This window comes from Panthera tigris, chromosome B3 (assembly GCF_018350195.1).
Source record: "Panthera tigris isolate Pti1 chromosome B3, P.tigris_Pti1_mat1.1, whole genome shotgun sequence".
NCBI lineage: Eukaryota > Metazoa > Chordata > Mammalia > Carnivora > Felidae > Panthera > Panthera tigris.
The window spans coordinates 138,605,160-138,676,502 of record NC_056665.1 but is presented as its reverse complement, the minus strand read 5'-3'; the positions used below and the strand labels follow the sequence as shown (position 1 = coordinate 138,676,502).

Here is a 71,343-nt window from a genome sequence, read left to right as displayed (position 1 = left end):
TTCGATATTAAAGGTTTTTGAGCAGAAGACTTGTATAATCTTAGCTGCACGTTAGAAGCCTGACTTAGCGTTATCTTCTATGGGCACAAATCCTCTCTTTGAATTCTTACACTGGTGCAAGTAAGAACACGTAGTTTTCTTCCTTCTAGTTGGAGAGATCTACCAGAAGCGATTTCAGAAAGAACCAACGGAACGCCTTTCTAGAGCCCACAGAAGAGCTGGTTTCACTACACGACAATGAAAAGCCACATCGCCCCGCGACTTCTGGGTGCAGAGCCACACCTGTGAGCACACGTGTGTGCACATATGTCTACGTGTGTAACACGTCTAGAAACACAGACACAGCCCTCACAGAGGATGCCTCGTCTTCAGCCAGCACGGCCACCAGCAAATGCGGGACGGGTGGGGACAGCAAAGCCCCCTGAGAAGCTGGTGTCTCTTTCCTTTCATCGGAGGAGACTTTCAAGTCCCTGACATCCCTTCAGGCACCTGGAAGATTCCCTTTTCATAAACAGAAGGCCTGTTAGCCCAGCAAGTCCCACAACGGCCCATCCATGACCACATCTGTCCCACAGTTTCAAGGCCTGGGAAGCAATGAGGCCAGAACTGAGAAAAGCTGTGAGGGGAATGTCACAGGGGCAGCTGGCCGAGTTCTGTGCCGTCCACAGACACACACGGGCCCTGAAGTGCCTCCTCGGGCATGGGGACTTGACCTCCGGACTGTCCCCCACCTAAGGGAGGCAGGAAGAGCTGGGCAGATGTGCAGACAGTCACAAGAGCGAGCGAGAGTCATGGACGCAGCAGATCTTGTTGTGGGGTCCTGCAGAGGCAATAGCGGAGGTCTCCCAGCCAGCCCCGGGGTGGGCACCTTCAAAACGGCTACAGACGTCTGTGACCCAGCCTGTCAGCCCCCTCCCAGCTCCGCCCAAACCCAGCCCCGAGCCTGGAGAAAGCATCGCTGCTGGGCTCATGAAGGCTCACGTCTGGGCTCAAATCCTGGTCTGGCTGTTCCAGAGCAACCTCGACTTTGAGTTAGTAGGTGATTTGCTCCCTTTAAGCAGAATAGCAGGAGAATTAAAGGTGGCTGCTCGTGTATAAAATGCCTGGCCCACAAAAGACACTCAGAAGTGATAGCTGTTATTAGCCGTAGCTCCTCTTCTGGGCGAAAATCGTGTGCTTAAAATGGTACTGCTGTGATATTTGGGATTGGGGGTGGGTGTCTCCGGGAACCAGGCACTTTGGGTTAGTGTATGATCTGTCCTGATGAATGTGGACCCACGACGAGGCATCAGGATCATCTCCAGAATGGGCAGCCGAGGCAGGAACATTTCTTTCCCACTTTGTAGCAGCTGCAGATGTCATAAGAAACCATCTAGGCCCTTCATCTGAGTTGCCAAGGAGTACGATCAGCAAGACAGAGACTGAGACGGAGCCTTGGGTATAACCCAGAAAACCTCCCTGCGTGGTGACATCAGTCTGATCGTTGATTCCTTTCAATCGTTGAGTTCACAACAATCCTAACGCCCGCTGGAACTTTGCCCCCGTAGGCTACATCTTGTCAGGGGTCTCCTGAGAGAAACTGGTTACGCCCCTTGCGGGCCCCCACATTGAACTTGCCTCTGACATCCCCCATTGAACCAGGTGGTATGATCTTGGGGATCTTACTGAAGCTTTCTGAGCCCCCCTATTTCCTCTTTGGAAAAAAGGGGAGCAAGCCCAATACTTAATGAGATACGGCATGACCCCCACGTAGCCCTGGGTCCAGCCCTTGTCAGACAGGGACCCCTTTGTGCCATACGCGAGAGTCCCTGGCCAAGAACTTGGCAGGGGACGGTGGGGGTGGTGGGGGTGGTGGGGGTGGATAATGCCTTTGCCCTTCAAAGCCAGGTGCATGGGCTTGTCTCCTCCGGCACACCTAGGCAGGTGGGTAAAAAGGCACCAGTCCTAGAATCTTCTCAACAAACCACTCACCAAATCACCTATACGTTTTGGCTAAAACATTCCGGCTTCTTCCCTATTCCCTTTAGGATGACGTTTACAAAAGGACATCAGGGTATTACATATTAGTGTATCCAAGGCTTGGGAGGATTGTGGCCAGAGTCCCGCCTTCTCCCTAGGGGTTCCTTTCTGAATTAACAAAGGGGTGTCGGGGCTTCATTTGAATATTCTAGGCATTAATCCTGGGCACTCACTGCAGGGCTGTTCCAGCCCTTTGGGTGTTTTGAATACATTTTAAGGATCATTGCAAATTTGATTGCCATCAATAAAATTGCAAACAATATAATTATATCTGTTTGCTTATGTCTAAATAGGTGCACACATGTGACATGTGAGTATGGTAATATAGGGAAACATGCACGCATATACATATTTGTGCTTTGGGGATGCATAGAGATTCACACCTACACAGCACCCAGACGCACTTATATAACTTGCAAAAATAATCTACTTCTTCTTTCTTCTATGCTATGCCGGAAAAAAAAAAAATCAAATCTAAGCACGGAGGAACTGAAAAAACTACATGTATCATTCACCTGATTTCAATTGTGCCTCCCTTTGAACCTCAGCCAAATCATTTTGTACATTAAAAATTGGTCAGGGATGATAAGATTCCATTTTCATGGTTGGTAATGCAGAACCAGGGAAAGAATACAATTACAGACCCCTGAGTAAACTCTGCGAATGTCAACTTGATGTAAATGATCAAGTGTCGACAAAGGGGCCGGGGAGGGAGGGCTCGGAGAGGGAAAGAGAGCTGAACTCCAACGGAGAGCTGGAGACAGACAGACGGAAGGAGAGAGAGATAAGCGATCGTCGTCATCAGACCTTGGTAGAGCAGAAACACGGAGCTGCCGGGGCCGGGGGATTTTTTCAAGCACTCGCTCTTGGGCCAGTCTTGAGTGTGCCGAGGTGTGGCAGCTAAATGCATTTATTCGCTCCCCGAACATTTCCTAAGCACCCACTTGGGCCAGGAAATGCCAAACAGAAGTAAAATAGGATTGACTTCAGGTGGCTCAGATCCGCCCTGGTGGATGGGAAGAGAAGTTCAGGCAGACCCTCCAGGGGAACCCGACGGACACACAGACAAAGGTCCTTCCCAAGAGAGGAAACACATTCGGCTCAGCGGATCCCTCCTACCACCACCTGGGGCGTGAGAATGCCGTGCAAAGTGCCAGAGAAAGGCGAGACAACCCCGCCCTGCTTTGAGGCTGCCCTTGGTGGGATATCGTGCTTCGGGGCAAACCGGAAAGAGCCAGGAGATGAAGAGTCCCACGATCATGTCGCCCAGGAACCTATGGAAAGAGCCGAGACCATTTCTTGAGAGAAGCAAAGTCTCAGGGGCAGGACACTATTACCAAAGAGCAACTGAGAATTGGGTGGAGGCGGGGGGTATGCACATGAAGCCCCTGGAGGGTTTTGGACCTCAGACTCCTGTCCAACAAATAGAAATGGCCAGAACAGATTTCTGTGCGTTGTAACAGAGGGGTATCCAGTGTTAAAGCTTCTCTGTATGGTAATGAGCTCCCCGTCGTTGTAGGTACGACAGAAGGCTGATGAACCACTTGTTTAGAACATCGTAGGGAGCATTTCTGCACTGGAATGGGAGAGGTATGGACTGGCGGGTTATGGAGAGGTGCTTAAAAGGAGAGCTCGTTAATTAGAATCTGAGTGAGCATCAGCTTCAAAGGAGGAGAGAGAGACTAAAGTCGGAACGTGCCCTCCATGTCTCTTACATTTATTCTCCAGTCACGGTCGCTCACATCCTGTTAACCATGGCCCCACAGTGAAACCTGTGTGGCCTCTTGTCTTAGACTGTTCCCCCCATACTTTTCCCGAGTTGGCGTGTGCTTTCTTTCTCCCATTCAACAGTGCTAGGTACCCCCACGGCAGGTGCTCATCCAGGCTCTGAAGATACGACGGGGCACAAGACCCTGGACATCTCTGGTATTTGTCTGATCTACTGATGCCGGACTTGGGGTGGTCACGCGGGAACCCAGGTGTCAGCCACGAGGCCAAGATGGCAGGTGTACTTTCATCCGCCTGGAGACTCATCCGTGCTCATGAGGGATATCATATGGCCAGCACAGCCAAAGACGAGCTTCACTAAAGGCAAACGTCCTGCCTTCGGGCCTTCCTTCCGCCTCTGCTGTCATGGGATGCAGGCTGTTACGGTGATGGCAAGGAGAAGTGGCAGAATGAAGGCACTAGGAACCGACAAGGCAATCGACCGATGAGGTCCAACCTACGAAGGGTAGGGTCCGCACGTACTCCGAGCTTCTGGACGCCATATTGGTTTCTGCCTTCTCCACGGCCATGGCAACTCAGGGAGCTGGAGGTGGCTATCCACTTTAGATTCTATGACTCTGGCCGCACCTTGGATTTCCCTTTGCCCATTTCTGGCAGCCTCACGAGAGCGTCAACCGTCTCTCTTTCGATCCCAGAAATCCAGAGAGTTCCACGCAAGCTACGTCTCCACTGCACCTCTGAGGTCGGCCCATCAGGTCAAATGGAAGTAGCTTGCAGTTTTACGGATGGACGCCCAGGCTGTCTCTTACCAACGGGAGCTCAGCAGAGCGCCCCCCGTGCTACCTTTCCGTGGACTCTCCAGCCCGAGTGGAAGGCGTCCTTGCACAGCCAGTACCCCTAGATGTGAAGAGCTGGGGGCTGAGCAGAAAGCCAGAAGGGGAGGGCTCTGGATTAAGACATCAGGGGACCTTCAGAGTCTGGTTTGGGGAAACAGGTCCCTTGTGAGGTCCTGTCTTCTTGAGGGGACCCCCATCCACAACCACCACCTCCGTTATCTTCCTGTTTCCCTAAAGTCAGCACCCGGGGAGCTGACTTGCTGCATTCCCGTGTTTGCTCAACAGAACTGAAATATGGTTCTACGTCTTTCCCACTGTTGCCTCGAGGACCGTGTGAGCAGCAGCTTGAGAGGTGGGGGCCATCTGAAAAATAGAGACTTACAAATCTGCTCTCCCAAGAGCCGGTCCACCTCATCCACAGAGGAATCCCTGAGTTGTTCTAGAAGAGACCAGGGCGCCGAGGCCGGTCTGGGAGGTGAACATGCCGGGGGTGCGTGGAGGGGTCAAGACAGAATGACGGACAGCTGGCGGCGGGGGGAGGGGGAGACCCCCCTCCGGGGGGGGGGGGCTGAGGGCCACGTCCTTGGGGGACCCAAAAAGAGCATGCGTTTTCCAGAAGAAAGAACCATCCCATCTCCCATCATCATTCAAAAGCTGAGAGCAAGACTGATTTTTCCAATTTATTTTAGAATTATCAACCGAACTGATTAAAGCAGCTATCAACTTCGGTTGTTCTTTATGTGTTGCCCTCATTTTACATTTGCCATGTTTTTTCGCGCGCAGGCTGCATAAATTATTGAAACATTATTTTATTTATCCATCCCTCTGTGACAGAAATAGGTTTTTCTGAAAGCAGATCTTTCCCTAATCAGTTTTGTTTTTCTTGGTTTTGCTTCCAAATAGCTCCATGAATTTTAGGCTGACAGATGTGTGGCACAGGCTTATTCCTTGCGTGTGAACCAAGCCACGGCGGGAAGAGAGAGAGGAGGCCCCCGGACATAGACGACGGGTGCCTGGGAAACAAGAGACTTGCACGGTCAGTGCATACAGCGTGCAAGAGGGAGAAAGCACCATGAAGGGCCGGGCTGGGCATGGGGGCCTTGACTTCCGCAGGGTCGGGGGCACGTGGGCCTAACTTCACTCATCCACCCCCTAAGTTACACACCTCCCCCTCCCGATGGTGGGCCACGCCCAGTGGGAGGCAGGGAAGGAATCGGGTCCCACGGTGACCACGCAGCAAAAGAGGCCCAACGTTCACCTCCGCCACAGTCCAGCTGGCCGTTGCTGGAAGCCGTCCGAGAAGGGCCACTCTGACGGTGAGGTGTGTTCAAAGCGTGGGTCTGTTGGGGCGCCTGGGTGGCTCGGTCGGTTAAGCATCCGACTCTTGGTGTCGGCTCAGGTCACGATCTCACGGTTCATGAGTTCAAGCCCCGTGTTGGGCTCTGTGCTGACAGCACGGATCCTGCTGGGGATTCTCTCTTCCTCTCTCTCTCTGTCCCTTCCCCGCTCTCTCTCCCTCTCTCTCTCTCGCTCTCTCAAAATAAATAAATAAACTTAAAAAAAAATTTAAAGTGCGTGTCTGTTGTATCTTTGCAGGAACATGCCTCCTGTTTAATCTTTTTTGGTTTATTTATTTATTTATTTTTAATTTTTTTTTTAACGTTTATTTATTTTTGAGACAGAGAGAGACAGAGCATGAACGGGGGAGGGGCAGAGAGAGAGGGAGACACAGAATCCGAAGCAGGCTCCAGGCTCTGAGCCATCAGCACAGAGCCCGACGCGGGGCTCGAACCCACGGACCGCGAGATCATGACCTGAGCTGAAGTCAGACGCTTAACCGACTGAGCCACCCAGGCGCCCCTATTTATTTATTTTTGAGAGAGACAGAGACAGCGTGAGAGGGGAGGGGCAGAGAGAGAAGGAGGGAAAGAGAATTCCAAGCAGGCTCTACACTATCAGCACAGAGCCTAACGTGGGACTCGAACCCACAAAACCGTGAGATCTCGACCTGAGCCAACACCAAACGGCGGACGCTTAACCGACTGAGCCACCCAGGCACCCCCAATGCCTTCTGTTTAAAGCATTTGGGGGATAAGGAGCGACAGGTTTTGTCAAAAGAGGAGATGTGCCGAGGGAAAGCCCCGATGTGCCAGAGAGCATCTGGGAAGGCCCCCCAGGCCTTGCAAGACATCAGCTCTGTTCACAGGGCTTCGTCCACATGGCCCTTGAGAGGCGGGGGCCATGGGCTCAGCTCCCCGAAGGTGTCCCAGAGAATCATGCAGGACTGCTTCTGGGGTCCCGTGCAGCTCCCCCCGTGCACGGCCAGGGGAGTCTTTCCTGGAGCCACGTCGCTCCCAACAGAGCCCCTCGCCTACGATTACCGCCAACGCTCAACCACGTCTGCGCTGACAGGTTTTCACCCTAAGACACGCGCCTGTTCCAGAAGCCATAAAGATGGGGGGAAATGTTCATTTTACAATCTAGGGGGTGTGGTATCTGTGCACATGCTCTTTCCTCTTCTCGGAATGCCTGTCCTGGGCTGCACCTCCCCCCAGCCGCCATCATCACGAAAGTCATCACAAAAGGGCCCCACGCTGGCAGCCTAAGACAGTCTCTCTTACCGCCCCAGGTCACACGCTTCAGAGGGACAGAGAGCTCTTCAGGAAAGATCGCCAGTGGAGGGAGGGTGGGTGGGGCAGGGAAGGGAAGGAAACAACAAGGATTCAGCCTCAGGTCAAGGCTGGCCCTGACCTGCCCCACAGATGGGGTGGGGTTTCTGGAACATAAATACGCTCAAGAGTTGTCTGCACCTTGTAGCAAAGGACGTGCCTTTGTTACCCCTGAATCGGCCATTCGTCGGCTCTCTGCTGCCCCCAGGTCAAGTGGGCGTCTGTAGGCCAAGGGCAGTTCTCCAGATGAGGGGGGCGGCTGAGAGCTGTTGGTAGCTGGGGGACGGGGGTAAAGGCCATCTGGGCAACACCCACAAAGACCCCCCCCACCCCAAGACATTTTATCCCTGGCACCCTCGTGATGGTGGAAGCCATTTAGCGCGCTCCTACTGAAGTCACATTCTATACTGTTGGCCGTGTTCACTATCCCACTTAACCCTCTTGTGCCCTTAAACAGAAAGCAAAGCCCCCACCGAACAGGAACATCACTGAGGCTCAGGGAAATCACGGCACCTGCTCACGGGTGCACAGCCGATCAGCAAACGTTCATGGTAACACTGGCTTCTCAGACACCAGAGTCTGTATTCTAACTGTGCTCCTGGCCTCATTCCATCAGGGCAATGGCCACATCACATCACGTTTATTTGCACATTCCTCTCCACACGGGACAGTGGCCCCATTATGAATAAAGATGGCCTTGCCCCCTTTCTTCCCCCATCCTCTTTTTTTTTTTTTTTTTTTTTTTTACTCTCCTTTACGTGTGTTTTTGCACTGACACCATTTACTGACTGCACCCTGAGCCAGGCCCTGTGGAAAATTGTGTTATTTGTCCCATTTACCCTTAAGAACATGACTTAGAGCCACTCAACTGCCTTCAGACTTCCCACCCTCCTTGGGACCAGGCTTGGCAATATGACTTGCTTTGGCCCATGCAAGTGAGTGAAGCGATAAGCCTTTGGGAGAAAAGATGCGAAATACCAGTAAGGAGAAAGATAGGAGGGTCTGACCTCGTCCCAAGGCTGGGGAAGGCACCAGTGAAGCCAAGATCTGAATGCCTCAGATGGAGCTAAGTGGAAAAATAAGGGATGCCATCGTTTGTGCAAAGGCCCTGTGGTAGAAGGGGGGCATGATATCATCAAAGATTTAAAACAGGGTCAATGGCTGGAGTACAAGATCAGGGGAAGCAGTATGAATGGAGGCTGGAAGTCTGACGGGGGCCTTACAGCCATCTTAAGAATGTAGGTCTTGCCTTCAACGTAATAAGGACACATGGAAGGAAGGGTTTGCTTCTAGTCTTTTCCATTAACATTTGGGTGGCTTGGGCAGATCGTATGATTTCTCCAAGCTTCCTTCTTGGTTTACAAAATAATAGTGCAAGACAAAAGGGACTTCTGTTTTCAAGGCTCCCTTTCCTGGCTCTGACTGATGATTCTAGATCTGGGCAGAGAACACTCCCATAGCGCGAAATGAGGGTCTCAGCCCACAGAATCTCATCTTGGACAGGGCTCACCTAAAACGTGGGTGCTGACCTCATGCCCCCCAGCTCCCACATCACACCCGATTGCCAACCTCAGTCAAGAACAAAACAAAAAATCAATCTGGTTAATCTCCTTCAAACAAAAGAAGAACACAGAAATCTCTTAATAAGAAGAAAATAGACCTATTTATAATCAGACCAAGAAAACCATGCACGTAATGTGCTCTGCGTCTCAAAACTAATTTCTTTAAAATTTTTAATTTGGAGGACACAAAATAACGATTTTTAAAAATATGCAATTGCATGACTAATTCCATATTAATGAAACTCAACATCTGTGGCTTTTCACATCTGATAGTTAAAATATTACCGAATTAAAGCAAGGGATTAATTTGTTTTGATTTATTAGTATTGGTTAGCCATTCAAGTTTATTTTTCCCCATTTTCTGATTTTTTTTTTTTTTTTTTGGTCATTAAATAGCTCTGTACTGTCCTTCGATGACTTTAGAATTCGCGTAATCACTTTAAGCATCTTGCCGTCCACGGAAGGTATTATGATTTGTAAGTACACACTCTGCTTTTTTAGCTGAACAAAGTCAACGGTCATAAAACATCATCACGATTTTTTCACTCTACCCAATTCCCGGCAACTTCATCCCTAACTTTCCCGTTACTTAGAGTATCTGAGGTCAAAACGAAATTGGAGCCAGCCGCCCGCATAAACATGACCCTCTCCGTTACACACACGTGGCTTTTCTCCTTTGTGTTCACCATACAACACTCGAGACCTTTTCCGGATCTTCGTCCCCAACCGTCCGTGCTTCCGGATATCGTCACCGGCACGTCAACTGCCTGACGCGTGGGACACGTCACTTAGTTTTACCGTCAACAAAAGCAGAGTACTTTTGGTGTCTCTTTAGGGTGAAGCTCGGTGCTCAGTCCCGGGTGAAGGGGGCTGGGGCACAGGGAGGAGCTCGCCTCATTCTGTCCCCGTGGACTCCGGGCCCAGGCAGGACATGTGACTCTCAACTGAAGCAGAAGGAGGTATGTGACGCACCCCCCCCCAAGCTTGGCTTTCACTGACACATCACTCCTCACGATTTAGGGGGGCAGCAGAGAGTAGCGGTGAGCCCCTGTCACCCGCCACCTTTTGTCTCTCTGGCCCTCAGTCTCCCCAACTGGAGAACTTAGATAATGGTGGTCCCTTCCTCATAGGGCTGACCAGTTGAATGAACCAAACAAGCATGGGTTGTTGAGTGGCCAGATGAAGGGACACATGTAAGGTACTAAGCAGTGAGTTTAAGCACCTAGGGAGTGTGCTGTAAATATTTCCTAAATGGAGAGGGAGGGGCGCCTGGGTGGCTCAGTCCGTTGAGCGTCCAACTTTGGCCCAGGTCAAGATCTCCCCAGTCTGTGAGTTCAAGCCCTGCCTCGGGCTCTGTGCTGACAGTGCGGAGCCTGCTTGGGATTCTCTCCCTCCCTCTCTCTCTGCCCCTGTCCCACTCTCTCTTTCCCTCCAAATAAATAAACTTAAAAAAAAATATATTTCCTGAATGGAGAAATAAATGGTTTCCAATAATTCCTTGCTGGGAACATCCTGTAAAGAAAACGTCAGCCTCCCGTATCAAGGGACCTCCCACTCTCTGCATGACCGGTCATTTCATCCAATTATTAGGCCTCGGGTGGGGGCAGGGGAGCCATCGGGAAAGGCACAAAATACATTTCAGGACTTGTCGCCATGTGGCTGCCACATCAGTAGCCTCCATGGAAACCCTCCCTCTAATGACTTCTGAATGACATCCGGGCGTGACGGGACGCATACGAATGTCCTTTGTAAACTGTAAAGTGCTTTCCAAGGCTTAGCAGAAAGTGGTTCTATCACCAAAGCAAACGGACAAACGATTACTCCTTACAACTGTTCATTCAAAACTGTGATTTCTTACGGGCACAAAAATTCCCTCCTGATTTCCATAACCACCTCACGGCAAAAATAATATTATTGAGTTCTTTGTCTAAAGTTGGCTTAAAATTTAGTTAGCCTGCCTTGATTTCAAAAAAAAAAAAAAAAATCAAACCAGTTTTGTGGAAAATTCAGTGCTCAGATCTGCGGGGAATTCATAATTGGCATTTCCATAACCCAGCTGTCTGGCTGTTGAATGGAACCCTAGAATAAATAAACAAACTAACAAACGAAAGAGCAAACACTCAAGTTCTGTGGTATTTACAAAAAGAAAAGACAATACAGAATAGAAATAAACTCTCTCATGAATGAGTTTACTTAAAATGGCTTGATAGAAAGCCTTCTAGTATTTTAAGGGTGAAAAGTGACTTTTACCAACTCAAAGCTATAGCAGATCGGGAAAGACACAAGATCTTCCCAGTTCCGTTATTTTCTTCTGCTGTGATTTAGGGAATAGTCTGTCATTAAGAATTTTCTAGGTTTCCTTTCTTTCTTTCTTTCCTTCTTTCTTTTCTTTCTTTCTTTCTTTCTTTCTTTCTTTCTTTCTTTCTTTCTTTCTTTCTTCTTCCTTCCTTCTTTCTTTCTTTCTTTCTTTCTTTCTTTCTTTCTTTCTTTCTTCTTTTCCTGGACCTTCTAAGATGGGCAGCCTTGGACTTGGGAGTGAAAAGGGCATTTTATAAGAACAGTTAGCAAAAAACAAAAGTGGGGTTCAATTTGCCATTCTACTCTGTGTCCCCGAAAAAAAAAAGAGAAAAAAGGGTCATAAAGGTTTGTGGCAGAGACTGCTAATAAATATTCACAATCTATTTTTTCTTTCCTTCTCACTAACAAAACCCCCATGCTTTGGCAGGTGGCAATTTGCCAACTTATTAAAAAAAAAAAAAAAAGCACATTTCCTATTTTCCCTTGCAATGATATGGCCCATGACACGTAGCTGGAAAGTCTTGAGTGATGTTTCTGGAAAAAATTTTAAAGAGCACTGACTAAGCTGGGAGGTATGTCCTTTAAACCTGGTCCTGGTGACATAAACCTAATAGCTGGAGATTCATCAGCCACTTTGGCACCATGAGGAAAAGCCAAAAAAAAAAAAAAAGACATTGTAAACATCTTGATTCTGACATCTTTAAAATGCTAAACCCATGCTAACCATGCCTCCTTCTAAAAGTTTTAATCAAATGAGGGCACATTGGTGGCTGAGTTGGTTAAGCATCCAACTCTTGATTTTGGCTCAGGTCATGATCTCACGGTTCATGAGACTGAGCCCTGCGTTGGGCTCTGTGCTGACAGGGCGGAACCTGCTTGGGATTCTGTCTCCCTCTCTCTTCCCCTCCCTTCCTTGGTCTCTCCCTCTCCCTCTCAAAAATAAACAAATATTTTTAAAATAAATTTTTACTTAAATGAGGGGGAAAAAATCTTATTCGTCCAAACCACCATTACCTAGTTTCTATTCTTTGCAATTTCTATTTGACACAAGGTCCTTTGTTTCCAGTTTGCCTCTTCAGTGAGAGACTGTAGATTTCCAACTAAGATTAATCCAGAAAATCACAAAGCCAACATCAAGATGTATTTAACTTTGGATTTTTAATAAATGTGCTTCTTCTGAGTCTCAGATTTACTTAATTTTAGCCAAACACTTTGAAAGGGGTTCCAAGTGTAGAAAGATTTCATGTGGGACATGAGCATTTGCTCTGAAATATTTAACATGCGCACAGAGACAGGTAGTCAAAAGATCATCACCTATGTGCCAACCTTATAGTTTAAGACACAGAACACCAATACAGCCTGAGCCCCTGTGTAGACGCTTCCCATCAAATCCTCTTTCCCCCCAAACCAAAGCACTTACTTTGCTAACCTGAATGTTCATTATTTCTTTATACTCTCGAAGCAACAAGTAATAAGTCAGGTAGATTTTTTTTTTTTAAAGAAAAAAAAAAAAAGCTCAGATCCAGCTTCCTACATTCAAATTCCAGATCTGATATTTACAATCTGGGTGACCTTGAGCAAGTTATGGAACCTCTGTGCCTCAGTTTCCTCATCAGAAAGTGGGAACAAAAATACTCGCCTCACGGATTTACAATGAGGATAAATGGCCTAATAAATGTAAAATCTGCCATTAGGTCTATAGAGGTATTTATTATTATTTTCAGGAGAATGCATACAGTTTTTCTGTGGGTTTTTACACCTCGTTTATGTAGTTTCCCCACAAGATTTTTAATTATAAGCCATAATGTAATACAAAGATTATTGCACATGTAATAAACTATACGCAGTCTATAATTCTAATATTTGATATTACATATGATAAAACATAAAATGTTTATCACAAAGGGAATGCCGCCCACCTGCTCCTATCCCAGTGCTCCCTCACTGTAGTACCAACGTCCACTCGGGGACCCGACCAGAAAGCCAGGTGCCATCAGGGCCATCTGACTCTCCCTGGGACACCTCTCTCCCCTGCATCCCTGCTCTGTGTCCCGCTGACGGCCCCTGTCCTCGGCCTCCGGTCATCTCCTGCCTAGGCCACCTGCCGCCTCGTTTCCAGATCACCTCCCTTACCGGTTCCTAATTCACCCTCCACGGAGCAGCCAGACATGCTCCTCCAGTGGGGCCAGTGGGGAGAAGACAAACCACTCAGCTCCCAGGCACAGACCTCTGGCGGGTCCCTGGTGGCCAGCGGGACTTGCCAGACTCCAACATCCGTTTCGCTGCAGCCATAGTCAACCTGTGGTGTTCTCTCCTCCAGCCCTGTGCACTGAATCCACTCTCCGGGGTCACTCCCCTTCCCCGCCGCCCAGCATGCCACCCTGCACACCCTTCTTGACTAACCCTCCCCCCACCTCTGCCCCGGCATCTGGGAGGCGGGGCCTCCGCTTGCTTGGTACTCCTTCCCTCCTGGAAGATAGCACTCGTCTATAGCACTCGTCAAGCCCAGGCGGGTGTCATGCCTTGAGCACCCACAGCACCCGGGACCTCCCCATTCAAGCCACACAGCCCTCTGGGGTCGCCTCCCGATTACCTGACTCCCCTTCTAGAGCTCCTGAAGGCAGGAGGCAGTGTGGGCTATGCTATGCAAGTCCCACAGCAGGAGTCGAGGAACGAGTGAATGTTTGTGTCCCTTCCTTGTCTCCTCTGCTTCATGCGGGTTTTCATTTGTTTCATTGCCTGTTAGAGTCCGCCTTTCTCCTGATCCCGTAACCTAATACATTTGCTGTCCCAGAGAGTGGTAAGGATGAACGCTGCAAAGGTAAATGAACTCCATCGTTGACGAGGGAAGGATGCTGAGCACGCTGAGAAGGGGTCAGTGAATATCCCAAGTGCAGCTTTTGGGGGGGAAGAAAATTGAGTCGTATCCAACTGAATTGTAAACTTAAAAATATTTTGGGGCGCCTTTTTAAATATTTAAAAATATTTGGCTCAGTCAGTTGAGCATCTGACTTCAACTCAGGTCACGATCTCATGGTCGGTGGGTTCAAGCCCCACGTCGGGCTCTGTGCTGACAGCTCAGAGCCTGGAGCCTGCTTCCGATTCTGTGTCTCCCTCTCTCTGCTCCTCCCCTGCTCACACTCTGTCTGTCTGTCTCTCTCAAAAATAAATAAACATTAAAAAATTTAGTAACGTAAAAAATATTTTGATCCCAAAGTGTTCTTTCTTGACCAATATCCTGCAGAAATATTAGAATGTGTCCCTAGGAGCATTGATAAGGATGTGCATATTAGTATTACCCATAATAGGAAATCTAGGGCCCACCTAAATACTCCTTAATATAGAAATAATGAAAGTAACAGAGTGAGATTTATGCTATGAAATATTATGTGGTCGTTGTAAAGAATGAAACAGACATATATGTCTTGTTATAGGAAGACTCTTCAAACATACTATTAGTTGTGAGCATTGGGAATGTATCGTGTATAATGGGTTACAATTCATGTAAAGAACAATGTAGATGCAGGTGTGTAAATGAATACAGACAGGTATAAAGGGGACATTATTGGCAGGGGTTGTCTCTCAGCTCGTATGAGCTGACGGGGGGGGGGGGAACAAGAGAAACTAAACAGGAATTTTCATGTTTTTTAATATATTTCCTGTACCGTTTAATCCTACATTGGCATAGACTTGGATATTACCTGCTATGTTACCCCAAAATAATAAATTTTAATTTAAAATGATAATCTCTCAGCACAGCACTGGTACATAAAACACATGTAACTGTCCCAACTGACGGAACCAGTTTTTTTCTCTTTGCTTCTTTCCCTTTTCCTTTCCCATTCTGCAATTCCACTATGCCATGTCTACATGGGTGTGTTTATTTGTCTGTTTGTTTTTGTACGCTGCCTCCAACCTTCCAGTCTACTCTCTCCACGGCTCCACACTTCCTTCATGTTGTCTGTTTGTATCTCTCTATGCCACATTCAAGGGGCTGGGGAGGGGCTTGCGGTTGACTTGTGGCTTCCAATTTGCTAATTCTCTCTCCAGCTATCTCTAATCTCTTATTTTCTCCATTCAACTTTTTAAAAATATAACTCTTTTATTTCCAATATTTCCTAGAGATTATGTCTTGCCTCTGACAAGCTGTTCTGTACCTTAAGGATGATATTCTTGCCTTAATTTAGTTGAGATCCAGAAACATACTTATTTTTTTAATGTTTATTTATTTTTTAGAGACAGAGAGAGACAGAGCATGAGCAGGGGAGGGACACAGAGAGAGAGGGAGACACAGAATCCGAAGCAGGCTCCAGGCTCCGAGCTGTCAGTGCAGAGCCCGACACAGGGCTCAAACTCACAAACTGCGAGATCATGATCTGAGCTGAAGTCAGACGCTTAACCAACTGAGCCACCCAGGAGCCCCAGAAACATACTTATTTTTAATTCTTGCAGATTTATCACCAGAAGCTTAGGTAACATAGCAGTTAAGCATGATGGATTCAGAGCCAGACCATGTGGGTTAATTCCAGCTCTGTCATATACTAGTTACATAATTTCAGGTTAACCTGACTATACTTCTATTTCCCTCTGCTTAAAAATTATGATAATTCTAATAGATACTTACTAGAGTTTTTATGTAGCCTAAACGAGTTGATACATGCAAATCATCTGGAACAGAGCCTAGCATATACTCAGCTTTCAATACATGTTAGCTATCGTCATGATTTCTATTTCCTTGGGTTTGAGTTCTTCCATGTGACAGATATACTGACTGTCTCTTTGTTGCATTGAATTTCTTCATGTGCTTTTTAATTTTTGTTTCAGAGCTTAAATGCATGGAAGTTTTTCCACGATGCCCTCTGTGTCGATTAGTTTCATGAATGTTTCAGCCCAGACCTCCAGTGTCCAAATCTAAAGCAGGTCTTACATTAGGAGGCTGGGTCCTTCAAATTCTAGAAGCTGTTGCTGTAACTCCACAATATGCAGGCCCATAGAAATGACTGTGAGGCTCAGTTCCAAGGACTAAGCTCCTGTCACTCCTCCACAGCTGTCTCCTTCATAAACATCTCAACGATGCAAACAGCACCAGCTTGCGGGGGACTGAGGAAGGTAACAAGTGGGAAGTAACCAGTAAAATGGTCACCTGTAGTCTTCCAAGGCATGATTCTTGTCTTAATCATCTCTAGATTTCTAGCATCCAACAAAATGTACACAATAAGTCATCGTTGTATACTCACTGAATGAATAAATACATAAATGCAAGAAAATACACCAGATGAGGCTTGAGGGCCACTGACAAAATACTGTCTATCATTGGAGAGCTAGGGTAGAGGGGCCAAGGGATGAAATTTATGTGAAATTGCCATTCTCAGCCCAAATTGCCATTCTTCCTCTTAAGTACTAAAATTGGCAGTTGAGGACAGCTGTAGGTCCCCCAACCAAGCTAGGGGTATGGGTGGGAACACCACACCACCGGTCATAGAATCTCAGAGTTGGAAGCCACCATAGCTGCCAAAAAGTGAAATAGTCATTCATTCGATGTTATCATCTCACCCACGTCCTGGCAGAGTTTGCCACTCTGTTGGGTCAGATCTGGAAGGTGATGGCCACCCTCTAGGTGCCATTACCCCAGCCTCCTTGCGTCACTGGCATTCTGCACAAGAAAGTGGCCCAAACACACTTTTCCTGTAGTCACAGTCGTTCATTGAATATTTCACCCAAAGTGGGGGACAGATCTTTCCGGGGTAGTGAGAGATGACTTTAGGTGGTTTACAGACACAGCATAACAACATTAACTCATGCTGATTATCTTTTATCCTTTTTAACTACATCCAGCAGAAAGTCTCTATTAAGTGCTGGCATGACTTTCACACCTTTCTGACATTCACAAATCTCCCAATTTAACAAAGAGCAGACTCGGGGCTTAACCCCTATGGCGGAGAAAAGTATGTGACGTTGTGTTTTCATTGTACGTGTTACAATTAACTTCAGCTTATGGTACGAGGTCCTGATTTTTCACCTACAATCGTGATGTCAAAGTTCCTTTTTAAGCCAACATGGTCACGTGTAAAATTAAAGAATAACAGCAAATAAATAAAAGTGCGGGTGGCACTTGACTATGGCAAAACATGGTGACGTTAGTACAGGGGTGAAAGACGGAAGCTGGAGAAACAAGTCATGTTAACAGCACATGCTAGGGTAAAGCAGGTGGGAAAGAAGGAGGGAGACTGGCATTTACGGAGCCCACTGTGCGCTTAGGCATTGGGTTACATTCTTTTATACCCTGTTCATAGTGGATTTAGAGACACAACACAGCAGAGTGGATTAAAAGTGCAGACTCGTGGCGCCTGGGGGGCTCAGGCATTTGAGCGTCCAACTCTATTTTTTTTTTTGTAATCTTTCTTAAGCGCATTTTTTTGTTTTGAGAGAGAGCGCACATGAGCACGCAAGTGGGAGAGGGGCAGAGGGAAGGAGAGACAGGATCCCAAGCAGGCTCTGTGCCATCAGTGCAGAGCCTGATGCGGGGCTCCAACTCACGAACTCGGATGCTCAATTGACTGTGCCTCCCAGGCACCCTCCCGCCACCCCCCCCCCCACCACCGACTCTTGATTTTGGCTCAGGTCATGATCCCAAGGTCGTGGGATCTATCCCCGGGTGGGGGACTGCTCTGAGCATGGAGCCTGCTTAAGAGTCTCTCTCCCTCTGTGTCCCATTCCCCTGCTCACACTCTCTTTCTCTAAAATAAAATATATACAATTTTGAAGTGCAGACTCAAAACCACTTACTAGCTGTGGAATTTGGAATAAGTGACCAAACCTCTCTGGGCCTCACTGTACCGTGACCATAGTTAGCAAATAAATATACAGGAGGTCAAGTTGTACTTCAACTTCAGATAAACAATTTAAAAAAGAGTATAAGTAGGGACTCCCGGGTGGCTCAGCCGGTTGAGCGTCCGACTTTGGCTCAGGTCATGATCTCACAGCTCGTGAGTTCGAGCCCCACGTCAGGCTCTGTGCTGACAGCTCGGAGCCTGGAGCCTGCTTCGGATTCGGTGCCTCCCTCTCTCTCTGCCCCTAACCCACTCGCATTCTGTCTCTGTCTCTCTCAAAAATAAATAAACATTAAAAAAAATTTTTTTTAAGAGTTTAAGTATACCCCATGCGATATCTGGGACATACTAATACTAAAAACGGTGTTATTTATCTGAGATTCAGATTCACCCGGACGTCCTGTATTTAACTTGGAAGCCCTTCCTCCACTTCCTCCTCCACAACGTGGGCTAGAAATAGTCTCTGCCTTGTCAGTAACTTAATATATGTAAAGTGTTTATAGCGGTCCCTGAAATATGGTGAAGGCTTAGAAACCGTGTTCTTGTCTGTGTAATCCTTTCATGATGTGGCCATCGAAATTCTGTCCCTGAGACCCTTCCACGGAACCCCAGGGCTCCAGGGCACTCAGGATGGAAAATGACTCATCTCAACCTAGCCTCTATTTTGAGCAAAACCTGAGGTCAGAGACCAGGCCTGTTCCCACCCACAAAGGCCAGGAGCCTGCATACGGTTAAAACTCCGTTAATACTGACTGAGTAAGCATTACAAGATCACCTCACAGATTAAAAAAAATAGATGAGGATTGTGTACCTAGTGGCCTTCTGGACACGTGAATTTGCCAATAAATATGTGCTGAGGACAGTGTTTAGGTCTTAAGGAGCTCATAGGTTGGCTAAAAAGGTAAGTACTGGAACCCTCCAGAAAGCAAGAAAGGACAGCATAAAAGAGGTACCTGGGGTGCCTGCATGGCTCAATCGGTTAAGTGCCCAACTTCAGCTCAGGTCATAATCTCACGGTTTGTGGGTTTGAGCCCGCTGTCAGAGCAGAGCCCTTTGGACCCTCTGTCCCCCTCTCTCTATGCCTTTTCCCCACTCGTTCCCTCTCTCTCTCTCTCTCAAAATAAATAAACACTAAAAAAAAAAAAAAAAAAGAGGTACCTGATTCATGTTCCCTTTCTGGAGACTTTAAGAATGGGGCTTAGGGGCACCCGGGTGGCTCAGTTGGTTAAGCGGCCGACTTCAGCTCAGGTCATGATTTCGCAGTCCGTGAGTTCGAGCCCCGTGTCGGGCTCTGTGCTGACAGCTCGGAGCCTGGAGCCTGTTTTGGATTCTGTGTCTCCCTCTCTCTGACCCTCCCGCATTCATGCTCTGTCTCTCTCTGTCTGAAAAATAAATAAATGTTCCAAAAAAAAAAAAAAAAAAAAAACAATGGGGCTGTTTGGGGCACCCGGGTGGCTCAGTCGGTTAAGCGTCCAACTCTTGATTTTGACTCAGGTCGTGATCTCACAGTTTGGGAGTTCGAGCCCCACATCAGGCTCTGCACTGACAGCACGGAGCCTGCTTGGGATTCTCTCTCTCTCTCTCTCTCTCTCTCTCTTCCTCTCTCTCTGTCCCTCCACCGCTTGAGCTTTCCTTCCCTCTCTCCAAATAAATAAATAAACGTTAACAAAAAGAAAAAAGAGGAATGAGGCTGTTCGATTCGGGGCTAACCCGTTTTCTGCGAGGTGTATCCTAACTCTGCCTGTTCTCACTGTCCTCTTGAACTCTCTGGATTGACTTTTGCACAACGAATTTGTGTCCGTGCTTAAGTAACAGCCAGCAACGGTTGTTTTAGCACCGACTGCGTAGACAGCCCTGCATCAGGCACGTGATTCGGAAAAGCGTAAGCCAGTGTGTGAACCCTACGGCCACATGGGTCTGGCTAAGAAGATAAATTCTATAAAGCTCGCAGAAAACAAGAAACAAGCGTAACGTTGAATGAGGAAAGTCGGGGGGAAGGCAGGGCCCAGTGGGAAGAAATGACAAGAAGGCGTGTTTAAAAGTGACTTCCAACAAACAGAACTATCTCTGGACAGAGTAGGTTGTACCGGGGAGCAATGAGTCCCCCGTCACTGGAGGTATGCAAGAGAAGTCTGACATCGCTTCCCGGGCACACCCTACAAAGAAACCCAACAGAAGCCGGACGAGCTGCCCTTTGTGGTTCCTGCAAATCCAGAGGCGCCGTGGGTCTACACCTGGTCTAAGACACAAGTGGAACGGGAGACGATGGAACAGAGCTGCATCCTCCAATGTGGGGTCATCCCCGTTGCGCCAGGATCGGGCCTGCATCTGAGGTGCGATACTATGCTTGGCGGGGGGCAGAGGGCTCCCCATCACGAGCGGTGCCTGAGCTCCTGTGAGCCGCGCTCCCCGGACCTGCTGTGGGAGGAGGGGTGGGAGGAGGGGAGCCGAGGAGATACTCCTGCCGGGCAGAAGGTCAAGGATGTCCCCTCCCCACGCTCCAGCCCCACGGGCCCCCTGCTAAGGGGCCGCCAGCAAAGCCACACTGTGCGCAAACCCTCCCACTCGCGGGGGTTGTTTTACATTGGAGTCACAAGATCGTACAGAGCTTTTCATTTTTTTTTTTTTTTTTTTTTTTTTGCACGGCTAGAAGATACTCTCTGCGTTAACGCCAGAACCATCTGGAAAGGCAAGAAGGCACACGGCCTGCCGCCCGGATGCTCTGCCCGGCTCGGCAGTCCTGGCGCGGAAAGCAAAACGCCGTGGCCCTGACCGCCGCGAATGTCCGATCCCCGGCGTCGGGCCCTCCTGAGACCTTGCCTGGGGGAGAGGCACCGCCTGGACAGGCTTCGTTAGTGTCGTGATTTGGGTTTGGTTGATTTTTAAAGGAGGAGGCTTTTTGAGTTCTGGCCCGTGGCCCGTGGGTAGGAGCAACCCCAGCAGCTAGGACACATGTCAGTCGTCTCTCCCTGTGGACACGTGCTGTGTGCCAGCCCTCGGGTCCCCAGCCACCTCCAGCCGCCACGCACATCGCGGCCACCCGAGCAGGCCAGAGACCCGTCCGGCAGACCGGTGCCCCCGACGGCCGCGCACACCGAGGACTCGCCCACCAAAGTCCTGAGCGCCATTCTGAGAAGCCCGCGTCCTGCGTCCCCTTGGACGCACACAAAGTCCCCATCACCCGGAGAGGCTGCAAATGCCAGCACTGGAGGGCTTTTCCTTTCAAGAGCAGAAATACCTATTCCTCGTTTGTGAACCGCTAGGAAAATGAGACCCAAATACCTGGAAAATATATATTTACCAAACAAACAAACAAACGAAAAAAACCACAACCACCAGATCCTGGTGATTCTTCTTAATTGGGTTGGAAGGGGTTACTTCATTATGCAGCAAATTAGAAAATTCATAATTTATCATTGCACCCAGTCGAAATGCCACCCAACTGAGTCGCACCCCTGTGAAAACCATCACATAGTAGAAAACTGTCAAGCCTGCTGCAGCCGACGGGCAAAATTAATATGCAAATGTATGCAAGAAATTAAAAAGCAGAATTACCCAGGCAAATGAGGTAGCTATACTTGAATTGTTAGAATTATGAATAATTACTGCGAATTTTCTGCTCCTAATATAACTTGTTTTTTGATAAACAAAGACTTAATTATCGAGATGCGCTGGAGAATTTCCGTGGCGCTCATTAATCTTGCAAAAAAAACAAGTCCCTGGTGCCCAAGCCGTAATGAAGGGAGCACGTGCCCTGAATCTTCAGAAAGATCACAGGCACCAGGGTGCCAGGGCTGGAGAAAAAAAATGATAGTGCCAATGTCCCCTCCTGTACCCTGGAGTGTCATAACGTCTTCCACTAACTATCAAAGGGACTTATTTATGCCAGCAGCTGAACTATAAGTCCAATTTACGATGCCTTGAGCAGTGGCAAAATGATCCGTTGATGTGCGGTGAAAATGCCATCTTGCGCTGGTCCCGATGATGCTAACATGACGAGGACCCAGCGCTCGGCGCTAATGGATGCCGCGTGACAGACCGTAATCCACAAGAGGGACCATCTTTTAGGACCAGTCTCGATGGTTCGCCATCAATCTTGGTGGCGCGGTTCTCTGGTGTCCATGGGAACAAGGGCATTATCGTCAACACGGGGTTTTAAATTTTCGCGTTGAGAGCGGCTACTCGGAGAAACCACACCGGCCGCCCGGCGACCCGGGACCGCCATCGCCTCCGCGGATGACCAGGGCCCGCGCCCGGCGAGAGGGCACGGAAGCGGTCCTTTCTGCGGGTTTGGGACCAGGGGGCAGAGGGAGGATCCCGGGGAGACCGGGGGGGGGGAGCTGTTTCCCCAGCCCGGTGGGAGCCGAGCTCATTTACCAGAAGCAGGCAGAGGGGCGATCACCCCGGGCCCTCCCAGCGCACAGCCGAGGGGCCTGCTGAGCGCCTATGATTACTTAAAACCTGGCATCTAAGTGGGAATGACTGAGTTCCCGTCATCATTAGGCCGATTAGCGCCATGATAAACCCTCACAGATCATAAGGCAAAATTACAAAACATCACTTCTGGAGCTCCGAGGCGGCCAGAGGAGCTCCCGGCTGCCTGCGTTTTCCAACACCTCCTTTCCGATTTCAGGTCCCCAAATACCCTGATGTGTTCGCACCGCCACCCCACTGTGTAGGCAAATTGTCACCTTTTACACCAGGGCATCCGGCACGCTTGTACTCAAGGCCGTCTTCTCCTCCCTGGCGCACCCCCCCCCCCCAGTGTCGTGCGCTCCCCCACCCCCGGGGAGCCCAGCACCCTGCCCGGGATCAGGCTCGTAGATCTCCCGCGCGTTGCTCGCACGGAGAGAAAAAAAAAACCTTCTGCGCGTCAGATACAAATGATGTATCTCCAGCATCATTCAATCCCACATTTTATTTTTCCGCAGAACTCCGAGCAGCTTGTCTTGCGCCGTCTCACCTTCCCTGAGATTAATCCTCACCGCGGGCCTGCCACAGGACGGGGAGGTGAGAACGCATCCGAGCTCAACGAGACAGAAAAAGCACCTAGTCGCTCGGGCCGACTCCGGAGGGGAAGGCTCCCCCAGAAAGACGGGCCGGAGGCCTGCACCCCCTGCCCCGCACCCCCCTTTCCCGCTGGGCGCGTAACTCACAAGTGGAACTGAGCCGCTCGCCGGGTAGAAGCGGCCAGAGAGGGACCCCAGCTTCCTTAAAACCCTGCCTCGTCCAGAGCTGTGTGGCCTTGAGCGAAGCACCTCCAGTCTCTGAGCTCAATACCCTCAACCACAAAACGGGGGCAGGAGTTGCAGCGACAATTAAACGCCACGCTTAGCAAAGCCTCACCGCCGTGCCCGGCGTGTGGCGGGGAATTGATAAAACTCTGCCCATCGGGCCACCGAAATGAATCAGGCAGCGTCCCAGCCCGCCCTCGGGAAGGGCAGAGTCCAAGGGGGGTGTGACGGGGTCAGTGCCCAAAAATGCGACGAGAGAAACGGTCAGCAAGCGGTTTGGGGACCAGGATGGGGAGCCCCGGAGCTTGGCGGGGGTGGGGGTGGGGGGGTCAGTGGGGATGGGGCAGCAGGGAGGCTTATGTCACTGCTCCAACACACCTTCTCTCCCTGCACAAGGCAGGTCTGGCCTGCCTGCTGCTCCCTGCGGGTCTCGTGGGGGCGGAGGGGGGAGGACCCGAGCCTCCTCTCTGCTTCCTGGCTTCCCGGTCCTCTGCGGGTCCTCCCGGACTTGGCCGAACCGGCTTCCCTACGCCCTGGGCTAGGAGCCCCAGTGTCAGCGCTGAAATCCTAGGTGCCGGGACCTGCCCCCAGCTCTGTGCAAACCGGGACGGCCGCGGCCTCCCCCATGCAGAGACCCCAGCACCGCCATGTAGCGCCCACCCCTCGGCCACAGAAGTGCTGGGACTCCCGCCGTCTTCCTTGTCGGCCCAGGGACGGCTTCCTGATCCCAGGACACCTTCGTGTGCTCTCTGCAGCGGTCCAGGAACGATTCAGCCAGTGAGCACCTCGGTATCTTTAACTGTGCTAAAATACATACAAAATTTACCTTCTTAACCATTTCCAAGTGCACAGTTCGGGGGGGCCCCAAGCCCATTCACACTGTCGTGCAGCCGTCAAAAGGGAAACTCGCTCTCCCTCGAACGCTGACTCCCCCCACCCCAGCCCTTCCCCCCGGCTTCTGGCGGCCACCAGTCACTTTCAGTCTCTATGATTCGGACTCCTCTCCCAGCCTCGGGCAAGTGGGATCACGTAGCTTTCGTCCTTCTGTGACAGGGCTTATTTCTCTGAGCAAGTGCCCTCCAGCCTCATCCGGGCCGGAGCAGGTGTCAGAACATCCTTCTGCGGGAAGCCTGAACAACACTCCGGTGTCTGGACGGACCTGGCTCAGTTTACCTACTCACCTGTCGATGGAGCCTTGGTCTGCCTCCACTTGGATTCTTTTTTTTTTTAATTTTTTTTAACATTTATTTATTTTTGAGACAGAGAGAGACAGAGCATGAATGGGGGAGGGGCAGAGAGAGAGGGAGACACAGAATCCGAAACAGGCTCCAGGCTCCGAGCTGTCGGCACAGAGCCCGACGCGGGGCTCGAACTCACAGACCGCGAGATCGTGACCTGAGCCGAAGTCAGCCGCTTAACCGACTGAGCCACCCAGGTGCCCCTCCACTTGGATTCTTTGTGAACGGTGCTGCTATAAACGTGGGGGGACGAATACAGGTTCGAGCCCCTGCTGTCACTTCTCTTGTGCACATACCCAGAAGCAGAACCGCGGGGGCGTATGATGATCCTGTGTTTAGTTTCTGGAGGAACCGCCAAAACATTTCCTCCCCAGCGGCCGCACCCTTTTACATCCCTCCCCCCCACCCCCCTGCCCCGGCAAGGCAGGGGGGTTCCCATTTCTCCACGTCCTCGCCGACACCTGTTTTCCGTCTTGCTGATAATAGGCGTGCTAATGGGTGTGAAGCCGAACACTTGTTTCTGCCGAGGCTGCTCCCCTGGAGTGACTGCTGTGGCTCCCTTTCCCGGCTGACACAGGCCCCCTGGGGGAGGTGGAGCCCGACGGGGGCCTTGGGGGCTGAGGCCTGGTGAGAGGTGCCGGGACGGAGGGCAGCCGGGCAGGGGGCACAGGGCAGGACAGAGGATACAGCCGGGAAGGGGCAGGGAGCCGTGTGCCCGGGGCCTTGCAGGAGCCGGGACGAGGGCGGACGTGGCTGGACCCTCTTTTCCCAGCGACCTGTCCCTGCGGCTCGAGCACCCTCCCCCTGCGAACCCCCGGTGTGCTCCCAGACCGGTGCCTCCCTAGGGGCCCAAGGAAATAGGCCTAGGAGACCCTCGAATGAAGCCAGCCGCCCACTGCACGGAGGAGCAAACTGAGGCTGGCGGGGGTCGGGCCAGCGGCTCGGCCCTCCTGGTTCTCCTCCCACCCCCCGTCTCACGGCACTGGGCTCAGAGCCTCTCCTACACAGTACCCTTGGGACAGAGAGACCACCCTCCCTCCGTCTCCTCCCCCAGGCCCAAGCGCAGCGGCAACGACAGTAACGGTCACCCCGGACCGAGCCCGGTGTGTGCATCACGCCTCCAAGCTTCCGCAGCACGGCCTCCGTCCCTGCTCCCACTCTCCAGACGGGGAAACCGAGGCTCAGCAGGCCTAAATGCCCCGCCCGGGCCGGCAGGGGAAGCGGGGCGGGAGTCTAACCCGGGCGGCTGATACCAAAGCCCACACGCTCTGGCCGTTTTAGGACACCCCCCACCCGCTTCCCCAAAATGGGGGCCTCCCCTAAGTAGGACCTGGCTCCCAGAAGTCCAAGGAGAGCCAGGGGGAGCTGCGAGGGGGCGCCGAGAACTTTCCGGCAACGGTTGGTGGCGGTGAGTTGACTTAGCGCTTCTATGGCAACACGCGGAAGGCACAGGCCGTGACTGGGGGAGACAGAGGGCGCCCAGAGGCGGCAGAGCGGGCCTGTCAAAGTCCCGAACAAGGCAGGTGCTTTCTGTGTGATTTCTTCCGCCTGGATTTATTATTTAGTTAGGAATGTGTTCCCCCCCCCCACACACACCCCACCAAGCTCTTTCTGTGGCTGTGGCGAGGCGGGCAGGCAGCGTGGGGTCCATCGGCCTCACCCCGTGCTCATTCTGCACGGAGCCCCACCCCTGCCTTCTCTGTGGTCATACCTGGGACCCAAGGGTCCCCGACAAGGACCACGGTGCCGGTCACGACGACTCAGCCAGCATGACGCCAGCCCTGGGTTCCAGCCGGCGACCAGGAGAGGCCCGGGCCCTCGAGGCCGGGGTGCCCCCGTCACTCGGCACAGCTACCCTCTCTGCCGCCGGGGCCTTTCCGGCTCTTTAGATGAGGGTCTGCCTGAGCCTCCAGTGAAAACCTCTCTGCCCGGAAGAACACACGTACTCACCGTGAGGTTTGTTGGCCCCTAAAGCCCATCGTGGACGAGCGGTTCTGGGCTCCACTCCCAGCGAATCCTTAGGGACAGGGGCAGGCCCTCGTTCAGGGCTGAATGACTAACACCCAGCGATGGGCCGTCGCAGCCCAGATGCTTCCACTGGTTTGCGGCGTGAACGAAGCGAATTCCACGTACGGTCTCCCGCTCGTGTGACAGGTGAGGAAACGGAGGCTCAGAGAGGGTGAGCCATCCGTGCAGTGCCCGGGCTCCCAAAGTCCCATCCTCGGCCTGAAAGGTTAATGACGACGCTTGAGCACGGAGGGGCCGGGTGCATGGACTTATTCAGACCCTGTCTCAGCTGTAGCAACAGAGGCCACTGGCACCGTACCCATTTGAGAGCCAAGAAACGGAGACAGAGTTCAGGCAACTCACCCAAGGCCCTCAGCGGGTAAGTGGAGGAGAGCTGGAACTTGCACCAGGCTGGCCACCTTCAGGGCCCGCAGGCCAAGCCAATGGGCACCGCTCTGCCTTCCCCAGGGCTTGGCTTACGTCCTGGGAGGTAGGAACGTCCCAGACTCCCTCCGAGAGGCCATGGGGGGGGGGGGGTGGGCAGAGTCAGATGCCACGCTCTGAGCCAGCTTCCCGAGGGGAGTCTGGACTCTAGCACTTGCTACAGCTGGGACAACCTTGAGCCTCAACTTACCGCTCAGGCGGGGGCGGGAGAAAAAAAAAAGGCGGGGGGGAGAGAGAGAGATGAACACTTACTTAGAGACCCGTGTCCCGCGCTTGGCACAGAGCTGCAGGCACAGGTGGGGTGATCTGCAGAAAGTGCTTAGAACAGCGTGTGGCAGGGAGAGAGTGGCCCTCGGTCCCGGATCCTGCTGTCGCGACTGTCGCTACCGTTGACCACGGCCTACCGCCTCTCTCCACGGCGACCGTGGAAACCCCGACCCATCAGGAGGTGAGCACGCCTTGGCAGAAAGTGGTGAGCGGGGGCCGGGGGCAGGGTCTCAGGCTCCTGGGGACTCAGCCCCTCGCCCCCTCCCCCTCCCCATCCCCCATCCGTGGACCAAGGTGGCAATAAGAGCCCCGAGCTCAGAGCATCGTTACAAGCATTAAATGAGATAGCACGTGGTGCTATAGCCCCGTGCCTGGCAACAGACAGGCGTCCACAGAGCTCCAGCTGGTACTATCAGCCGTTGGGGCCTCATTGGTTTTACCACCTTATCAGAAATGCCGTGTTCAGCCACGCCAGCGCACCTTGACCGGGTCCCAGGCTGGCACCGGGGATACGGAGAAAACTCAGACACAGATTCCAGGCTCCAGTTCACTGCCCCCCATGGACAAGAAGTGACCCACAAAGTTCTTACAAAAGAATGACTGAGCTGACAGTCGGTTGAGCGTCCGACTACGGCTCAGGTCACGATCTCGTGGTTCTTGAGTTCGAGCCCCGCATCGGGCTCTGGGCTGACAGCTTGGAGCCTGGGGGCTGCTTCGGATTCTGTGTCGCCCTCTCTCTGCCCCTTCCCCGCTCATGCTCTGTCTCTCTCTGTCTCTCAAAAATAAATAAACGTTAAAAAAAAAAAATTTAAGAATGACTGAGCTGAGCCCAGTGACCGACTCAAGGAGGCTCCAAGTGCTTACCACTAGCCCTGGAAGGTTCGGAGACATTGGAACAAGACGTCAAGAATGGGGACAAAGTGGTAAGGAAAGGGCAACCCGGGTAAAAGATGCCACACAGGCAGAGGCCTAGAGACGGGATATTCCCAGGCCACTCAGTATCAGCACGCATGTGCCTTTGTGCAAACTAGACGAAAGGTGCCCTTGACCCAGGCGCATGTGTCCTCAGCCTCAGGTGCGTGGCTTGGTGAGCGGACATTGGGCTGGGTGTCCTGCTCTACTTACCCCTCAACTGGGCGCCCTTGCACAGTGAACGACCTGCCCAACCGCATGTAGCACCCCTGGGGACTAGAGAAAATGAAGAATCCTTTGATGCTGCTGGAATATGAAGTCCACAGGAGAAGGAAACAATGAGAAGTGAAGTCAGAAAGATCAGATGGGGCCATGTCCTAGAGCAGGGATAGCATACTGGGGTTAGCTGGGGGCTGTCTCTGGTCCACCAGGATTGTTGGCCCAGAGCAGCAGAGAAGGGCTCGCAGGGAAGCTGCATCGGAGAGAGAGCTGAGATAGACTATTTATGTCTTCCTTGGGAAGCTGCATCGGAGAGAGCTGAGATCGGCTATTGATGCCTGCCCTGAGCAGGCGAGGGGAGGGCAGTGCTGAGGCATCAGGTAACAGGGGTCCTCCTGGTCTCAGAAGGGGCAAACAATGAGTCCCATTTTTTCTGGTGGCGTGGCGGGGGGGGGGGGGGGTAGATCTCCTAACCGGGGGTTTGGAGGTTCGTGTGGGGCAGAGATAGGCAATTGTCCCTTACATTTAACTCCCTCTCAAACAAACAAAGCAAAATGAAGGTGGGGAAAGGAGAGCAAAACTTTGGTGGGGTGAGGTTGCAGGGGCTCCATCAGCCGGGCCTACCTGGGCCTCCTGCAGACAGAGCCTTGGACACAGACACTTGCCCCCGAGGAGTTTGCCAGACGGGAGCAGCTCTCAAAAATCGATTTTTAATTGGCACACCCTCACCACAGAAAGGAACAGAGAAGGGCAGGATCAGCGGGTGGGGAGAAGCCTCCCTTTCCTCCCAGAACTCCACACGCTGCCCCCCCACCAAGATTGTCCTATGGCCATCAGTGATGTGCCGTCCGCCGCGGTAGCCCCGGGCCACAGGACGCTGCTGAGCACTTGAAATCTGGCCGTCTTGGTCCACACGTTGAGTGTGAAATACTCACCAGATCTCGAAGCCTTAGTACCCCCCAAAAGAATGCAAAATATCTCTTTGATACTTTTATATTGATTACATGCTGAAATGATAATAATGTTTTGGACAACTGGGTTACGTAAAATGTACAACTAAAGATTATTTCTCTTTACTTGATGTGGCTACTAAACGATTCGCAGTCATGTTGCTGGCTCACTGTTGTTTCTGCTGGACAAGCCAGCTCTACACTCTTCTTCAGGTGACTGGCCGGGGGTTAAAACCAGTCCCAAACTTGTTGAGAAGGCCATGTACGGCCCCACGTCTCGGCTGGAGCCCTTCCATTACAGCTTAAGAATTCCAACCTGAAATCCCACTGGAGGGTCCTCAGTGCCTCGTTACATGAGATCTATATTCTTCCGAGGGAATCTCTTTTTCTTGCTCTCTTTTTTTTATAACGTTTACTTTTAATTTTGAGAGAGAGAGAGTGTGTGAGCCGGGAAGGGGCAGAGAGAGAGAGAGAGATAGGGGATCCTAAGCGAGTTCTGCACTGACAGCAGAGAGCCCGATGCGGGACTCGAGCTCGCGAACCGTGAGATCACGACCTGAGTCAAAGTCGGACGCTTAACCGACTGAGCCACCCAGGCGCCCCTCTTTTTTCTCTTTTAAATGTTATTAATAGACTCTATTTTCTAGAGCATTTTTAGGTTTGCAGAAAAATTGAGTGCAAAGTACAGAGGGCTCCCATATATCTCCTTGCCCCTTCCATTCAACGTTTCTCCTATTGTTAACATTTTGCATCAACCACAGGTGATTGATGAACAAATCGTGATCCATTATTATTAACCGGAGTCCATAGTTTACCTCAGGGCCCACAGTTAGTGCTGCACAGCCTATGGGTTTGGACAAATGTACGTGTACCCACCGTTACAGCATCCCATGGCGAAGTTTCACTGCCCTAAAAATCTGCTGTGGTCCACCAACTCATCCCTCCCTCCCCCGGCCCCTGGCCACCACTGATCTTTTTACTGTCTCCAGAAATTGCCTTTTCCAGAACGTCCTCTGGTTGGAATCCTCCAATATATAGCCTTTTCGGACTGGTCCCTTTCACTCAGCAATATGCCCTCAAAGCCTCTCCGTGTCGCTGTGGCTCGATGGCTTGTTTCTTTTTTTTATCGCCGAATGGCCTTCTACTGCCGAGATGAGACACAGTTCGTTTATCCGCTCGCCTAGTAAAGGACACCTTGGTGGCTTCCAGTTGTCGGACATTTGTTTTCGATGGATTCTTTAAAACCCGAGCCTTCCGTTCTCACCTTACTAGCAATTCAGCGGAATAATAAAGCGCGGTTTGGGAAATGGAGGAAAGACCTTGACCATCTCATGCGTCACTGGCACGTGTGCAAATTGTAGTTGTGTCCTCAGCCAAGTGCCAGGCGGCCACTCACATTTCACTCCCCCCCCCCCCCCCGCAACCCTACGGAGTCTGACTCTTTAGCCGTGTCGTGCAGCTCAGAGAAGCCATGTTCCCTGCCCAAGGGCACACAGCAGGCCAGGGGCCAGAGAGGACTTGGAGGCCAGGCCACCAGATCCCAAGCCCGCGCAGGTACGCGCCCAAGTCACACGTGCTCTCGCCCCGCAGACGAGGCCCTCGTGCCCGGCCTCTTTGGGATGCATCGTCTGTTCCATCTCGGGCATCTTGCCCTAAGTTCCCATTTCAACCTCTTTCTACAGAGGGAATTTCCATAAGCGCGTGGTCTTGTCTGTTCTCGCCTCTGCTGTGTCTGCAGTGCCTAGGGCAGTGCCTGTCACACAGTAGGGGCTCAACAGCTACCTGCCGAGTGAGTAAATGGGACACTCCCAGCGTGGTGGAGGGCGGGGGAGAGAAAGCCGGGGAGCACCCTGGCTGGAGAGAGCGGCGACAGAGGGCGGAAGCGCTTGATGCATTCAGGTGGGGCCCCTCATCCAACCCGGGGTGTGAAGGAGGGCTTCCCGGAAGAGGTGGTGCTTATGCTGAGTGTCCAGGCAGAGGCGGGGGAAGGAACCCCACAGCAGAAAGGCCGGGAACGGGACAAGTAGAAGAAAAGGCTAGAAGAGCCAGACGTGGAAACCTGAGCTGGCCACGCAGGACCTCAGAAGCCACGGGAGGAGCACGGGACTTTGCCCTGCACGTGCGGGGCAGTGACTCCCCCAAAGCGGTGCGGTGTTGTGTACACGTGCGCCAGAGGGGGGCGCCCCACCCCAGCTGGAGGGAGACGCGGTCCCCTGGGGAGGGGCCGGAACAGGAGGGGCGGGTAACCCTCGCGATTAATAAATAGTAGCAATTGTCATTATTTATCAAAGCTGTACATGGGCTTTTCCTTCCAAGGTTGAAACACACGGCCCTAGGCAGCCGCTAAAATGGTTTTAAGGAAGACGCTGATGGGGCCTTATTTGCAACTTGGAAAGATCGCCCAGGCCGCCTCTTGGAAGACGGAGGTGGGGGAGGGAGACAGATCAGCCAGGGGACCGTGTCAGGGGTCGGCAGCTGCGGGCCAGGCGCCCACACGGAGGCAGAGGCCGAGGTGACTGAAGGGTCTCCGGTGTGGGACGGCGGAGAGGACCAGTGGGCTCGTTGGGGCTGTTGGCCAAGAAAGCCAGGCCAGCACCCATTTTCAAGGGAAAAGCGAAGCAAGGGGGAGGGACGTGGCTGCCGGGAGCTGGCCCTCGCCTGCAGAGTCTGGTGGGAACCCCTGGCCCCTGCAGGCCGGGCGACCCGGGGGGCATATTTCCTAAGGCGCTCACTTTGGAGACAAAGTGGATGCCCCTCATCACTGGTGTGTTTTTTTTAATGCTTATTTCTTTTTGAAAGAGAGAGACAGACACAGAGTGCAAGTGGGGGACGAGCAGAGAGAGAGGGAGACCCAGAATCCGAAGCAGGTCTAGGCTCCGAGCTGTCAGCGCAGAGCCCCACGCGGGGCCCGAACCCACAAACCGCCGAGATCACGACCTGAGCCAAAGTCAGACGCTTCACCAACTGAGCCCCCCCGGGGCGCCCCTCATCACTGGGTTTTAATTCCTGACCCCTGCAGACTCAGTCACAACACCTCCCAGGGTTGGCAAAGCCCAGGCGGATCTGCATTTTCCCCCAAAGCATCTGGGGTCCTTGGATCTGGGGCTGGGGAAGTCTCCTCCCAGGACACCCCCATGGAGTGACGTCAGTCCCAGCGCGATTCACGGAAGGCCACCGCGCATTCGTGGAGACAGAGCACGCGGCACGTTTCATTTCTGGGTGTCTTTCATAAAAGTCACCGTCAGGTGGCCGCGCCCAGCCAGCTTGTCACCCCTTCCCCGGGCACTGACCCTTTTAGTTTGTGGGTTTCTGTTCGTTTTGCATTCAGGGCGGTAATCACTCCCCCCGCTTCGAATTCCTCGTTCTCTGTGCGTTTTGCCAACGCGAGGCCGCCTTCACGTTCCCCATAATCATACTTCATATTCGGCAAATTCGTAGCCGTTCTCGCACCATCAGTGTCTTGTTTGCCGCCCCCCCCCCCGCCCGGCCCCTCTCAGGTCTGTGCCTCCAGCGTCCGAGGTGCGCTCCCTGGATGTGAGATCCGAGTGCACAGGAGTAAGGTGCCCACCAGAAACCGGTGGTGAGAGCAGAGCACAAAGTCCCTCAAGCCCCGGGGCTCGGGGCTCAGTAACTGATGAGAGCGTGAAACATCTCCGGGCTGCGGTGTTTACAAAATTACTTGCAAGGAACCGCGTGTCATTAGTCACAAGTTCGTAAAGATCAGTCTTCCCTTCTTTGTTCCCATCCAGCTAAACGGACCTGGAAACACAGCCCGGGGTTTGCTCGATAAACACAAGTTGAAAGTCATAAATGCTTCCAGCCAGTTACCAACTCAGACATCGTGTTATCGTGTTAGGGCTTTTTTTTTGTTTGTTTTCTTCCGCTAGCGTTTCTCCGGTCCACTAAATATTCCGGACGTACGAGAGTGTTCACTTGATTCCTCTAATAACTTTTTCATCAATACGACTTTTGTGAGTGCATTGGTATCGCAAATTAAATATTATTTATGACTTTAATTTGTGTCCTATTTGGATTTCGCGTTCACGGGGCCAACTTGGCTATCATCATTATCGTATTGTTTTCGACGACTCCTAAAATTAAAATCCGCTCTCGTCTTTAAATGTTTCATTGTGCTGTGTCGTTCTTGTCCCGTGCCACACCGAACATGATTAATTCTGTTAGCCAAGTGCATATGGTCCGCCTGGCCGCCATCCATTATCTTCCTCGCGACTGCCTGCGAATGAACACTTTATTACTACGTTTTCATCTTTTCAATTACCAGATGTGCATCCCCATTCTTGGGGTTTCCGCACTGTCCAAACCCAAACCCTCACAGCCACGGTGGATCTGTGCGATCTGGCCTTCTGCAGTGCCTCTCTCTCTCTCCTCCCCCACCGTGCCGGCCTCCCTGGGTTCCAGTCACTTGCTGCGACCCAAGGGGGGCTCTCCCCTGCCGCTGGGCATCCCCACATGCCCTTCCCTCTGCCTGCGATGTTCTTCCCTCACTTTCGCCGAAGCTCCTTCTCCTCTTCCAGGTCTCCTCCTCAGAGACGTCTCCTCGGACGCTTCTCTAAATTAAGCTGCTGGGGCGCCTGGGTGGCTCGGTCGGTTGAGCGATTTCCGCTCAGGTCACGATCGCAGGGTCGTGGGATCGAGCCCCACGTCGGGCTCTGCGCTGAGCGTGAAGCCTGCTTGGGATTCTCTTTCTCTCTCTCCTTCCGTCCCTCCCCCCCCCTCTCTCTCTCTCTCTCAAATAAAAATATAATGAAAATAAAAATAAATTAAGCTGCATCGTCAGCACCACTGTGTCCCCTGATTTTTCTGCATCACGGCTCACACTCTCTCCCCCCTCCTAGTAGACATCTCTACTCATATTTGTGTACTAATTATTTGGGGATTGTCTGTGTCCCCAGTTGGAATGCTAGCTGCCCCAGGGCAAGGGTTTTGTCTGCACTGTTCGTTGCTGTGTCTCAGGGACCAGTACAGTCCAGAATCCCCAGGGCCTGAGACAGAGAGAGAGAGAGAGAGAGAACGCGCGCACTAGAAGCAAAATATTCAAGACCAGTGGATGCTACGGGCTCACAACGGGCCCAGACGTCCTTTAGGAAAGTCTGTCCCTTCCCACGCCCTTCCAGAATGGCTAGGGTATCACGGGGCAGCTCGGAGCAGAGAAGGACAGGCATTTGCTCCCGCTCCCTGGCGAGTCTTGAACACAAAGAAATATGTCAAGGGGATTCAGAGGGTCTTGGGGTTCCATGGCCCCTTCATGAGATTTTGTTATGAATGAAGAATTAAAATTATACAATATCAAGGACCGTCAACACCAGAAAGGATTGCGGTCTGCCCTCTTCATGGAGTATTCGGAAGTGGGTTGGGAAGGCACACACATCCTCAGCTCTTGGCCCCCAGACTCCTGCTCCACTGAAAGGAGCCAAGGTTCCTTGGAAAACCGTCTGCTCCCGGGGCTTGGGCAGGAAAACAGAAGATGAACGTGGCATATCTCATTGGGCCGAAAAGGACAAAAGCACTCGGAGAAAGACAGATGACATCAAAAGGAAGCAGGAGGCAGTCAGAAGGGGCTCCCTCTGGCCAAATCTGGGACGGCTGAGCCATGACACAAATCCTGATAGTAATGGGCTACAAACGATTGAAAGAGATAATTCAAATCCATGGTCCATTCTGACATAAGAAATGAATGAAGGGGTGCCCGGGCGGCTCAGGTCATGATCTCCCGGTCCGTGAGTTCGAGCCCCACGTCAGGCTCCGTGCAGACAGCTCGGAGCCTGGAGCCTGCTTCGGATTCTGGGTCTCCCTCTCTCTCTGCCCCGCCTTCCACTGGGTCTTCCGCTTGCCCACGGTCTTGGGGAAGAGCCAGAACAAGTTCGGGGTTATCAAATCCTCACGGTAACCTCAAATGCCAAGGACGCTGGTTGGGTCCATCGGACGAAGGACCCCACCCATGAAGGATGAAGGGTTTGCCCAGGATTCTGCAGAAGGTAAGTGGCAGAACTAGCTGGGCTGAGCCGGGGGCCCTCCTAACACGGGGACAAGCCCAGGGGAGACTTGACAGGGAAGGAGGTCCGGGCGGAGGAAGACTCGGGGTACCACCTTGCAGAGTCAGGTCACAGGTAGGTGACCAGCCAGCTGCCTGAGGAATGATCTGAACTCTGACGGGCCTGGGTGCAAACGGTTGCTCCCATACTTAGGGTTATGTGGTCTTGGGCGATCTCCGTGACTTGCTTAAGCTCTGTGAGCCTCTGTATCCCCATCTATCAAATGGGCCTTAGTCCCACCATGAAGGACCTGGTGAAGGGCCTTAGTCCCACCAAGAAGGACCTGGTGAAGGACCTTAGTCCCACCAAGAAGGCCAAGTGCTGGCCCTGGCCCTTCTCACTCTTCATATGAAGGTTCATCTATGTATCCGCCACGGAGAGGGGACTAAGGACTGACATCTACAAACCCCCTGCAAGAATCATCTCCCTTCAGTCCACAGACGTGCATCGACGAGAGAAGCCGCGCAGAGCAGCCGGTAAGAATAAGGAGGCACACCGCTTTCTAATGGCTTCTTCGTTTTAGCTTCTTTGGGAATCAGAACGTTTCTCCCAGTTGAAACTTCAGAAACCAGAAGTTTCTCCCACTTACAATTAAGTGGCCGCGTTTTTTTCTTTCTTAGCAGAGCACATAAACAGTGCCTCGAACGAATGAGGGATGCCTTACATGTGACGCAACACGGCCACAACTATTACAACGTTTTTATTTAGTACTTTTTTTTTACGTTCCAGGCCCTGCGCTAAGTGTTTAATGGGCATGATCTCATTTAATTCTTAAATCAACGCCACGAGATAAATCTACTTACAGCCATTCCACCAAGGAAGGAATTAAAGCTTGAAATGATCAAATAGCTTGACAGAGTTACGTGCCTCGTGTATCAGTCAGGGTTCCGCAGAGAAAGATAATGGAGAGAGAGACAGATGATAGATAATAGACATATAGATGATAGGTAGATGGATGGATACCTAGATAGATGATAGATAGATAGATAGATAGATGATAGATAGATGATAGATAGATAGATAGATAGATAGATGATAGTTAGGAACTATCATCCCAGTTATGGACTTGGAATATGCTCTTCCCCAATTCACATGTTGACATCTAATCCCCGGGTGATGGTGTTAGGAGGTGGGGCGTCTGGGGTGATTAGGTCATGAGGGTGGAACCTTGTGACGGATTAGTGCCCTTCCAGGAAGAGCCCAAGGGGCTAGCCGCTCGCTCTCTCTGCCATGGAGAGGACAGGTCGCGGTCTGCACCCAGAAGTGTGTCCCCACCGGGACCCGACCACGCTGGCACCTTGATCTTGGTCTCCCAGCCTTCAGAACTGTGAGAAATACATTTCTGTTTATACACCACCCCGTCTATGGGATTCTATTACAGCAGCCCAAACTGACTGGTGCTTTCCACTCTGAGCCGGAGAGAATGATTTGATTTTTAAATGCATACACGTATCACAAAAGTCAAAATTAGAAGGAGAAACAGAATGAAATGCTCCGGCAAGATGACAGTCTGGGGGGCTAACGCCAGTTTCTTTTCTGTTAACTCACTTCCAATTCTTTCTGCTCCATTTAACCCAGTTTCTTCAAGCCGGGAGTCTCTGTTTTCTCATCGGAAAAACGGGACAGCAAAGCCACCCAGAATGCCAGAAAACGGACCCCTGGGATAAAGACTTACGCTCTTTCTCCATCCTTAAAAATCCTCCGGGAATAAGCCTCATGATGCCCTCCCCAGAGACACAGGACACATCAGACCAGACAGGACACGGCCCTTGCCCACCTCTCCCGGTGCACCTCATGCCATGTGTCCCCCACAGACACCCTCCCACCGCACCTCTTCCCAGGGCTCTGGCCACCCTCCCCAACCTCCCGCTCCCAGGGCTGGCCCCACCCTCCCCTACAGGTTTGGCCTTCCCCATCACCCTATTTATTACGACTTCCATCCCGTTTTCTTCTATCATTTATCAGTACATAATGCTTATCAACACTTTTTTTTAAATTTTTTAATGTTTATTTATTTTTGAGAGAGAGAGAGAGACAGAGCTCGAGCAGGGGAGGGGCAGAAAGAGAGGGAGACAGAGAATCCGAAGCAGGTTCCAGGCTCCGAGCCGTCAGCACAGAGCCCGACGCGGAGCTCGAACCCACGGACCACGAGATCATGACTTGAGCCGAAGTCGGACGCTTAACCCACTGAGCCACCCGGGCGCCCCTCATCAACACTTTTTAATTGTCCATATTTGTTGGTTTGCTTGTTTCTTGCCTGTCATTACTCAACAGACTGTAAGCTCCGTGGGGGAAAGGAACACGACTATTTGATTCTCTAGTTTCATCCCAGAGACCTTGCACAGTGCTTGGCAAGCAGTGGACCCTCAACTGGCTGAATAAAGAGAGTTTTTGTCACATGAATGTCCCAGGAGGCCACTGTCTCCACACCAAGCCCCTGTATTCCTCAGTTAGGAATACAGTTGCCCAGGTCTCCACTGGACCGAGTCCCAGGCATAAGTGTGTCATTTATGCCTTAAAATGGAAGCAGGGCATCGAGGACTTTTTCAGTGCTCCAGAGCGTGGGGCAGTTCACACATCCGCAAAGCGCTCGCACAGTGCAGGACCACGTTCAAAGCGACTCAGACACAGTTCATTGTCATTACCGCTCCGCTAAGTGGCTGCAGTGTTTAAGCCCCATTTTACAGATGTTTGTTTTCATTTACCTCCTTGCCAGGATGCTTTTCTTTGCTGAGGGAGGCGATGGAGGCCACCCTGGATGGAGCCCCCAGACTACTTCTAAGCCAGTAAATCTGCCTCCCTCCCGCACTTTCTTTCCACTTTTCCCAACTAGAATTTTCTGCGTCTCCCAAAAAGCTGAGACCGCGGGGAACACAGGGGTCGTATCTTTTTACTTTCTGTTGGGAACTGTGTCCCCCTCCCCAAAACAATATGTTGGAGACCCAGGCTCCTAGGACCTGTGACTGTGACCTCACTCGGGAGGGGAATTTTTCAGCTGATCAAGTTACAATGAGGTCATTACGTGGGAAGGAGGCCCCTACTCCAGTGTGACTGTGTCCTTATCAATGGGGGAGATCTGTCCACAGAGAAGCACACCGAGAAAGTGTGGCTTGAAGATAAAGGCAGAGGTCGGGATGGTGTGGGGACGAGGCAAGGATCGTCGAAGGTCTCCAGCGACACCGGCAGCCAGGAGAGGAATCTGAATAGACTCTCCCTCCTGGCCCCAGCAGGAAGCAACCCAGCCACCACCTTGATCTTGGACTTGAGGTCTCCAGACTGTGAGACACCAGTTTTGTTGTTGAAAACACGATGCATGTTGGGTCCATGCGCGACTTCTTTGCCTGGGGCACTGGCTCTCCTATCTGCCCTCCTTCGCTTGGGTTATCCCTCAAGGTCAAGGTGAGCTGGGCCTCTCCCCGTCATATGCAGACCGAATGATTTCTCCATCCTCAAGCAGCACGTTCTGGCATAGAAGCCTGTGACATCCTTTGACATCTCCTTGGCTTGACTGGTCCCTGGGCCACACCACCCTGGCTCCGATGATCAGTTCTGTCACCTCACGGCTCCCCTCCCCGCTCTGAAGCTGCCCAGGGATCTGGGTCTAGCCTGCCATTTCTCTTCAGCCCACCTTCCTTCCTGGTCTTCTAGAAACCAGACTGGGCAGGCTCCGCCCACTTCCCCATGGGCACGTATGGCTTCTCAGCATCCCACACCCAAGATGCGCTCGTTACGTTTTGAACACTGTGAGCAGAGCCCTTCTCAGCGCTTTACTTGAGAAGGACACTCACGTGAACAGTCCACATTTGAATGTCCCTTTAAAGAAATGATTTCAATTCCAATACTCGACGAGGCTGCAAACCCCTGGCAAGTGGGGCCGTGGGTCGAGTTGTGTCCCCACCACAGGGTCATCGCAGAGGGAATTAGTTAAGTGAGGATGAGGGCATTGAGGAGGGCGGGCCCTGAGCCGATAGGACTGCTGTCCTGATGAGAAGGGAAATACTGCCCTCACAGACAGACACGTGTGGAGAACTCAAGGGGAAGAGGAGAGATGTGTTGCCACAAGCCAAGAAACCGCCAGAAGTTGGGAGAGAGGCGTGAACGCACCCTTCCTGAGCGCCTTCCGGGGGAGCACAGCTTGCTGACGCTTTGACCTCGCACTCCCAGCCTGCAGAACCGTAAGACCACGGGCTCCTGTGGTTTACATCGCCAAGCCCGCGGTACTTTGTCACAGCAGCCACAGATAATGCGGCAGGTGATGTCGTCTCCGTGTTTCGGATGAGAAACAGAGGCTCTAAGGAAAGGGGCGGCCCAAGGCTCACGGCTGGCAGGAGGCAGAGTCGGGCGTGAACCCAGCCCACCCTGACTCTGGGCCCCCAGCAGCCGGAGGTGGTGGGAACCCGGTGCTTTGTGTGTGGTCTTCTGGGCCCAGATTTCACAAAGGGCCAGGGAGGCACAGCTCAGAGACTCCCTCCCGCGGAGCCCTGGTTAAGGGAGCGGAGGCCTGGGAGGCCGCTGGCCGCTATAATTCGCTGGTGATTAGCCTCAGAGAGAGCCTGCCCCTTGCTTGTGGTTTGGAGCCCTGCGTCACGCGCCTCGCTCAGGAAAGTTAAGGCCCATCTTGGGACGCCTCCTCTTGGTCGATCTGCTTCAGACAAATCCCTATGGAAAACATCAACTGGAATGTGGGAGGGCCCCCGTCTTCGCAGGACACTTTCTGTGTCTTTTAAGAACCAGCCCTCGAAAGGCTGCTGTCTGTCAGCTGCACACACAGGAGCCACAGTACGGGGACCTGGGGGCCGGGGCCGGGGGTTGGTTCCCCAATGCGGTGGCAAAACGTTCCATCCCAGAGGCTCATCCCTTCTCTGTCCCCTCCTCTCGCGGTCCCATGGGGTCAAGTCACACGCGGACAGGGGGAATTCTGAGAAAGTCTCTGGGTGAGATGGAATGGGCTGGGGCAGGGGGGTCAGGAGTGCCGCATTCTCACCCCTGCAAGCCCTAGTTAGCTGTGAGCCTCGTCTCCAACCAGGCATCACCACCTCGTGGGCCCCCAGCCATCAAGCACAGCAGGGCCAGGAGCCCATAGGGCCAGTGCGTCCTCTGCCTAAGCATCCCTCATCCTCAACATCTGACGGCTATTCCCCCAACAGACTGAGAGCTGTCGGTGGAAGGCTCGGCGCGTGGCCTCTTTTCGCTGGTGTGTTAGAAGTGACCCAAGGGACAGTCCCGCGGGCTGTCGCATGGTGGCCAGGGCTCCATCTGTAGCCACGTGGTGCTCGTCTGGGGTTGGGCAGGGCACCAGGGAGCTGCCTAACAACTGGGGCCACTAGTCACGGGTTCGAATCTTGACTCCGCGACATAATAGCTATGCAGAAACTGAAGTATGTGGCTTTACCTCTCTGTGCCTCAGTTTCCTCATCCATAAAAGGGAGAGAGTAAGTGACACACAGGAGCATTACGTGGCTCAAGTCCACATAAGCCGCTCAGAACAAGGTGGAGTCACCACGAGAGTTCGGTAAACGGCAGATCCTCCTGAATGGCTCATGCGTCCCCCTTCCTGCCTCCCCGGGTCAGAGTGCCCGGTCCACAACCCTGAGCTAAGGACTCTACCCCCACGGAGGAGCCTCCCTATTTATAAAACAAGGCGGCTGGATGAACCGACCACCATGCTCTCTTCCACCCTAAATTGCCCAGCTCTGTGGTGCGTTTCAGACGGCCACGTGGACAAAGTCCTCCCCACCCCCATCCCCATGCACAGGACTGTCCCGAGTCACTTCCAGCGCTGGGCAAGGAACCCACCAGAGTGAAGGGGCAGGGGGGCCATGGTGCAGAGACGTTTGTGCTCGGGTTTACAACTCATAGAAAACCTCTGCTTCACCACGCTCAGGTAAGCACCTTATTTATGCCCAGAAAGCCGTGTGGGGACATTTAGGACCAGCTCTGTAATGATGTCGCCTCCGACCGGTTGAGTCCCATCCTCCCTGCTCATTAGGGTGAATCTCTTGTTAGTGGTTTTGCAAGTTGGGGATGGAAAATAATCAGAAGCAGGTGGGTGGGCGCCTGCTCGCTCCCCTGTCTCAAGACTCAAGTGTAGACGGTTCACACTTCCTCCCAAAGCAGCCCCACGGCGCCCTCCCCCCCCCACCCCGTCGACCTCCCTCATGCCGGGTTTACCTCCTGTCCCCGGGCAGGTGGGGCAAACGCTTATCATCTGCCTAATTGTTCAACAGGATAATATGCTGGATTTCAAAATAATTAGGCTGATGGTAATGAGGGTTTGATGGTTTCTGTGCAATTAGACGGATGGACACAAACACTTTGTTTTTAACCTATGCTGAGGCTAATGACCTCAGGTGGGAATATGGCAGCACTGGATTTTGAAAGAAGGAAAAAAAAATATCCTGGGAACCTCAGAGAAAATAAATCACAGGGCGGGCCCTTTCCCGCAGATCTGTCGCTCTGGATACCTGACCAGATGTTCCCCAGACATCAGTAATGAGGGATTTCAGGCCAAAGAGAAGGCAGCGTCACAGGAGGCAGCTCAGTCCGGGTTTGAATCCGTTCTGCCACATTTATTGGCTCTGACCTGGAGCCAGTCACTTAACCCAGCTGCGCTTAGATCTTCATCTATAAAATGCAGACTATATGTGTGCTTCACTGGGCTGTTGTGAGATCCTGGCACACGATAAATGTGCAGTAAAGGTTTTGGTGGGGGCCCCAAGAGAGGGAAAGTTCAGTGTGAAAGTGTCAAGAAGCTAGACCGTGGCAGAGGCCAAAATGGGCAGTGAGTCCTTTCCAGCCAGCAATGTAGAACTGGCATCTTCTAAAGTCCAGACAACAGGGGTGGCGTAGAATTCCCCATCAAAATAAGAAAAGAAAGAAAAGAAACCACTACTTTAATTGAGAAGATGTGAGTCACAGTTGTACCACAGCAGAGCCATGGATCCTTGGGAAAACTCCCAGCCCCTCCACGCACCTCAGGTTTCCAGGGCGGTCAGGCAACGAAGAACTTCACAAGACGAGTCTGCAAGGCAGATAATCAGCAGGGTGGTCACATGGTGTGGTGGCTGCTGGTAGGTCTACCCGGGCATTTATCTTCAATGCAGGTGGCAGAGTAGATGCAGGGAAGATGACCCCAGGGCCTGGACAGGTGGACGGTACTGGGGAGGGGCTGATCCACCCAGCACACAACTTCTGAGCCTTTAGTCTATTCAGGGCCCAGTGTTCATGCCTGGGACACAGAGATAGATCACATCCATCCCCCTGCCAGGCACATTGTCACAATAGAAAGTGACAGGCAATCTAGGTAAAAATTTCAGGAAGCAGAGGACAGAATGTTCAGCTCTTCCTAGATGCAGGGAGAGCTTCCTGGGGAAATTCAGGCTGGGCCTTGAAGGACGAATCAGCATGGCTGGAGGATGAGGGCCTCTCATCAGGCTGAGGGTCAAGGTGAACATTCCAATCTACTATGTATATAGCATGTGGGTGATCCAGGGCAACACAGTACCCCTTAATTCAGAGAGGGGGCGGGGAGAGAAAGAGAGAAAGAGAGAGAACTGTCTTGGCAAGGGCAATTATATGAGAGGCAGGAGGTTTTCTCTTCCTCACAATTCTTTATGGCTAGGCTACTCCAACAACCTCTGCCCCGTTGTCTCCCTGTCTTCACACCCTGCTTCACAGCCTTTCCACTAGACTAGAAATTCCTGGAAAGTTGGGTCAGGAGTCACCGGCAACAAGACAGAAGTAATGCGACCTAAAGCTGGTGATTGGTCAGTACCATGGACAGAGACACGGATGTTTTCCCGTCCAACTCTTCCCTTGGCCACTTGGGCTTCTGTGAATTGTCTTCCTTATCCATGCATACAGGATATTAACAACCACTTTCTCCTCTTATGAATTTCACATCACAATTAGCAAACCAGGGTCTGAATTTTGCTGGAACCCATTCAAATTTATAGGACTCCATTTGGAGACTTTCCTGGTGCCATTTTGATCAAAATTGACAGAAGCTCCACAGACCATCCTCTGTGAGTGTGGCAGTGGGAGGTAGAACCCATTAGGACTCTGATCCTGGGGCTGGGTGGGGGAGAAAAAGGGTAGATGTTTAATTGAAGGCAAGGATCTTGGGGCTCCCCTGGGCCTCGGGTCCCAGGCTGATGCTACATGTAATCTCCCCATTATAGGACAGACGCCCGAGGGGACTTGCTCTGTCGGCTCTGACTCCTTTCTGTCCCTGGGGGCCTGCTTTCCCACAGGAAGACTGGGGTGGCTGCAGACAAAGTCCTCAAGCAGGGGCCATTCCTAAGGTAATTCCATGGAAGAATTCAAGTCCACTACCGGAAACTCAAGGTCAGCCTGAGGAAGTGAGGAGGTGAGGTGACATCCTGAAACCCCAAATCAATCTTGCCTGAGCCAGACACCCACTCACAGATTACTCTTAGGATAGCCAACAGGAAATGGTGGAGCTCTGCACTGAAGCCAAGACCTCACTGGCAACTCTGAATTCTTGCTTGTGAGTGGGGCTCCCTTCAAGAATCACCAAGCCAAAAGAGACACCCGGGAAAACCAATCTGATGCTGCAGGAATCCCCAAACATCTACTGCTGCCAGGGGTGGAGCTTAAAGGATTGGAGTCCAGAGTTGCTCACTTGAGCCCTCTCAGATACAGAGGCTAAGGCTTCATGAAGTAGCCACTGGCCAAAGAGTCAGAGGCACTGACGGTCATTCTAGTGGTGCCATTTTCCTGGTAACCCACGTCACTCCATAAGACACTCTGAGGACTTAATGCACTGGGCTTGTGACACCTGCCTGTCTCGCAGAGTAGTTAAACAGACTATGAAATCTTACTGACCCTGAACACACACTTCCCTATCCCCTTGTGCCTCATGAGACAGAGCAGCCCATTATCTTCTCAAGACATTCCTTACCCACCCACTTGTCTTTAATTTGGACACACTGCATAGCTTCCAGTAAATAGTGGTTTAATTGTAGCACCTGTTATGTGCCAGGCACTGTCCTAAACATTGAGACCATAATGGTGGATATGAGACTCCGGGACGGTCATCCATCAAATGCCTGTATTTTATTCTTAGTGTCTGATGACCCACCTGCTTCACCCAGTGGACAGTGGTTTTTCAGTGTTCTAACTCCACGGCGTAGCATGGCTGATTCTCCAGCTCGGCTAAGTGAAGGCCATGAAAACTATTTGAAAACACTCTAAAGTACTCTAAGAAGGTAAATTGTTATTAACAGAAATGACACTCAATGTTCCGGCCATTCAGCCAGAGATGAAAACCAGAAGAAGCAACAGAAAGGAAAGAAGGAGCATCTCTCGATGTTTCGGTTAATGGAACGAGGGACACCCTGACAACAATGAAGTCTCATACAAGACGCTGAAGGGCTGCGGGAGTCGGGCAAAGGAAGAGATTCTTTTTAGCTGGGTTAGTCAGAGAGCCGCCTCGCGGTGGAGGGTGCATCCCAGCTTGGAGATGGAGAGACAGGCTGAGTGGTGGTGGCACAGGGAGGGCCAAAGGAACAGATGAGGGATGAAAACTGGTCGGGTTTGAGCAGACCAGTGGGGATCACACTGGTTCTTCTTAAGGTGCAGCCTCTCAGGCCCCTCCAGAATCAGGACCTGCAAAGGGGCAGGCTCATGATTCTAACCAATTCCTGCACAAGATTCAGATGCAGAAGCAGATCTCTGGAGGGACCCACAAGTTCACGAACGGATGGGAGGGGAGGTGGGTAAAGATAGACCATGGTAGCCCTTGAATACTGGACTGTAGTCCAAAGGCATGAAGGAGCCATGGAAGGTTTTAGAGTAAAGGCATGGTGCCATCGCTGCTATGAATGCAGGGGAAGGATGGATTGGGGGAGGAGAGAAACTGGAAGCAAGAAGTCCCCAAGGGGGGCTGTTGCAATAGCCCAAGCATAAAGTAATGACATCTTAAACCAGGACAAAGGCAGCAGTGGTGGAAAGAAAGGAATTAATAAGGAGTAGAGGCATCTGGTGGCTCAGTCGGTTAAGTGTCCGACTCTTGATTTCAGCTCAGGTCATGATTTCACGGTTCATGAGTTCGAGCCCCGCGTCGGGCTCCAGGCTGACAGCATGGAGCCTGCTTGGAATTCTCTCTCTCTGCCCCTTCCTCGCTTTCTCTCTCTCTTTCAAAATAAATAAATAGATGTTTAAAAAATAAAAAGAAATATGGAGTAGAATTGACAAGACTTGGCAACTGACCGGAGGTGGGGGGAAATGAGACGGGGTCGAAGGTGGATTACTCCAGATGTCTTCGGTGTTTTTACTATAAAATAGAACTATAAACACACGAGACCTTATACTATTTCACACTTATCTGATTTGAAGAAACAGCCCCCTATCTCTTGGCTCCCAAGGATTTACAACGGCTGGAGACAGTATTAATAATGATGTATTTTATAGTATATGAACTTTCCCATCTGCGGTACAGCCATCAAAAAGTCAATATGAGTAAATTGACAAGCTTGTCAATGAATGAAATTAATTTTCTTTTTCTGCTGCATCACTAAACATAATTTCGGAACGTCATGGTAATATTCAGTGTCCATTAGCATGGCCACGTGACAGAGCGACGGACAAGTTACAACATGAGGAGAAGCGGCGCTCTCGTGGCACGAACGCACAGGGGCACACATGCCTGCTGAAACAGGCATTTGTTCGGTGGGCACACAGCCCCCCGGTCTTCTCACAGAATTTGCCACATGTGTAGCCAAGAGACCTCTGCCCTCTGAGCATGAGAATACGGATTTTAGCACCTTGCCCAGTTTAACCTCAACCCGAGTGTTCTGTAGCGGAACAGATGGTCCGGCCGAGGAGGAGGTTATAGGGGATCAGAAAGTCGAGGCTACTTGTTCAAAAAACAGGAAGAAAGAGGTTTACAGAGGATGCCACTCAGCCAAGCCACGACTACAGCCCAAGGCTTCCAACTGGGCAGTCCAGCCATAATCGTGGGCCCGGCTGGCTGGCATGGGGATGGGAGGAGGTCCTCAGGGCAGCAGCAGACACGGGCATTGATGGTGTGTGGCCGCTGTTTCGTGGAAAGAAAACAGAGATGGTTGGGTGGTCGAGAGCTTGTGGGAAGGTGGCTGGTGCATTCATCCGGTCACTGGACAACTCATCATGGACACCGCCCATGGCGTATGCTGTTGTAAGCCTTGGGGACACTGCAGAGAAGCAAAGACACACAGCCCTGCCCTCACAGATGCCACGGCCCCAGTGGAGAAGCCCGAGTACGTCGTGAACAATGAAGAAGGCAAGTGCGGGCTGCAATCAACGCCCTGAAGGACGTAAACAGGGAGGACGGCTGAAGAGGGTGGCCTGGTGTGGATGAGGGGCCTTAACCGAAGGAAGGGGTCCCAGTTTTGGGTCCACTGACCCACTCTTTCCAAACCAACAGAGAAGGAAGAGCAGCCACCATTTCTGGGCTGCTTCTTAAGTCCCCTTTGCTGAACAGGAGCTTGTTTAGACGCTCACACACCCCAACGGGGCAGGTCCTGCTACCCCCACTGTGCTCAGGGAGGACCCGTGACAGTCCAGGTGGGTCCAGGGCCCACACCTGGCCGGCCGGGCCCCAAAGCCTCTGCCCTAGTCCTGCCTCGCTCAGCCAATTTTGCTGATCCGTTCACGTCTCTTTGGGTTTTGCTTTCCACATAGCGGGATTCTCTCCCGAGCCTGCACGGGACATCAGAATCAGTGCGGGGGGCGCTTCAGAACCTGGCAAAAGGCACCATAAGGCCTCGCAATGTGAGGCTCAAGACTTCAGTAAACCCGTGGCCTTTACTGGTCCTCACTCCTTCCACCTCTGAAATGGGAATAACAACTCACCCTGTGCACAGCATGGGCTATTGGGACGATGGAATGGATGAGAAAGTGTACTAATAACGTCAGCTTTCCGTTACTTTTGCCACAGCATGCTCTTGGGGAGTGTGTGTGTGTGTGTGTGTGTGTGTGTGTGTGTGTGTGTGTTGTGCCTATAAGACACCAGCCACGATAAGCATCAATGTCTCTATTCTGAAGATAGGTATATGGAGACCCAGAATGGCTAATTGACTTGTCTGCGCTAAAATCATGTCTTGCAAAGGTCAAAGCCCATGTTCTACCTCCCTAAGGAGAAATGTCCTCCTCCCCGGCCAAGGCAAGTGCCCTCTGTGCCGTCTCTGGTGCAGATGGTGAGGGGAGCCAGCCTTCCCGAGGTACCAGTGGGGGCTCTTCTTGCGGCATCTGGGCAGAAAAGAAACAGGAGCCCACGCATCAAGTGCTTAGATGATACAGCTTATCCCATAGCTGGGATCCCACGGCTTCACACGCCGCACACACAAAAACACCCGTTGCTGGGGCACACCCACCTGGCTTTTGCTTTCCTTGCTGACGGAAAAAATTGCCTCGTGAGAGCCAGTGGCCTTTCCCATTTTCTCTAAAAGGTTGGAAGGGTTTTCTGCCTTCCGGTTGACAACGTAGATGACAAAGATGGATTTTCAGAGCGAATATTCGTGTCGTTTGTGACCGTGTTTGTGCAGCAGGAAGCAGGCAGCTGGATAATGGAGCCCCTTTGGGAGAGGGGCTGAGGACCGTGTTTTTTGCACCTTGGTCCTTTTGGGCCGTGCCACTAATTGGAACTTACCGTCCCATTAATGAGTTCTCTCTCCAGAGATTCATATGACCATTTTGACTCTAAAGTCCCTGCCTAATGGACTATTGAACGACAGAAAACCCGCACAGCTTTGTCTCAGAAGCTCTCCATTAAATATACAGCAGTCCCCAATTAACCCCAGGCTTAAAGAAACAGAGAGGCGAAGCAACTCTCAGGCCAGCTCTGGGAAAGAGGGCTAGATTGGTATGATGTAATTGCCCTCCCTCCCTGGAAAAGGCCAGCGTGGCCACCATCTGAGCAGTGGACACCAGGCCCCTCGGTGGCCCAGAATCAATTTCCATCCTCAAGATGCCACCTGTCCCTTCCAAGTCACTCGCGTCCTAACGGTGACCCTGGAGGGTGAGGCTCATAGGACCCGCGTCTTCAAACCATTCCCTGGCTGGCTGGAAAGCGGTTCCATGGCAACAGTGGGGCCAAGCCAAAGAGGGAGCCCCAGGGACACCAGTGGGGAGCTGCAAAGAAATGAGCCCGTCCCAGCAGGGCTGGGATGAGGGTTTTTCTCCAGAACCTCCTTGTTTCTTCAGGAGAGCACTGCCAAGATTCCTAAGACCTCTAGCTAGATGCAGATCTTATGGCAGCCTGCCCTGTTCACAATCCTTCAATGGCTCCCTACTGCCCTCGCTATGAAACTCAGGCTCCTCCCAGTGTAATAGAGGCCTCAGTGTGCGTGTCTAGTCTCAGTAGCCCCATGTGCCTCCTCAAACTTGATCTCAGCAAATGCCGAGCTGCTGTGGTCCTCACGTCCCTTCCCCTCCCACACCCTTGGCCTTGGCTCAGCCACACCCTCTCTCACCCAGCCCCCAAGTCTCACTGGATTCATCCCCCTAAGGAAAGCTCCCCTCACCCCGCGCCCTCTGCGTCCCCAGCACAGCCCCAGGCCAGGGTCTAAGTTCCCTTCACTCTGTTCCCACAAGAGCCCATATTGACAGCATGTCCACTGTAGAGACCTGACCTCATTTGTTTGGTGTCTTTCTTGCTGGAACGGGGTCTCTCCACCTCGGCTGTACTGATATTTTGGGCTGCTTGTGTATCTGTTGCGCGGGGGGCTTCCTGGGCATTATGACAACCAAAATGTCCCCCATCCACTGCCACGTGTCCCCAGGGGCAGAGTGACTCCTGGGTGAGCATCACTGGGCTAGACCGTCAGCTCCTTGAGGGCACGTCGAGCAAAGGCAGAGGTGCACGGAACCAGAGACCTGCCGGTGAGATCCTCGCTGCCCTCCTTGCCAGTTGAGTGTGCCCCCAAGCAAGCTGCTTTCCCTCCCGAGCCTCAGCTTCCTCACCTGTGAAATGGGGATAATGGCACACAGCACGCACAGCGGCTTACCATAATGGTTGGTGTTGGCAATCAATATATATTGCTCTACCATTTGGCTGGATGGCGTGCTTTAAATCCACAGAAGATTTAGTGTTAGATTCAGACTCACCTGCCTATCATGGACCCCTGCCAATCCCATTCAGCTCCCACCATTGTTATCGCTATCATTCTACAGACAAGGAAACTGAGGCCCCTTGACTCGCTCAGGATCTAAGCAGCTACCTATTGGAGCTCAGACTGAAAGCCTGTCTTCTGGCTCCAAGATTGTCGGGGTCCCTTTCCTCTCCAGAACCTGGTAGGTTCTCTCCCTTCCACCTGCCAAGCCCCCATCCCACCCTGTCTGGTGATCCCTGTGTATCCTGAGGCTTCAATTCCTTGTCAATTCCTCTAGGATTGAGTGTCCACTGTATGTCTTCTTATGACACTATCACACATCCCCCACTAAGCCATAAGCTCCAGGGAGGCTGAGTTAGTGACCGAGTATCAACTACTTTGTCCGGTGCCCGGCACAGTACTGGCACTTGCTATGTGTTGAATGAACGAATAAGTGACTCATAAAAAATAGGTAAGATAGGACTGAACAACCAGGAACGTGGCAGCCAGCAGACCGGGGAGAGCCCCTCAGCTCTTGAATGGTTCTTCTCCGTGCAGGTGTCTCCAACTTTTCCCAGAGACACTGCTTCTTTATAACGAACCCAACACACCACATAAAATAGGGACAATCATACAGAGGTGATATCAGGGCCTGCCATTTTTAGAACTGTGGCTCAGGCCCACTGACGTGTGGTCAAGCAGAGGTTTGCCAGGGGTCAGCTCCGCTGGCAAAGCCGTCCCACAGTCCGTGAGGTCAGTGGATGTGGGGGAGCTTTGCCAGAATGCCTGGTCCCTCTAACCTCATCCAGTTCCTCCACGACCCCTGTGGACGCTGAGCACCAAGCCTTGCCTCCTCCTGTTCCAGCTTTCCCCAAACACCGCCAGGTGTTTTCCCGCACCTGTGGTCTCCTACCTGTGCATTAAGTCGCCACCTACATGTGGCTTCCTGGAAATGCTGTCCTTCCCTCCCACTCCGCCTGGGCTCCCATAATGCCTTGCACTCCCCTGACATCCAGCTCCCTCATCTGTTCCACTCTGGATGGCCAGCCTTGCCTGGTTCTCAGGCCTTCCCTCAGCATCCCTAGCATTCCACACTGCACAGGTGCTCACCAGATACCTGAAGCACGACTAAATGCATTTTGCACGGGCGCACACATTTGGACATGGGATTTCTGCAAGTCCCTTGCCTGGTTCCAGGATCACCAAGCAACCCTCTGATGATGACTCAGCCTCTCCCGTGAGGTCTGCCAGTGGGCGACAACACCTGGGTCAGAACTCAAAAATTCTGACCCATGTGGCTGTTTGTGATTCTTACTGAACTAGCAAATTGGATTCTGGCTTCCTGAAAACAGAAGCAAGCACAGAGCGACTCCCTTGCGGGGCAGGGCATTGTCTCCGAGCGTGCCTGCTCTCACCCGCTCTCCCAGGACAAATATGGAAATTGTTCTCCCTTTGTCTCCTCCCTGTCCCCAAGAAAGGCAGGCGAGGTGGGAAGGAGAGAAAAGCCGCACTAACCTTGCGGCTTCTTCCGCTTTGCAAAAGGAAAGCAGCGTTTACTTAAAAATACCGCACAGAAGAATCCCTTCCCCGGGAAACAAAATAGAATCACTTCTTTAGGGGGGGAAAAAAAAATACAGTTCCTAAAACACCCAGCCATACCCTGCGTATGTTCTCTTTAATTGCGTTTTATTAAGTTTTATACCATTTAATGATGGCTTAAAGAATCACTACATAAACAATACTATTTCCGTGTAAGAGGGTTGGAATATTTCTAATTCGAGCCAGTAAAACCTCACTCCTCGGTGGTTTATAAAACTTGAGTGCATTGATGCAGCAGCACTCAATTAATGTCAGGCCGTATGGATTTCAATCTGGCTTGAAATATATTTAAACAAATGAAGTAGATACAAATGTTGGCTCTTTGGCCAGCCAGAGCTAAAAAATCCATTTTCTATCTCATTTATAATAAGAACTAATTTGAATGTAATTTATCTAAAGCACAATGTTTCCTAATTTTTACATGCAACCATTACTTACACTTTAAGTAATAGTTATATCCATGGATCTCCGTGCACTTAATTGAAAATGCATGTTATTAAAACGTGAGACTTAATCCTTCAAAAATAAAAGCATTATCCTAAAGAATAATTGAATACTCAGACACAGAGCAGGAGAGACGGCGGGGGGGGGGGGAGCTTGAAAAAAAAACCCCTCCCCTTTAAACACGGTACTTCTCTCTTTTTACGTGGTATTAGAATTATGTCAGAGTGAAATTAGCCACTCTCGACCCGTTATTTCAATTCAGATTACTACTGCCTCTCATCCGAGTGTCAGACTTGGCATCGGAGTCAAATCCGTCTGCCGAGGAGTGACATGTCAAGGGTGACAGTGACAAATTGTCACTAAGTGAGGAATAACACATGACAGGGCATGTGTCCGTAATGAGGCATATGCATGCCAGGAAGCCTCAGGACGCGCGAGGCTAAGGGCGGAATGCTAGGAGCACTCCCGTCGCTGTGAGCTCTCATTAGGGCTCCTTCGATGGGGGTTTCCAGCATTAAAATAAATAAATAATAAATGAGCTTAAAATAAAATAAGGCCTTTCTTTGGGACCTCTTCTCCCACACTCACGATCTGTCTCTTTCTTTCTCTCTTTAACATCACCGAGATCAAGGTAACCCCCACTCCAGAATGAAATGATTCTACCTCTGTGTGTTTGTATGAATAAGTCTATGAGGACTTTGAGACACGGTCCAATTTAGCAGGCAGGGGCCATCACACAGACATTTCACAAGAGCACCAAAGAGCAGATTTTGTACTGGTCTCCAGTGCAAATGACTGTGTTTTTTACCCCAAGCAAAATGCAAACTGTTGGAGGGAGAGAGAGAGGGAGGGCAAGAGGTATCATTATGAAAAATTAACTCAAGAGGCCACAAAAAATAGGAAGGATTAAGAAAGGGAGAGAGAATCCCTTATTGTTTTCTTGTCTTTAATTTCACATATGGGATCTCCAGAATTTTTTGTCCAGATGAACAGTGATGTTTTTATACCCAAGTCACAGGGATACATAAACACATGCTGGGGGGGGGGGGCGGGGAGGGCACCTGAGTGGCTCAGTCAAACATCCGACTTAGGCTCAGGTCACGATCTCATGGTTTGTGGGTTTGAGCCCCACATTGGGCTCTGTGCCAACAGCTCAGAGCCCAGAGCCTGCTTCAGATTTTGTGTCTCCCTCTCTCTCTCTCTGCCCCTCCTCTGCTCACTCTGTCTCTCTCTCCCCCTCTCTTTCTCAAAAAAATAAATAATAAAAATAAATTTAAAAAAATAATTAAAAAAGAGACATGCTATTGGATTTTATTGGATAGTTGGATAGATGGGAGGAGGTTGGAGGGTGGATGGGGGATGGGTGGGGGATGGATGGATGGGTGGATAGATGGTGAAATAGATGGGGAGGGTGAGGAATGGATGGATGGATGGGTGGATGGATGGATGGGAAAATGGATAGGGAGGGTGAGGAATGGATGGATGGATAGATGGTGAAATGGATGGGGAGGGTGAGGAATGGATGGATGGATGGATGGGTGGATGGATGGATGGGAAAATGGATAGGGAGGGTGAGGAATGGATGGATGGATGGATGGATGGATGGATGGATGGATGGGGAGATGGGGATGGGTGGATGGATGGATGGATGGATGGGGGATGGATGGGTGGGGGGTGGATGGATGGGGGATGGGTGGATGGGGGATGGATGGATGGATGGGGGATGGATGGGTGGGGGTAGATGGATGGGGGATGGGTGGATGGTAGATGGATGGATGGATGGTGGAGAAGGGATGGAGGGAATGGGTGGATGGGAGACGGGTGGGGGATGGATGGATGGGGATGGGTGGATGGGTGGGGGATGGATGAGGGGTGGGGGATGGGGGGTAGATGGATGGATGGGGGATGGGTGGGGGGTGGATGGATGGATGGGGATGGGTGGGGGATGGATGGATGGATGGATGGATGGATGGTGGAGAGGGGATGGGGGGAATGGGTGGATGGGAGACGGGTGGGGGATGGATGGGTGGGATGGGTGGATGGGTGGGGGATGGATGAGGGGTGGGGGATGGGGGGTAGATGGATGGATGGGGGATGGGTGGGGGGTGGATGGATGGATGGGGATGGGTGGGGGATGGATGGATGGATGGATGGATGGTGGAGAGGGGATGGGGGGAATGGGTGGATGGGAAACGGGTGGGGGATGGATGGGTGGGGATGGGTGGATGGGTGGGGGATGGATGAGGGGTGGGGGATGGGGGGTAGATGGATGGATGGGGGATGGGTGGGGGGTGGATGGATGGATGGGGATGGGTGGGGGATGGATGGATGGATGGATGGATGGTGGAGAGGGGATGGGGGGAATGGGTGGATGGGAGACGGGTGGGGGATGGATGGATGGGGATGGGTGGATGGGTGGGGGATGGATGAGGGGTGGGGGATGGGGGGTAGATGGATGGATGAGGGATGGGTAGGGGGTAGATGGATGGATGGGGATGGGTGGGGGATGGATGGATGGATGGATGGTGGTTGGGGGGAAGGATGGGTGGGCACAGAGGTGAGACAAGAATTGTTGAGTCTACAGGTATGGCCGGGACAGCCCCCTGGTGTAATCAAATGTCACATGAGAGCGTGGACTGTCCAAGGCGGTCAGCAGCTATTGGAAGATTTTAAGCTGAGAGTGAGTGGCCAGGTCCTCATGGTGGAAAGATCACTGTGGCTTCAGAGTGGCAATCAATGGGGGCAGATGGGAGTGGAGAAAGGTCACCAGGGAGGAGGCTGCTGCAATCTGCCAGGTATGACATAGTAAGTAAGGCCCAAGACAAGGTGCTGAAAGCGATCGAGAGCAGGGAGAGAGAGAAGGGATGTTAGAGAGAAATAACCAAAGAAATTGGTTAACTGGTTGGATTCATAACACGGAGAGAGAGACCCTGGATGACTCCCAGGTCTCTGGTGCGATGGTGGGACCAGGAGCCGCGACAGGAGCACAGAGAAACAGCAGGCGTGAGGAGGCAGTGATGGAGTGACCGCCTGGGTAGATGAGGAAATCCTAACGAGGAGCCCGGTGGGGAGCCCTCAGCACCCTGGCGGGGGTTGAATCTGCAGCAGGAGGAGGAGGGAGCTGTAATCAAAGACTGTATTTCAGCAACACTGAAGAGTACCCAAGGGGCAGCGTTGGCCCATTCCTATAGTACGACGCTCTACGCGCAGATCTGTATTTTTAAGTGGGATTATACGTTAGACACTGGCTTGCGATTTGCTGTTTTTCTCTTAATAAAAATATCATGGACGTGTACCTTTTTTTTTTTTTTAACCTCATTTTTAATGGCTGTTTCAACTCACGTCATAAATAACTGACTATATTCCCTGTTGTGGGCGTTGAGATTGTTTCTGGGTTTTCACGGTTATCTATGCCTTCCTGTGATGTTTGCCTCTAATGCAACTGATCTTCTTTGCAAGAGCTCCCCAGAGCCCCCACGGTGATCAAAGGGAGAGAGAAGAAGAAGACAGGGGTACAGAATGCCTAGATGCTCTCAGTTGAGGCTGGGGACCAGGGATCTGGTGGCGAGGGATTACTTAGGGACCATATCCCACCTGGGGGGACAGGAGAGATGCAGATACCCAGGGTGCCTCTAAGAATTCCCATCTGTGCCCACGGGTCCACTGGTTCCATGGTCTCTCCAGGGAACTTAATATACCATTCACTTAAAGGTCATTTTTCTTTAAGATCATTTATTTATTTTGAGAGAGTGCACGCGCACAAGGAAGGGGCAGAGAGAGAGAATCCCAAGCAGGCTCTGAACTGTCAGCATGGAGCCCGACGCAGGGCTCGAACTCACAAACCTGAGCTGAAATCAAGAGTCAGACACTCAACCGACTGAGCCACCCAGGTGCCCCAAAAGTCACGTATTAAATTCAGTGTCACAAACATTTGTGTATTGATTCTCACTGTGAAGGAGATGGGCCAGACAGAGTAAACCACCTAAACGCCTCCTGGCTGAGTGCAACAAAGTTTACTTTTTGCTCAAGCAAAATATCAGTGCTGGGGGGAGGGGGTGTCTGCGGGAGGCTCTGCTCAATGGGTCCCTCAGGGGCCCAAGCCAACAGAGACTCCATCCTTGTGTAGTCTTGCCTTCTGGAACATTCCGCCCCTTCACATGGCAGAGGGAGAGAGATTAGGGAACCCCACGTGGGCTTTCCAAGGCTCCTGCTGGAAGTCTGGCACAGGGGCACCGCCCCGGGGACAGAATGGTCACATGACCACACCTAACGGCAAGGGGCCTGGGGCAGGTGGGGGAGACCAACAGATCATTTGCTGGCTCTGCCCCAGCCTACCCTGTGGCAACAAAATAAGGCCAGTCTTCCATCGAATGCCCACCGTGTCACGGCAGAAGGTTAGAAACAGCCTAACTGCCCTCTGACAGGGAACCGATGAAGTTCATTGCTGGACTCGTCCCTAGAATATATTTTAATCAGAAAAAAAGAGAGAGAGAGAGAGAGAAAGCACTTTCATATCAATATGAAATCATCTCAAAATATATTCCAAAGAGGGGGCGCCTGGGTGGCTCAGTCCAGCTCTTAATTTCAGCTCAGGTCATGATCTCGTGGTTTCATGGGTCCGAGCCCCACATCGGGCTCTGCGCTCACGGCGCGAAGGCTGCTCTGGATTCTCTGTCTCCCCCTCTCTCTGCCCTTCCCTTGCTCTCTCTCTTTCTCTCTCTCAAAAATAAATCAACTAAATAAACTAAAATAAATGCGCAGAGCGGAATGTACAGAACGCTGCCACCAGGTAGAAGGGGACATATTCACTTGACTGTATACTCGTCAAAGGTTTGTGACACAGGAAGCCGGTGACCTTGCTTGTGTTTAAGAAAAGGGATGCGTGTTCCCAAACCGGGGAGGGGAAGGCAAATTTCACTGCCACCCTTTTCCACCTTCTGAATGTCGAAGCATTGTCAACATGTGACCTGTTCAAAAAAGTCTCTAAACCGCTTTGCAAAAACCCTCATGAAAATGGACTTTAAGCCCCCACATCCAGATGCAGGAGCCTGTGCACACACACACACACACACACACACCCCATGAGCACGCCCCAGCGTTTCTGACAAGCTGCTGGCTGCCTCTTTGGGGCACAAGAAAAGCCACCACGTCACAGCTGTGGCTGCCAACAGCACTAAGGAGGTCACTTTCCTCCAGGCAGACTTTGTCCTCTGGTGGTCACTGCTCGCGGTGCCCTCTGGCCTGGGGGAGGGGCTCCTGTCTCGATTACAACAGACGCGGCTGATTCCAGGTGTTAGATCTTTCGAGGTGTCAGGAAGCCCCAGGCAGATCAGAGACAACTGAACTGTTCGCTACTAGGGAGGGAGACCTTGGTGGCCAGAACTGGGCTCCCAGCTGCAAACCCAGGGGCCACTCCACCCACGCCCACGCCAGGGGAGCGCACGCCCCACCTCCAAATCCAGCCCAACTTCTCCGAAAGCACTGGGAGCAAATACCGCAGGGAGCAGCCCGCCTCTGCCTCCTCGGTGTCATCCCCTCCCCAGGCCTCTCGGCACTGCCCTCTGGCCCCAGGAGGACAGGCGCCCCCCAGAATCGTCCCGCAGCTGTGTACTTGGCAGGTGTGTGAGCACAGGACGGCTGACGCGGGGGGCTCTCGCCTGCTCAGCTCAGCAGAAGGGCGCCAGGAGCCTGCAGACTCACAAGACAACCAGGGCAGCCGAGAAATCCCTGGACCTTGCAGGAGGCCTGTCAAACGCAATGTTGGCAGGGGTGAGGTTCCAGCTGAGAGAGAGAGAGAGAGAGAGAGAGAGAGAGGAATGAAGGGGGAGAGAGGGAGAAAGAGGGGGAGAAGGGGAGAGAGAAGGAGACAGAGAGAGAGAGAGAGGGAGAGGAGAGAGAGAGAAGGAGAGAGAGAGGGAGAGGGAGAGAGAAGGAGAGAGAAGGAGAGAGAGAGGAGAGAGAGGAGAGAGAAGGAGAGAGAGAGAGGGAGAGAGAAGGAGAGGAGGGAGAGGGAAGGAGAGGGAGGAAGGAGAGGGAGAGAGGGAGGGAAAGAGAGGGAGAGGGAGGGAGAGGGAGAGAGAGGGAAAGAGAGGGAGAGAGAGAGAGAGAAGGACAGGGAGGGAGAGAGAGGGAGAGGGAAGGAGAGGGAGAAAGGAGAGGGAGAGAGAGAGGAGAGAGGGAGGGAGGGAGAGAGGGAGAGGGAGAGAGAGAGAGAGGGGCTCGCAAAGGCTCCGGTCCACCACCTAATTAATTTCAAGTGTTTGGGGAAATCAGAGAAAATTTGAAGACAAATCCCAGACCTCCAATTGGACAAGGCTCCCTCCCTCGTCTCCCACCCCCCCCCATGCCTAGTTCTCATTCAAATGTACCCCCAGCCAGCCAGGCTCCTCCTGGGGGGGGGGGATGGGTCTCAACCTCCCCTCCCTACCATCAGCCCGCCCCTGGAGGTGGCCACCCCTGCCCAGCCTCAAACAGGAAAAGCAGGGGGCCCCAGGCTGCCCAGTCCTCCCATGGGCAACAGTGAGTTTATGGATCTCAGCTGTGTGCCAGGGTGCGGGATGGGACTCGATGGCTTGGGGGGGGTGGGGGTAAAGCCCCGCGGGACAACAAGGGCGCAGGGCTGTCCCTGAGCAGCTGGCCGCAATGGTGGGAGAGAGGGTTGTTCCAGGCGCACAGGGCGACTGGCTGCGTGCTGGGCACTGTTCTGGGCACTGGGGAAAGAGCGGCGGTCGGTCCCTTGTCCTGGAGCTGGCAGAGGAGACAAGCCTCGGAAAAGAAAGAAGTCAACGCGCAAATCTGATTGTGAGGATGGCAGCAGACTGTAACACAAAAGCCTGGAGTCAGAGTGGGTTAGGAGGGTGTGGGCAGAGACGAGCCCCCAGGAGGGGCAGACCCAGGGGAGAGTGAGGGGAGGAAGAAGGCAGGGGTGCAAGGGGGCGCACATTGTGCAGGGCTCATAGATGAAAATGAGCTGGGGGCATCCAGACACCGAAAACCCCCTGAGTGCCTGGGGCAGAGGGAGCCAAAAGCAGGGAGGAACCAGAGAGGTGGGGAGGTGGGGAAGAGTCGGCGGTGGGGGTGGAGGGAGATGTGCCATCCGAGGGGACGTGGCACAAGGGCGAGGGGGGAAAGCAGGAAGCCAGACTGCATTCGGATTTGAAATCTCCAGGCATCAAAACGCGAGACCACGAATCAGATCCTGAGAAGGTGTTTGCCCCGCGCACCAACAGCCAGGGGAGAGAATCAGAACATATATAAAGAACATCTACAGATCAGTAAGGAAAAGACAGAAACAATCCGAGAGGAAAGGCTCCGAACGGGCTTTCCACGCAAGAAGAAACACCAAGAGGCCACAAGCGGACGAAAAGATGCTGTCTGTGCTCGGCAAATAATTAGGAGACGCACACGGGCTGCCCCGCGGATCTGCGCGTGGTGCAGGGCGCAAGGGGGCACACGGCCCGCTAGGAGGCGCTTGTGATTATTTAAGGATAAATACTTTTTCAATTTCCAAGTGTTATTTCTCCCAAATGTTTACGAAGCCGTTAGGACACGAGTAGGTATCAGGTCGGCTGGACCTAATACTTAATAAACAGAACTGTGTGGGTATTTCCTTGGGTTGAAGGGTGCGTGAAACATTCCTGAGACCAAAAAAAAAAGGGTGGTGCCAGGGACTGAGGCAGCGTGGGGACCTCGGGGGTGAGAGAACATAGGGCAGCCTCTGAATCTTGCAGGGGTGCAGAAGGCGGGGCCACGTCCGTCAGTCAGGGGGAGGGGTCTGGAGGGGATGTGCCAGAAGCACAGTCTTCCTCCCGGGGGCCGTATGAGCTCTTCCAAAGGATCCGTGTCAAGCTCCGTTTTGTCCGTTTCAGGAGGGTGCGTGCGGGCAGCGCGATTCGACGTCTGATGGGACTCAGAGGCAATGGTCCAAGCCCTGTGTGGTAGCTTGAATCACGTCCCCCAGAGTGACGTCTCAGTCCTAACCCCCAGAACCCATGAGTGGGCCTTTCCTTAGAATGAGGGGTCTTCACAGATACAATTCAGCTGAAAATCTCAAAACGCGATCGTGCCGGATCTCGGGTGGGCCCTAAACCCAAGAGTGCTGCGTCCTTATGAAAGGCCGGCCGAGGCAGAGATCTGAGAACCAGCCGGGCACAGCAGAGAGGGCCGTGACGCGCAGACAGAAACAGAGAGTGGAGAGAGACCGCCTCAAGCCACAGAGCGCCAGGAGCCACCAGAGTCCGGAAGACACGGGATGGCCCTTCCCCCGAGCCTTCGTAGGGGGCTTGGCCCTGACACCCTGGTTTAGGACCTCTGGCCTCCAGGACTGTGAGAACAAACCCCTGTCGTTGTACCAGTTTGTGGTCATTTGCGGCGGAAGCCACGGGATACGAACACGCCCCGTCTGGCCTCCGCAGACGGCCAGCCCACACAGGACCCACCTGCCACCCAGAAGTAGGGGGTGGGCTTTGTTCGTCGTTCAGAGTGGGGCTGTGCCATCGCAACTGTCGGGACACGCAAACCCACCGGCTGATCCAGCCGTCTCTCTGCACCGTTAGTGACCCTGGTCTCGGCATGGTGGCCTCCCAGTGCGGCTGTCCTGTCACAGGAGGAAGCAATGGACAGACGCACGGCCCGCTAGACACAAGAGACAAACAGCACCAACCAGGGAGATCGGGGCTGGTTCCCGCTCAGGCTCTACCATTGTGTGCTGTGCAGTCATGGGACTGTCACCTCCCTCTCTGGGCGCCTGTTGGCCCACGTGCCGGAGGTCTGGTTGAGAGATGTTAGCGCTGGACCCTTAGAAACCACCCACCAGGGGCCCTAGTATGTGTGTGTTAGGCAAGACCGCCCTGAGTCAAGTCACCATGGTGACGACATCTCCATCCTTGGTGGGCGGGGCAGGTCCCCCGGATGTTTCGGTCCATTAGCGCTGTTTTAGCAAAGTAGCACAGGCCGGCGGCTTAAACAACGGAAGTGCATTGTCTCCTCATCCCGGGGGCCAGAGGTTGGAGATCCAGGTGTCGGTGGGTTGGGTGCTTCTGAGGGTGGGAGCGAGAACACGTTCCAGGTCTCGCTCCCAGCTTCTGGAAGCCTCAGCATCCCTTGGCTTATGGATAGCTGTCTTCTCCCTGTGTCTCCTCGGTGTTTTCCCTCCGGGCAGGTCTCTCTGCTCAAACTTCCCCTTTTTATTAGGACACCACTCATAGTGGATTAGGGGCCACCCTGAGGACCTCATTGTAGCCCAGCGACCTCTGGAAAGACCCCTTCTCCAAATAAGATCACATTCTGAGGTCCTGGGTGTTCGGATTTGGGGGGGGACGCAATTCGACTCATACACTGGAACAATAACTAGAGGGCATGGATCCTTCCAGAAGTCAGTCAACCATTTGGTTGGGGAGGTAGGTGAGGGATACAGCGGCACCTGGGGTGGCATCTGCTAAACTGACGTGGTGACAGGTCGAGTGCTTCGTCCTTTACTAACGCTGTGAACTCAGGCAAGTTTCTTAAACCCTCTTAAGGCCTAGTTGCTTCCTCTATCACGTGAGAATAAAATCTCAATACTTTGCCCCCGGGGTGTCTGTGAAATGCACAGACAAGGAGCCCGTGAAATGCACGCCTGTAACCTCGGCAAGCAGCACACGTTGTGACTGTCCTATGTCCCCAGGCTCTGGCACCTTGTGGGCATTTGATTCACGCGTGCGGAGTAAGGGAGAGAATCAGAACATGTACAAATGAACCAATAAGCAGGCACCATTTTTGGCAGGCTTAGGAAAAGGCCACTAAGCTTCCTCGCTGATGGGGAGAAACCAAAGTGCTGGTGAGTTGAAAAGATGGCCTGTGTCCCCGCGCGTCTCCGCCAGGGCATCTTCCGTGGGAGAAGGCAGCTTCGCGGTTTCTCCCACTGTCAAGACTGGTAAATGTTTTATACTTATTTACAAGGCAGAGCAATTATGTCTAATTATTCCATAATGCAAACACATTATGAATACTTATAGCACCATTTTCCCCCCTCCTCCTAAGGAATCTGGCGGAACTGTGTGTTAAAGATATTTTGTGTAATTGAAATTTGGAACAGGTGTAGCGAGGAAAAAAAGAGCCTTCCTGACTCAGAGGTGAGGGAAAGTGCCAGACGCTCTCCGGGTTGAACAAGGAAGCCATTCCAGGAAGGACTGGGGAAGGGCCCTGCTGTGGGAGGCCCCGCAGGTTAGAGCATCACCTTCCGGCAAACTCCCAAGAAGAGGTCCCGCGCCAGCCCTCTCTAACACGGCATCTCTAACCCCTCTCATTCCTCAGAGCACTTCCCTCCTCAACATGTCCTCACCTGCCCACGTGTCCATGGCCTGCGTCCCCCACGAGAAGGGGAGAGTTTTTGGTCTTGCGCCCCTGCAGTCAAGCACACAGTTGGCACTCAATAAATTCCTGTTGAGTAAGCAAGTGAATACTGGATAAGTCAGCCCGGAGGGGAAGGAGTTGGGGAAAAGGAATTAGTATTCAATGAGCACTTATTATATGGGACAGTCACATGACAGCGTTTAGTCGAGCTCGAGGTTTGGCGTTTTACCCCCAGTGCACAGATGAGGAGACTGAGGCTCGGAGACAGCAAGTGGTTTGCCAGAGATCACACAGGGACAAAGCTCGGGGCTCACTCCCACCTCTCCACTACAGAGGCCGCCTTCTGTGTCCCATATCAGCCCCCTGAGACAAGACACACCCTGGGTAGGCATCCAGGACACCGTAAATCGCCCGATTGAACAGTACCGCCGTGATCAAAACGGAGCCATCAGACACAAAAGCTGTTTTTAAAACTGAAAAGGGGACCCAAGTGGCCAGGGGGTGGCCATTCATTAGACGAGCTCATTTTCCCGACCGCTGAATGGAAACCTGAACTGCAGGCTCTCAACCTGAACTTCGACTTGGCCTAATTCCGTATCAAATGATGAGTCTGCCACCTGTCCTGGGTCTGGCCCGCAGAAGAGCTCAAAGGGCATCTCTCCCCTCACTTGGCCTTGACATACAAATCCTATCTGTTCTTGTTTAAGAAACAATAACAGCATTTATACCCCGTCCCTGCACAGATGGCTGGACAGTCGCCTGTTCCCACGGCTGCCCTCCCTCTGGGAGAGTCGGGGGTGGGGACGGTCACTTGGACGTGAGAGTAAGGCTGATAACACCACTGGCAGGCAGAGAGCCCCTTAATTGGGGAAACAGATGAAATTCACCCACCTTGAGGACAGAACATGAACCCAGGAGTCAGACAGACTGTGGTTAGGACCTGATCTCTCACGTACATGCTGTGTGACCTAGGCGGGTCACTTCACTTCTCCACTCAGCTGTCTTAGCCATAAAAGAACCCCTTCTGTTTAGAGTTATTGAGGGTTTAATTTAATGGGAAAACGTACGTAGATCACTGCAGATCTGACTCGAAACGAGCTCCTCAAACACGAGCTATTATTCTTAGATTACCGAGACTCTCAGTAAATGTCTCCTAAACCCACCAACTCTCCGGGAACACAGCTGCAAATCTGGTTCTTTGTAGAAGAACCCTTTCCAGAACTCATCCGGCAAGTCAGGTCGTTACGGGTTTGTGAGACACCTTAGAAGTCATTTGATGTGCCCATTTTACAGACGGGGACACCAAGTCCCTGAGAGGATCAAAGAACTGGCCAAGGCCACTCAGGGAGCCAAGAAGCAGAACCCCAGATTCCCGAGTGTTTCCCCTTCACTTCTCTTGCTCTACTGTATCAGTCCACTCCCGCTGCGTAACAAATGCCCCCCCCCCCCAAACATAGTGGTGACCTAAAACAACAACAATCACGTTCTTCCCTGTATCAGTTTGCTCAGGCCGCTCGGGCAGAACACCACAGACCGAGCAGCTTCAACAATGGAAATTCATCTCACACAGTTTGGGAGGGCTAGAAGTCCAAGATCAAGGTGTTGGCAAGGCTGGTTTCTCCCAAGCCCTCTCCTTGGCTTGCCAGCGGCTACCTTCTCTCTGTGACAGCCTTTCTTCTATACACCTACATCCCTGCTGTTTCTCCCCTTCTTACGAGGACACCAGTCAGGTGGGATTAGGGCCCCACCCTAGGTTAACCGTAACCACCTCCTTGAAGGCCCTAACTCCAGAGACAGTCACGTTGCCAGGTACTGGGGGTTAGGGCTGCCACATATAAACTTGAAGAAGGGGACAAAACGTCGCCCATGACCTTGTCTGTCACCGTTTCTACGGGCCACGGATTTGGGAGCACTCAGATGGCCAGTTGGGCCAAAGGCCCTCCTGTTGTTGCAGTCAGATGGTGGCTGGAGATGGACGGTGGAGGCTGGAGGCCCTGGGGCCTGCCTGGGCACTTCTCTCTCTTCATAGTCTCAGGGCGTCTCCAGGAGGTCTGTCTCTGTGGACCGGCCCGGGCTTGCTGGGCAGCGGGACGGCTCCCATGGGAGGACAGGGCTCCCTCCCGAGTGACCCCGCCAACAGGCTGGCAGACAGGCAAGCAGGCCATGGCATCGCTTTCACGTCACGAAGCGTACCATCTTGAAGAGTGTCCCCGCAAAAGCCTTGTGTACCCAGAACCTCAGAATGTCACCCTATTTAGAAATAGGGTCCTTAGAGGCACCTGGGTGGCTCAGTCGGTTGAGCGTCCGACTTTGGCTCAGGTCATGATCTCACGGCTCGTGAGTATGAGCCCCGCGTCGGACTCTGTGCTGACAGCTCAGAGCCTGGAGCCTGCTTTGGATTCTGTGTCTCCCTCTCTCTCTGCCCCTCACCCACTTGCACTGTCTTTCTCTCTCGCAAAAATAAAGATTTGAAAATTTTTTTTAGAAACAGGGTCTTTGCAGAAGTAGGTAAATGAGGTCATACTGGAGTAGGTTAGGGTCTCAGGCCAATACGACTGGCGTCCATAAAGGAGAGGGAGAATCAGACAAGGGGCAGAGGAGACCCAGTGGCACAAGGCCACATGAACACAGAGACAGAGACTGGAGCAGGGTGGCCACAAGGACCACTAACTGCCGGCAGCCACCAGCAGGTGGCTGATCCAGGAGAGGGAGCACAGTCCTGCCCAACACCTTGAGCAGTGAGAAAAGAGATTTCTGTTGTTTTAAGTCACCCGGTTCATGGCGATCTTTATGGTGGCTCTAGCAAACTATGACACAAGCCCGCCCAGATTCAAGGGGAAGAGAATTAGGCTTCACCTCTGGAAGGAAGGTGGCAAAGCTCCTTCCAGAGCACAGGGACAGCAGATAAGGCAGTGACCACCTATGAAAAGTGCGATCTGCCACAAACTCCGGGTTAACTGGAAGAGGGACCCTCCCGAGCCAGGTCAAGTCCTCTGGGATTGACCACCCTAGCCTGGACAGCCCTGAAGGGGTTAAGATGAGCCAGAGCGGGAGCAGGAATGGAGGTGAGTCAGGTGGCCAGAGAAGCTGGGGAGGAATGGGTCCTGTTCCAGCAGGAAGGAAACCTACATGCCATCACCCTGAAAGTCTGAATAAGGACGTTTGCCAGGCAATGCCAGGAACCGCCCAAGCTTTAGGGAAGTCCTGTGTCTCCGGGGCTGACTGGGGCTTCAGAGGATGGATGGTCCTTCCGATTCGAGAGGCACTCTGGCAGCCGCTCCCTGGCCACTCCCAGCCCAAGCCCGGCCTCCCGCCTCTCTTGCTGCCACGCCCTCCACTGAGACCACAGGGACTTGCGATTTGCTTTCCAGATGCCCCTCAGAGTGTTAGGGTCCGGGTGGAAGGAAGGTGGCAGGAGACCTCTGTTTCCCAGGAAAGCTTGCCGGGACCACTCCCTACAGGTCTGAACAGGAGATCCTAGCAATCCAATCACTTGGGATGCTAAGGGTTGCACTAAACCAAAGCTCCACCTTGAACTGCTTTGATCTCAAAGGAAATAGTTTACTTCCTTAAAGAATAAGGCTTGAAGTAGGGGCAGCTCCAGGCAGGCCTTTTGAGTTAAAGAAACCCCAGCCGCAAGCACGGGCACATTCAAAAGTGACCAGTCTAAGAGAGGTTTATTGCTCGTTCCTGTAAAGCCCAAAGCAGGGTTCTGATGGACAGGAGTCTCCTTTCCAAAGTGTGATCCAGGGACCCAGGCTCCTTCCACCCTGGGGCTACTCTGTCTTCAATGTGACGCTTCCAATGTTTCCATGTTCAACTGCATCGGATTTACAGGAAGGGAAAAGTCTTGGACGATGGATGGGGAGTAGGGGGCGGGTCACGGCCCGTCTCCCCTACAAGGATGCACGCGAACTCCGTGAAGGCAGAAAGATGAGTCTGTTCTAGTCTGTAATGTATCCCCAGTGCCATGAACCTTGCAGACCCACAACACATCTTGGTTGGATGAACAAACAAAAGGGCTGCCACGGGAATCAGGACTGTATGTCATCTGACTTGTGCCCGGTAGGATAAGGAGAGGAGATTTAAAAAAAAAAAAAAATTCCTTCCACCATGAATATAGGTCCTCCTCTTCTGGCTCTTGGATCTGACCAGTCCAACTTAGGAGGCATGTTTACCCCCAAGAGTGGGTTTCACCACGCTCAGCGAATTAGCTCTTGCTTTTAGATTTATCCCTCATGGTGGCAGGGTGGCTGCCATAGCCCCAAGCATTACATCTTCACACTGCAGCATCCAGAGCAAGAAGGAAACAAGGAGACTAGTGAAAGGAACACCTCCTATACACCTCTCTCGTCTTGTCGGAGAGGAAGATCTTTCCCAGAAGCTTTCCTGTTCATCTCAGAATCCAACACTGGAAGTTTGTAAGACTACTCCCTTGCAGATGGCGCCAGGGAGCCCGGCCAAGGGAGTAACAGGGTTTCTGAGCCTCTAGCATGGAAGGTGAGCAAGAGTGAGGGAAGGATAGAACAGGCTTTGCCACACAGCCGTCCTCAAGATCAGCGCCAAAGTGGGGCACCACCGAGGCTGCCTGGTGCGGATGTCCAGGCCAACCTGGGAGGGGAGCCAGGCAAGGCCAGAAGGGGCACGTGCTGCACGAGGCACCCCTAGGTAACTAGTGATGGGCCCTGTGCCCCAGCCTGGCACAGCCCGGGTCAGCACTGCCGGCCCAGCTTGGCGAGCCCCACCCCAAGAGAAGGGAGCCAGACGGTTCCCGAACAGCCCATGACATAGGGTTAGAGGTGCCCCCCCGACCCCTGCCACCAAAAGAAGTTTGAGAGTGGCGATGAAGCAGGTGGCTGTGAATGGCCACTGCCCCTCGGGGTTCAGCCTTGCATTAAAAAAAAAACTTTTTCTTAATATTTATTTTTGAGAGAGACAGAGAGTGAGCAGGGGAGGGGCAGAGAGAGAGGGAATCGGAAGCAGGCTCCGGGCTCTGAGCTGTCAGCACAGAGTCCGACGCGGGGCTCGAACTCACGAGCCGTGAGATCATGACCTGAGCCAAAGTTGGATGCTTAACCAGCTGAGCCACCCAGGTGTCCCAAGCCCCGCGTTTCTGCAGTGGCTCCTATCTGAAGTCAGCAGCACGCGGACTCAGGCAGAAGTCACCGTCTACCCGGCCACCGCATCCCTGGTCCTCCCGAAGCCGTTTTCCTCCTGTTTAATTCCCCCCTCTTTGGGCCACTTGATAAAAGTATAACACAATAGGTTTCCCCCGGAAAGGATGGTATTTTATCAGTATTACAAAGCACCTTCAATTTGAACTCAACTTGTAACCTCAGCTGAAGACTATTTCGCTTTTAGTCACTATTATGTGGAATGTTATTCATTACTTTCTTTTTACTCCCAGCAATGTGTTTTCTATCAATGTGTATCTTTTGGAAGTCGTCTTCTTTTTTTTTTTTTTTTAACATGAATGAATGTTTCTCTACTACGATATTATATGAGGAGACAGCATGCACGCTAACCTCCAGAGTGTCTGACTTCGTGGAAAGGAAAACCAAAATGGAATTGGGTTAACTCTTTCTCCTGGGCCCATCCTCAGGACGCGCTGGGTCCCGAGTTCTTGCCGCTCACCTGCCGAATGAGAACGGGGCCCCACGGGGCTGCAGCACAGGCTCAGTCTTTGTGGTCGTCCCAAGCTTTGGGGCTCGTGGTCCGTGCATGCTTACGCGCAGGGTACACAGGGGTTTGGTGCTCTGGACCCGTGGCACCAGGTGTCGCCCCCATTGAAGAGAAGGCTTGCTCTGGCCCAGGAAGCAGTCGCAAGTGGTTACAGCAGGGGTGGTGGCCTCGGCACGCGGGAGAGTCTGGGGTTGGGTGCAGAGGGTCATTTTCTGAGTGACCCTAGGAAAATCACTGATCCCCAGAGAGCCCCGGTGAGCCCCAGTGCCATCTCTGCGGAGTCAGTGTCCTCTCCCAGGGCTGTGTGTGGCTTTCCATCTCTCCTGTCCTTGTGCTTGGCCACCTCTGAAGGACAGCACTCTCTTTTTTTTTTTTTTTAATTTTTTAGTGTTTATTTTTGAGAGAGAGAGTGCGCGTAAGGGGTAGGGAGGCAGAGAGAGAGGGAGACACAGAATCAGAAGCGGGCTCCAGGCTCTGAGCTGTTAGCACAGAGCCCAATGCAGGGTGCAAACTCATGAACCGCAAGATTATGACCTGAGCCGAAGTCGGACGCTTAACCGACTGAGCCACCCAGGCACCCTGACAGTGCACTCTTTCTACATGAGAGTCACAGCTGTTCAGAAGAAGCAGAATCGTCCAACGTGGTCACTGTTTCCGGGACTTTACAGTGTGGGTAGGAAGAAAGGCAAGAAATACCTCCTATCCTCAAGGCACCATCCCAATTCTGCCTACTCCAGGAAGCCTTCCTGGTCCTTCCACCCCGCTCTGTGCCCTGGGAGCAGGTGGTGAGCAGAGTCTCTCACATCATTATCTGTGGATCTGCATGCCTCTGTCATGCCCAAGCTCCCCTCTTTGTGCCTGAAAGTCCAGAGCCTAATTTCTACTCAAAGATGCTCAGAAAATACTACTGACTTAATGGAGACACCCAAGGGTATAGACAGAGGTAACTGCAAAGTAGCATCAGTCTCTGCACCTGCAAGGGGGTCTTGTGAGCATGATATGAGCACCCCCTCAAAACACAGGTTCTGGGAGAACTGATTTAGAGGAAGGTGAGGTGCCCTGAAGGGCCAGGTCATGGCCAAATGGTCCCTTGGAAAGCTGAATGTCGTCATTTCCACCTGACAGTGAGAACCCATAATGAACCAGGCGTGCTGCCATTTCCAAAGAGCCCTGGGGACAGAAAGGAAAACTATATTTGAAATGTCTAAGCCTGCAAGGGGTTAATAGCTAGACGGTGCAAGAAACTCCTAGAGATCAATAAGAAAGAGAGCCGACCTAATCATAGAAAATCAGGCAAAAGGAAAGAACAGGCAACCGACAGAGGAAGAAACCAAAAGGACCGACACCTTTGTGAAGAGATTCTGGAACGCACTGGTCATCAGAGAAATGTTATTCAAAACAGAGACAGCGCGTTACACGTATTAGACGGGCAAAAATCAGAAAGCCGAGTCATGCCGCATGTCGGTAAGGATCCGGGCTGCGACACCACTCGGTCAGATCACATGCCCCACGACTCAACAATCCTCCTTCTGGGTCTGGAGCCCCCAAGGAATTCTCCCGCTGGCCCAGGAACACCCATGAGGGCATAGCCAGACCGCATCTCCCCGAAGCCAAGCCTCACTCCACTGTGAGAAGCACCTGTTTTCTGCATCCTTCTAAGAAAGGGAAAATCGCAGCCAATTCGTCAATGGCAAAATGCTCCCTTCTCACTTAGGATTTTTGTGCTCGTTCAAAGGGCTCTTTCAGACTTGCTTAGCCACAGCTCTTTTTTCAAAATCATCTTCCACTCTTAGGCTCATGTAAAGGGGAAACATAAGTGAAACAAACTCAGTAGGGTCATCTTAGCTCTCCTTCCTGCCCGGGCCCAGCAATTACGCACCAGCTTTGGACTTGCTGTTGATGGTGCCCACTTTCCCCAAACCACGTCGCTCCACGGCATTCACTGTGAGTGGTTCTTAAAACAGCGCACGGCCATCAGCCCCCCATCAGCTACAGTCGCCCTGCACCGGTTCCAGTGCCCGTGCTGTGACGTCTGTGGGGGCGGGGGGGGGGGGCAGGGGGAGGGGTAGGCAGTGGCAACGTGTCACAAACGCCAACAGCAGGCACAAGGGGCCAGCCAACTTCAAGATGTGAAAGTAACCAGGGGCGCCCGGGTGGCTCAGTCAGTGAAACGTCCGACTCTTGATTTCCACTCAGGCTGTGATCTCAGTTGGTGGGATCGAGCCCCGCGTCGAGGTATATGCTGAGCGTGGAGCCTGCTGGGGATGCTCTCTCCCTCTCTCTCTCTCTCTGCCCCTCCGCCATTCAATGACTGTCTCTCGAAAATAAACATTTTAAAAAACCTTTCAAAAAAAATTTAAAAAACGAGATGTTAAAGTAACCAAAGACGTGCAATGTTGGGATCCCTGAGGCGTCCCCATCTGGGAACGACGGGAAAAACGAGGTGCAGACACCATGGACAGCTACATGCCTAGAAGCATCGGACACGGTGTGCATACGTGAGCGCTTCTGTAACTCAAAGCAACGATGCTCGTTAAACTTACGGGAATGGGTGTCGATGCGGGGGGAAGGACAAAGAGAGAGAGGGGTGGGGAGGAAGTGGAGCAGCACTCACTACATATGTAACACGAATTAAGAGAGAAAACGCGAGAAGGGTCTTGAAAACAGAGAGGCCACCTGTTTAGCTCATGTAATTACATGTTCAGCTCTGAGCACCCCCAGGAGGCTCTGAGAAAGCGGGATGGAGCGCGGGGTCCAGGAGAGGGAGAATTCCCATTTACTGGGTACCTGTCATGCATCCGGTACCCACTCGACCTCAAAACCACCTGCCAAGGCAGGCGTGACTGCCTTTGGTTTACAGATGCAGACGCTGAGGCTCAGAGAAGGAGCGCTCTCGCCTGGGGACACACAGCTCGGAAGGACCAGGCTGAGACTCCGGAACTTAGTCTTTCCCCAATTTGCCTATTTCCCTGTGCGCCCACAAAAGGCTCAGGCCAGGAGAGGGAGGCAGAAGAAATTCCAAGGACTTGGAGCCCAAGGCTGCACAGTGGCAAGGAGAGGGTAAGGGGTGCACTTGGCAGAGAAGGAGGCAAATCCCTCCTCACACCTTGCAACCCCAGGGCTGTCAGATGGCATCGATCGCCAGGGGTAGAGGCGAATGGCCGAGGAGGGCTGCGGCCACACGGGCAGGCTCGGTGGACAGACCGACACAAGTGCCTTTGCCACATTCTTCTCTGCCTGGACCTCCAGGCGAGGCTCTGAGCATCCGTGCCTGAGCCCCTGGCCGTCCTTCCTTCCAGCCACCTAGGCACACTTGTGTGCCCGGGCCGGGGGCTGCGGGGGGAGTGATGGATGCCCCAAGGGATGGTTGTGACACACTGGGGTTAGTGTTAAATCACACACAGGTTGCAAGTCAGAGAGGCTTCTCGGAAGTGACCTTCGAGCGGGTCAGGGGAAGGGCTGCGGCTCACCAAGGCAGAGAGGAGCACTTCCGTAGTGGAGAGCACAGGGCAAAGGCGAAAGCTCTGTGCCCTCCAGCGCCTGCCTCGCACATCTCATTCCACCCCGCAGCCGGCTCGGCCTGAGCTCTCCTGGTGCCAGATCCCAGTCCCAGAGACCCAGAGACTCCAACTCACTGGGTGGGCCTAAGTCTAAAACCGCCCGCCCTCGCCGCTTTGTCACAACGCCCTACAGAAAGTCAAGGCCGAATTCCCGCCTGGGTAAAACGGGCTGTCCAGAAGCGAAACAGGCCGGGAGAACCTCAATCCTCCCTCTGACTAGAGCTCAGAGGGCAGAGGTGAGGCCGGGGTGGGCAGGGGTTGGGTTCAAGGCTCTGACGAGGCCCCCTGCCCACCCCACAGGAAGTGCGCCCCACCTCCTCTCCTGGCGCTCCCCCACTAGACTCGCAGCCAGTGAGGGGGTGAGGTC

General features: G+C 52.4%; 1 long non-coding RNA gene across 2 annotated transcripts; it reads right to left on the bottom strand.

Moving 5' to 3' along the window:
* Positions 1-42,142: 42,142 nt before the first annotated feature.
* Positions 42,143-69,431, bottom strand: LOC122239702. 2 transcript variants are annotated; one of them, XR_006219081.1, is made up of 4 exons: positions 69,296-69,431; positions 61,724-61,821; positions 47,398-47,518; positions 42,143-42,287 (listed from the first exon to the last, which is right to left on the bottom strand). It is a non-coding gene; the product is annotated as an uncharacterized LOC122239702 (long non-coding RNA). The 2 variants fall into 2 exon arrangements; XR_006219082.1 differs by lacking the exon at positions 47,398-47,518.
* Between the last annotated feature and the right edge of the window lie 1,912 nt (positions 69,432-71,343).